The sequence below is a fragment of the Lucilia sericata genome, unplaced genomic scaffold, assembly GCF_015586225.1.
Source record: "Lucilia sericata isolate MDLA Ls3-8-SP2 unplaced genomic scaffold, ASM1558622v1 Contig000559F_arrow, whole genome shotgun sequence".
In the NCBI taxonomy this organism is placed as follows: Eukaryota; Metazoa; Arthropoda; class Insecta; order Diptera; family Calliphoridae; genus Lucilia; species Lucilia sericata.
In genome coordinates this window covers 91187-153951 of record NW_023994569.1, presented here as the reverse complement: position 1 = coordinate 153951, position 62765 = coordinate 91187, and the positions used below count along the sequence as shown (strand labels likewise).

Here is a 62765-nt window from a genome sequence, read left to right as displayed (position 1 = left end):
CAGAAATTTCGTCTAGCTGTGGACAGCAATATCATTTTTTTTATATGTGCTGCGTCAAATAGTGGCCCTAGGGATACGCAGCAGCCTAAGTCCCATAAGAAATACACGTGTTTGTGTGAGGTGCACAGCCAAATCTGCTTATTCACAGTAACTTGAAAGATGAGGTGACAGCGAATGACAATTTGTGAAAATGTTTCTATGTGGTTTCAATAAATGTCATATTTTTTTCATATGTGATTTGACATTCTAGATACACAAAGACATATGTATGCTATGTTCTGCTTAAAATTTCTCCTTGAGGGAATTAAACACTGCTATATGGTTTGTGTCTTCAATAAAAACTGTTGTCATCACCTTATTCATTAAAAATAATTATATTTGAAACACCATATGTATAATACTTAGTGGAGACAATCACTATTTTGATGTAATTCACAATGGCGTCATTAACAATAACTGTATGGTTTATAACTAGACTAAGAATATAAAAGAAATAATCAGAGATGGGTATTTTTTTATGCTATAAGTAAAATATTTTCTAGAAGTTTTATAGCATTTCAATACGGATGGTCCGATCGGTACTGGTCTCTTGCACTGTTGCCAATTTAGCTATTTTCTCGTCAAATCTAGCGATTTTTAATCCCATTTTGCGGGGAAATCTAGCGATTTTTCTTTAGATAATAATATCGCTTAAAAGTAGCTACGAATGACGATATTTGCATATATGTATGTATATAAAAATATGCATTCATTTTGAATGTTCTAAAGAACATATTTGTGCGTACAGGTAAAGTTATACGAAAAACTTTAAAAGGGGTATATTTTGTTGTACTCAATTAAAAAACGAATATTTAATTATTCTAGTCTTTTAGTAAATGAGTGATATGATAGTAAAATTTACCATAATTCTAAAAATTAGTGAACATTGGAAATAAGTGACGAAAGGGTCGATCCATAAAGTCCTAAAAATTTACCACATATCTAAGGCGTATAGGGCCGCATATCGATATTGCAGATAAACTTCCCACAAAAGGAGTGTATAATAATAATCTTGGGTGCCCCGGTAGGCTAGTTGGTAGTGTGCTAGCCTGTCAGTCTGGGGGTTGTGGGTTCGATTCCCAGCAGAGATCCTAGTCTGCTACACTACAACGGTCGTATGGTTATCGTCACCCTGCTCGGTAAATTAGGTTAGAATATAATTTGTAATTGAATTGTAATGGAAAAATAAATAATACTCTTATGCCGAAAATAAAGGATCGATCCATAATGGCCAGCATTTCGAAATTCAATTTATCTTTACAACATTTCTAAAGCAATCTGTATAGGGTCGCATATCGAAATTAACCTCAACTTGACATTTTTCCTAACCCAAAGTGAAAATATTTAACATAAAAAAAGATTCTCTTATGTGTTTGTTATAAGATGTGTTTGTATCACTATCCCATTCCTACGTATGTATATAGATTTTAGCGATAAATCGCTGACTTTTTAGAATAATATAAAAAATCTGAAAAATTTAGCTAGTTTTTTTAGCTATTTCTTTTCAGAATCATATAATAAATATTATTTTGACGATTTATCGCTAAATTTTTCAAAATGTCTTGAATTTAGCTATTTGCTAGCTATTTTTCAGTCGACTTTAGCGATATTTTTGGGAAAAAAGTTGGCAACAGTGGTCTCTTGTTTAATTTTAAGTTTCTTGGTTCAATATTATAAAAAAATCAAAAGGTCCCAGCAAAAAATCTGAAATTTTTGGTAATAGCCAGTAGTTATTTCATACATTACTTGGTAATGAGTGTTCATTATCATCCACATTATTTCATTTAGCTGAATAGCTTATTACTGGTAAAGAACAAAACAATTTGGATTTGTTATGGCTCAATTGTCTAGGTCGTTCATTTAACAAACAGGGGGTTCGCGGTTCGAGCCCTGCTGGATACTGTTTATTTTTTTCAAAATGACATTCATTTATATATTTTTGTAAAAAGCCGTTCTCAAAATTATAAAAAGCAACATGTTAATGGAGCATCGAGTAAGCGGCTGAAGTGAGAAACATAGAAAACAACAGAATGCCTGGGTTCAAATCCCGGCCGAGGAATTTTTTTTATTTTTTGTTTTCTACATACAAAGTCGGCCCAAAATAACTAGCTATCACATAACATATTTGTAGGTTTATTTGTAACTAGTTATTTCGCAAAGTTTTTGTAATCAAATTAGTAACCATTTATTAATTTGTTTAAGGTAGGTACATATTATTTGAACCTCGTCGAACAAAAATAATTAGTTATTCACCCCAAAAGTAATTAGTTTTCACGCGATTGCAATATTACTTTCTAGATTACTAGGTAATGAAAATTTTTGCTGGGGTACTCTTTGAAGAAGGAAAAATTACCAAAAGTCCCTTTTTATATGTTCTCACTTACTCCGGGTTCTGCATGCTTAATTTTATGTTTCTAGCGTTTATATTATAGAAAATTCAAAAAGTATCCATTGAAGAATGTAAATGTACCAAAAACTCCCCTTTTATAGGTTTTCGCTCTATCCGGACTCTACATACTTAATTTCATGTTTCCAGGCAATAACTTCACGCTGCGTCATTAGTAACATGTTGATCTTTCTTTGCTTTCTTTTTATAAAGAAGCAATTACAAGAACAAAATTTACCATATGATTATGTGTGTTGTTGTTGCTTGTTTATAATCTCTGTCTCAGCATGTACAATAGATCTCAATTTTTTATGAAATTTTTCAGAGGTTGTCTCGGATTTTTGCTCATGTCTCTGTTATTTATAGACCGATTTTGCTTATTTTAAATAGAAAACTTCTCGAAAGCATGTCTGATAGAATTGTTGAGGATTTGGGTCCCGAATATACCTCGGGTCTTCAGAAAATTGATTTCAACAAACATACAGACGAACGTAACTTCATCGACTCCTCTATCTAAAAGGACCCCTGAGGCATGTTTCCTTAATAAAGATCCAATCTTGGTGTATTGCAATACCGGGGTATAGAGGTGCTACTAGTTCCTCTAGTCTGCCGGGACTATAAACTGGTGATGATCAAATGTGGAATGATTTGACATGGAATCGAACATAATCTGATACTACGGCTGGCCAGTTGCACGCAGGACTTTGTCCTGGCTGGTCAGTTGTTTAAGGTTCCATCGGTGCTGTTGCCATATTCAACAGATATCCCACAGAGGAGTGTTTGTGGGACTAAGCGTTAGAAATGAGTTGGTGTTAAGTGTATATGATACAGGATGGATGTAAGGGTCTGCGGATCTTACCCGTCCGTATGCCTAGAGTGAGTGTGTCGGATAATGTTCTATATTGAGTGTCTCGGATGAATGAGAAGTGTGCTTTGTTGAATGGTATGTTCCAGGTATGTTCAGGGAAAACTCTGTTCATACCAGATTGACCGCAAAGTGTTCTCTGTGAGAAAGAGCAAAGTCCTCGGTTTATTTAATGGATTCGTGTTTCGGTCTATCGAATAACCTCTCTAGGTGCTGTTGTCGGCTCAATAGACGCCATCCTATCTTCGTGGTTGTAAACGGAAGTGATGTTTTTGCATCCCGGAAGTTAAGCAACGGTGCAGCAATGGTCAGAGATTGGATAGCTCAAGTATTTGAGCAAAGTGCTTGTACATGGACCGGCACAACCATGTACAAAAATTGCCACCCGCGTGTAATATACACAAAGGGGCGTTAGTGATGAAGATAATTCGATGAATTTTGCTACACGTTACTTTTTTCGCTCAAGGATTATGTTAAAAAAATTTTTTTCGGATCGGTCCATAATTGGTCATAGCTCTCATATAATGACCACTTCCGAAAACCACATAAACGGATATACATATTTCATTACGGAATGAAGGTATCGGTATAAAATTCAAAGTAAACGTGTTTAAAGTAGATATAAACCACTCTGAGAAATATTTTCCGGATCAGTCCACATTTGGTCATACATCCCATATAAGATCCACTTCTGAAAATCGCATATTTCATTGATAAATAAAGATATTGGACTAAAATTCCGCATAAATAAGTTTTTCATATACATATACAAATCACTTCCAATTTTTTCTGAATGGGCCCGTAATTAGTCCAGTCTCCGATATACGGTCCACTTTTGAAAATTACTTAAACGCACATATTTTATTGACAAAAAGAGATATCGCTAATATATATTTTTATATATTTAAATCATTCTGAAGAATGTTTAGATGAGTCCATAATTTGTCAAAACTCTACATATTAATATATGTACATATATGTAAGTATATATGGATAAAATCCAACATAGCATACTTTGTGTATCGATAAATCATTTCGCATTGGGCAATAATTTGTCATATCTTTCATAAAGGTTATAGACTTGATCAAAGTTACTTGCATAGATGTATAAAGCATGATTTCTAAATGATAACACGCTCATCACGGAATATTTAAAACTACCTAGATGGGTTTTCATAAAAAGTAGCTTACAGGTGGAGGGTAGTTAAGATTCGGCCAAGCCCTCTGACTAGTTTTTTAATATTTTTTTCCGAAATATTGAAGAAATAGTTACCTAAGCTATTTCGACAAATTTTTTCTTCTTTCCAAAAATGTCTAAATTTCGATCCACTGTAACTCAGAAAGTTATTGATACAAATACACAAATTTTATCGCAATCGGAAGATAACGGTCTTAAAATTGGCCTAGTTGTAATAAATGATTAACATGTGTGTTGAAATGGTATTCTGAGGAAATATAGAATCTTTTTAGAACTATCGGAAGAAAAAACACATTTGTTTTATACATCTTGTTTTTCCATATCTTTGCCAATATAAAATATCTTTAAAAAAAATAAAATACAAAATTTTTTACTATTCTTCTTTAAACTATTTTTTATTAGGTTTAAGCGAACATACAGCACAATGAACTTCTCTTATCAGTTTTAAGGAAATTATAAGTCAGAATTATAATGAATGGAACAATGTACTAGTAGTACTAGCAGCAACACCAACATATGATTTCGATTATATTCTTTATCAGACTTAAAATAAATGAATTCATAAGAATGTATATATGTATGTATATAATCTTAATGGAAATGTATTATTTATCCAAATTTTGGGAGACATTTTCTAATTACATGAGATTTTTAAAATGTTTTGAATTCTTCTACATATTAATTTAAAATGTCTTGATATTTATTTAAACATTTTAAAAATAAAATTAGAAAATAGTGTAGTCATTAAAGTATCATTTCTTTAGCAGATCTGCTAAATATATTTTTCAAATTTCGTCTGTACCCTGATAACCTTTTTCAACTTTCCAAAGAACAACTATAATACTAAACGCATTTTTTTCTTAAATTAGAACAGTGATTATCAAAAAAAAAAAAAAAAAAATTAAATCACTTTTATTTTCAATTTTATAAACTACAAATGTTAAGAATTTCAATTTATATAGTTTTGTGTAAAAAAAAAAATATTATTAATAATATTTATATGCAAAAATAAAGCTTAAAATCTGTTTTACAAAAACTTCAAAATAACAACAACAAAAGTTAATTAACTAAAATGTTTATCAACAAATATTTCTTTTATTATTTTCAATGTTTTTTTTTAATTGTTTATTTTGATCTTTAAGGCAAAAACAAAAATCAAAAACAACACAATAACAATTGTTATATTTGTTTATCTTAAGAGCATCTTTTAAAAACATGGCCCACCACTATAACCGATCTCAGTCTTAATCATGTATGTATGCGTAAACACTTATACTTACTTATACATATATAAGTAATTAATGATCTCAGTACTATTTTTTTACTGGTTATAAATCTAAAATTATGAATAAACAACAACAAAATACCAAGTAATGAACGAATATTTTAAATACTTTTTTTGTATTAATTTCATTCAGGCTTATCGCTTCAGTTCTAGCGTAAGTTCACATTAAAAAGAGAGTTATTGTTCTTTTCATATGTAATCGCACTCTTAATCGTTTGCTCGATTTTAGTCTCATTCTTCTACAAAGTAGTACATATCTACATAAGTGGTTGTGCATAAGTGAGATTTTTAATGTATTTATGTATGTTCATATATTTGATCATATAGTCTTCCCTGTAGAAAGAGGTAAATTGTATTACTCGTTCTATTTGTAACACTATCGTTTATTCTATTATCTAAATTTAAAACTTTTTAACAAATTTCATCTTTAAGGTGATTTAGATTATATGACGTTTTCATGAATTATGGACTGCATCCGAATACAGACATTTTTAACCAAACTTGACAGATGGTTGTACATAGCTAGATCGCCATGGATTTTTATAATAGTTTAAAGATCTTTAAAAACAACTAACAGATCAGTTTCATCTGGACCAGGCACTCGGTAAATGTATCAACTATATGCTTAAATGGTTAAGCTGCGAGGAAAAGGAAAATAGTTTTTTTATCTTCTTTACTCCTGGTTATCACGAATAACAGCCTCCTAAGAACCCTAACCGATAATGGAGTTAGATATGTCTGATATGCAAACGATGTCGTAATACTTCTAAAATGAAGTGATCTACTTGTGTAAAAGGTCTGAACACGTCCTTTAGCTAAGCTTAATCGGTAGGTCTAAATGTTAACCCAACAAGGACTGAAATCTGTGTTATCACAAGAAATCTCTAAGTAAATTGAACCCTGTTTCCTAGCCACGAAGATACCGGTGACGGACAGAGTTAAGTACTTAGGTGTAATCATTGATTGGAAATAGAAATGGAGACACCACATAGAGGATGGGATCAACAAGGCATATCGGTGCTGGGCACTATGTATGGCTTTTTAAAAGTGTAATTAGACCAATTCTAAGAAATCTGGACTTCCTTGGATAAAAAGTGTAATATCAGCGTACATGGTGATTGGGTATAAGTGGAGCCATGGGTACTAGGTCAACCAAGGCTCATGAATTCCACCAATTGAAACATATATAAGTTATTAGACGACACTTACAGCCGAATGGCTTATAACTTTAGGCGAACTGTAGAAATGCGATTATAGGAGACATCTTCAATGTATACTGGACACATTGGAAGACTTTAAACAATCATCGGACTTGCCCGATCGCATACCAGGCACAAAATATGTCGGAAACTCTGAAACACTGATCCCAGATAGAATGTCTTGGTCAAGCGCTAAATGGTGCTTGGGTATAAGTGGAGCCACGGCGGCACTTACAGCCGAACGGCTCATTACTTTAGGCGAACTGACGAAAGGCGATTATAGGACCCGTTTTCAATGTATACTGGACACATTGGAAGGCTATAAACAATCATCGGACGTGCCCGATTGCATACAAAATGTGTCGGAAACTTTGAAACACTGATCGCAAATAGAATGTCTTGGTCAAACGGAACATTAGAGCAAATACCTGTAGGAATCCGTTGTTATACCGATAGCTCTAAGTTGGGGGACACACTGGACCTGTAGTTCAACATTAAAAACACATAAACAGAAATATACCACCGATTACCTAATAACAACATTAGCTTCCAGGCAGAAGTCCGAGCAATAAGGGAATGCGTAAATTGGATTAGTCAGAAGCCAATTAGGGCGATATCAGATGAAAATGTTATATCTAATACCGTATTGGATTGTAAGAAAGTTCTAACTGAATACTCTTCCAGAAGTATGGTTTTCATTATATGGGTACCAGGCCAATTGGGAGTAGTCGGTAAGGAAAGTGCCGCTCGAGCTCGAGGTAGATAACCTGACGAACCTAATAACAACAGAAGGCCGAGCAATAACGGAATGTGTTAATTGGATTAGAATAAATATGGCGCCCACATGACTTAACATATTTACTGACAGCCAGGAGGGAATTAGAGCGATATCAGATGAAAGTGTTATATGTAATCCCGTATTGAATTGTAAAGAAGCACTTACCGAAACTCTCCCAGAGTTAAGATTTACATCATATGGATATCAGGCACTCCTGAGTTTTCGGCAACGAAATAGCGAATATAATAGTTTTAAAGGGAAGGACGCCCGAGGTAGTTAACCCGACGAACGCAAAACCATTTGACGCAACGAGGGCGAAATTAAAAATACCCATAAAGCCTCTTGGAATAATGAAACGGTGGGTGGAACCACAAAGATCCTCTGGGGTGATTTTAAAGAGAGCAGTACGAGAAACCTCCTCGAAATGAGCAAGTCTGAGATTATTTCTGACTGAACACACAGGATTTCGGACATAGCTATAGTTACCAGTTATAACAAATGTATTTGGTGCAAAAATCTGGGTGTAACATATTGAAAAGATTTATTCCAAGTCGTTGTAAGAATCTAATACGATCTAGCTATGTTCAAAAACGTGTATGTGTTTCGGACGATTGCAGTTAGCTGAAAGTTCTTCTATATATTTCATATTCTCACTTCCGATACATAACCAAGATCATGAAGATTTCCCCAGACTAGGAGATATACATACATAGGAAATGAGTAATAGTTTAATTATCTTCTTAAGTTTGGAAACTCCTGCCCCAATCGGTATAGGGATGCATACTGAATTACGCACCAAAACCAAAGTAAGACCACACGGTTTTGTTTAACATAGATACCTCCTTGACCAGTTTTTCGGCATTATTGCATTTCGAGAGAGTTATTGCTCCTAAGCCTTAAAATTGCGGCAATATGACTTCCTGCGAAGATTATAAGCGATAAATAAGTTTCGGTTTAAGCTCCCCCATATTTATATGTTCCTATGGTAACCTTAAAGCTACTGGGTCCCCAACGCATAATGAATGTGTGCCTTACAAGCATGAAACAAAAAAACAAAATAACAGCAAAAAATATATTGAACCAACTCACTACAGAAACAATATTTATCTACACACATGTTCGTTCCAAAGTGAGATCACAGGCCGGATGAAAAGAAAAAAAATATACCAACAGATACACACACACATGAAAACATTTAGTACATTAACTAAAAAGACTTTAAGAAACAGAAACATGATCACATACACAGTACTAGAGGCAGTACAATTGAACACTCCGACCGAGACTACAGTCCAAACAACTATATGAGGAGTAAGTACAAAAACTACAACAATAACAAAAAAAGAAATACTGAATGACTGAACTGAATTGAATTGACTGATACGCTAGATGTGAGTGAGTAGAAAAAAAGATCAGTTGAGTATTGGACGTCCTCGTTAGCGGTTGGTTAAAAGTGCAAGAAAACGGGTATTTTCAAAAAAAAAATATTTTAATTTTAACACGGATAGTAAAAAAAGAGAAATAGAATAAAATAAAGTAAAAATTAAATACAAAATTTTTATTATTTATTTGATAAAAAGTTTAAAGAACCTTTAAGTTGTTTGTTTTTTCAATATTTGGGGCATTTAATTACCAAATTAAAGTCATAAATAAAAGGAAGACCCAAATAACACAAAAGTGCAATATACTCAAAATACAAAAAAAAAGAAAAAATCAAAACTCAGCAAGTATCAAGCAAAAAATATACAAAAAAATTAACACATGTTTTCTGGGAAATAGAAAAAAAAGTGAAGTGCAGATATTTTAAACGGAAATAATAACTAAAAGATACCAAATTTTTTAAAAATATTAAAACAAGTGAAAATATTTGAAAAAGACGTGTGTGCTGCAGTCATTTTAACATAATGGCCCTCATTTAGTGCATAAAGAAAACCTACAACAACAACTAAAAATATTCAAGAAAATCTTTTTACAAAAAGAAAATAAAAAACCTGCATATGGAAAAAATGAAACCTACTAAATAATATAAAAATTACATATCTTAAAGATTATTGTGTATCTTGTAACTTGAAAATGCATTTACATTTACATACTTCACACCAATAACAACTACACTACAATATCAAAATACAACTTGGTGTTGGTCTGTTTTTTTATTGTTGTTATTCTTCTCTACTACTTCTTCTTGCGCTTACAGAGAGTGGGCCATTTAGATACAAATATTGAGTTTGAGTATCTTTGAAATTAAAAGAGTACTTTAAGTGTGCGATCAATGATTCTACCTGCTCATATTAGTTGAATTTTACCTACAAAAGAGCAACAAAAATCAGTTCTCAAATAATAATAGTTATGCACTCTGGGAGAACTGACAGACATTATGAAAATTATGTTATAAACAAAATAAATAAAAACAAAAAACTCGTAATATATATGGTTAAAAACGAAGAAGATAGAAAGAAAACAAATAACAAACAAAAACATTAAATAATTCAACAGTTATGCAAGCAAAATAGCAGTTAATTAAAAACAAATCGAATTAGAATTGTGTTTCTTCATTTCTGTTAGACCAGTTTACTTTTACTAACTTCTTATGTGGATTTTTTGATCAATCAAATTTTCGGAAGTCTTGGGTTATTTTTTGAACCGATTGTCAAAAGGAATTGCACATTTGTATATATTATTAGGAATACCTCTCAATCGAAGCGAATTAATGTTTTACGAAATTAATGGTCCTCAGTTCCCCCATTGAAAATTCTGAACTCAGATATAATTAGTGAAAAAAATATCTCTATTTTTTGTAAATAGCTCTCAAAATTTAACTTATTGAAACCCATTTCGAAAAAAATAATTTTCTAGCATCGTTTGAGAGGTATTAGTAGAAAAAAGTGGTCCACGGGACCCCTTACTATACATACATACATAATTGATCGATGTTTATGAGATATTTGAATATTAATTTGAACCCATGGACCCATTCATTATACCCTACACCATTATATAGTGTGGAGGGTATTATGGGTTTGTGCTAAATTTTGAAAAAAAAAATAACGGTCCTACACCATAAAGTATACCAATCGGCTCAAAATCACTTTCTGAGCTATGTCTGTCCGTCAGTCTGTGTATCCATGTACAGGTCGCTATTTTGAAGATTGCTTGAAGATACTTTTCTATTGGCCCAAGGACTAAGCCTATTGAAAATGCTTGAATTCGGCCCATTATTTCGCCTAGACCCCATACAAATGTACCCCCCGAATAGGGCTTTTGAGATTATAATTATGTTAAATGTTGTAGAATCTCTACAAAATGGGCAAATCTTAGTTTTATATAAGTCTAAATGATACTACATGCCAATTTTCGTAATGATCGGGCCTCATTTGACCCCAGTCCCCTCCGGAAAATGACTTAAAGGTGAAAATTCGCTTTTAAACAATAGTATCACCATGAAATTCTGCATAAATAATGTTCATGTCATATTAAATCGCTCTACCAAAATTTATATGGATAGGACCATATTTACCTTCGCCCCCCAAAAAGCCCCAATTTCAGAAGATCACTTTTTGGCAATAAATTGTTAATATATTTCGAAATAATGCTAAAATGTTTTATTATTCGAACAACAATGCACATTTTAAACATATTCGCTGGTGTAGGGTGTCATATGGTCGGCCATCCTCAACTATACATTCTAACTTGTTATATTAATGGATCGGTTCTTAATCGACCCTTTCATATTTTATAACAACACTTGTTTAATATAAGATTTATAACCCATCTATGGAACCTTGGACTAAATTCTATTAAACTCAATAGAAATGTTTTTTTAAAGTTGGTAGAAATGAAAAAGTTTTCTAGTTACAAGATTTTTGCATTATTTATATTAAACTAACTATACCTAGTGTTTCAGTCACGCCAATATATATTTATTTGTATTTGCTATATCAGAAAGTTCCATTTTATAATGTAGAATATGCTTGAATTCTACGTTCAGTATTGCCGAAAAGTTTCCTTTTATAGTTTTTCAATCAATCAAGTTGAGGCATGTTTAATGAAAGTACCACAAAAGGTATCAGAATGCCCCCCTAAAGGTTCACATGTCTATAGACTCCGAAACGGCTGGGCGGATTTCCCTGAAATTTTGTTGTGCGCTCCTTCTCATGAAAAGAATTCTTCACTGAGTATATTATTTTTCAATGTTCAGAAACTCAGTTTCCTGGACGTAATTCCTAAGAATTTTCCAATCAGTGTTAGTCAGGAATGTTATTTGCGGAATAACATCACTTCCAAGATACTTGGATCTAACTTTAACGAATGCTTGACAGTGGCAAAGAAAGTGCTCCAGAGTCTCAATGTCCTCTCCACATGCTCTAAATTCGTCTAAATCCGCACGACCAATTTTGTATAGATGTGCTCGTAATCCTGTGTGTCCACTCATAATACGTACCATCATACTAACTTCAGACTTGATCATTTTGAGGAGATTTCTATTATTATTACATTCGCTCTTTCGTTGCTGACTACTCCCTCTTATATAAATAAATACTAAGAGTCTTATATCTGGGAATATATAATAATTAGAAAAAATTTTATATGGGGATAGGTTTTTCAGTGTTGCGAAGCACACTGGGTAAGCTAGTATTATATATGTAAATCTTAAAAAGTTCTACACAGTTAAAGAACGAATAAATACCACCATGTTATCTTTTAGATATTTTCATTTACTTAGGTTGTTTAATGTTCAAAGTTCAATATCAAAAAGTAGCAATTGCAGAATGAAAAAGTACCCAAGTTCCCCTTTTAAGAATTATAATTTACTCATATCCTAAGGTGTTATATTATAATACACTCAAAAGGACGAAAAAAGTACCAAAAATAACTTCCAACAGATTTCTATTCACCTGAATATTTAATTTCTTAGTTTCTTGTTTCAATAATATAGAAAACTCAAAAGGTACGATTCGAAAAACGCAAAAAGAACCATAAAGTCCACTTTTTATAAATTCTTATTTACTCAAGACTCTGTGAGTTTAATTTTATAGCATCAGGTTCAATATTATAGAAAACTCAAAAAGAAATTCTTAAAAATACGAAAAAAAGTACCAAAAATTCTATAATACAAATCTAAGTACATGCAGTCAGGACGCGTTCTCATCAGGACGTCCGGATTTTATGTTGTTAGGTTCAATAAAGAAAACTAGTTGAAGAACGAAAAAGTTCCAAATGTCAGTTTTGAAAGTGACATTATGACACTTTTGGATGTGTAGTAACGCCCATTGGCATTACGACATTGGACTTTATAACATAACCCCCTGAGGTATATCTATCACCGGCTTCGCAAAGTTATGCTCATGGATCGGGAAAAACTTATGATCAAAAAATCTTACTTATAAAATTTAAACAAAAAGAAATCCCATATTCTTAAATAACTATGAACTTAAGTATTTCATTTAACAACACTACTACATGTGTTTTTAGACCTAAATTCTTATCACAAAAGGAACTTAAGTTTTTTTTAAAGAATTAAAATAAATGAAATATGAAATACAAAAAAAAAATGAATTCACAACGGATGTTGTGTGCTGGAAACATTATAGATTTAAAAAAATTAAAAAAAAACTGTAAATTATTTAATGAAACTACACAAACAACCAACCAGACATAAAAAGTATTTTGTATATAAACAAAACTAAGAAAATATTTTAATAATAAAATGGACCCAGTGACAATTATACTTTATTATTTTTAATTTTAAATTCTTATCAGTTTAAGAAAAAAAAAACCAAAAAAAATATAAATGAAATTGAAAACGGGTTTTAAGTAAACTCTTTCATTTCTATGGTATTTTTTGTTCTGTTTTTTTAAAAAAACATTTTATATCTTTAAAATTTATTTCTTTTTTTTAAATATTTTACTAATAGAAATGATAAAAGAAATTGTATTTCAAAAATTATCTCACTTAAGTTGACTTAATGATAATGAAATATGTATTTTCTTTTGGGGGGAGAGCATATATTTTTTTGGTTAGATTTTAAGGGTTTCAGATTTATGTATTTACTTATGACTTTGACAAGAATTTAGATAAGAAAGTGTTTTTCTAGAAGTGCAATGAAATATCAGTGCCAGCTAGGGGGTCATGCTATTTTTAGAAAATTTTAATTTCAATACAGTAGATATTGATTATAACGAAAATGTTTGAAAAGATCTTTAATATTACAGATCGTAAACGTTATCCTGAATTTTATCCGCCTTTTTAAGCGAATTGTAGACATTAAAATAGTTTTCATAAGGGGTCTTTTTATGGGGGCTATCAAGAGAGGTCCGATGTGCCTTTTTATCGAGATACGAGTACATTAAACATAATTATGAGCTCAAAACGATGGTTCAGTTGTATGGGGGTTACGACCGATCTTAACCATTTTCACTATGCTTGGGCCATGGGACAATAAAAGGTCCGATGCACCTTTTTATCGAGATACGAGTAACTTAAACATAATTATGAGCTCAAAACGATGGTTCAGTTGTATGGGGGTTACGACCGATCTTAACCATTTTCACTATGCTTGGGCCATGGGACAATAAAAGATCATTTTATTGCATTATCTTCAAAATTGCGACCTGTAGTTTGATTACAAGGTTTATAAGCCCCATTCGGAGGGTTCAGTTGTATGGAGGCTAGATGAAATAGTAATCCGATTTTAACCAATTTCAATTGGCTAGATCAATAAAATCAATAAATGATCATGTACCAAATTTCATTGCAATTTCATTGCGACCTGTAGTTCGATTACAAGATTTGCGTGGACGGACAAACAGACGAACCCAGCTAAATCAATTCAGATAGTGCTTTTAAGCCGAATGGTATACTTTAAGGTGGGTATATCACAGTTATTTTGAGCATCAGTACAAACCCAATATACCCTCCCCACTAAAGTGGTATAGATTATAAAAATTATGACATACAACGATACAACGCCTTTTATGAATTGTACAAATATGTTGTTAATGTTTAAATGCATGTAATTACAAAAAACAAATATAATTTTGATAATGATATCATTTTACACTGTACAACAAATTTTCAAAGTAATTTTAAACCACATGAATGAGAAGGAATCATATACATATTCGTACATATTTTAAATAACAAGACTAAAGATTAAATTAATTTAACCTTTTTTTTTGCGCTGAAATTTAAATCCAACATCATAAAAATTAAGATTAAAATTAATGTGTCTTTATTACAAGTGCATGTTTATTTATTTCGTTTTTTTGCTAAATATTTGTGCAACAATATGAAATCATCTAATTAAAAATTTGCAACAGACGAAATTTTATATGAAGAATTTCAATGTTCATGTATTCTCAGTATTTGAATGATATGTGACCCGTTATATTTGAAGATCAGTTGTATTTGAAGAAGATGCATTGCATCTGCTATGAGATACATCGATATGTGAGATATTCGTAATAGAAGAAATTCTAAGAAAGAATAATAGCAACAAAGTCGCTTACTTTGTGAAAAATGCGAAAATTATGTTTTACATTTACTAATAATGTCGATCATAGCCGACCATATGTTGCCCTACACCAGTTCTTTACAAAAAGCATCATTTCAATGAGAATTTGATTTTCTGAAAAAATATATAAGGGCTAGAGTTAAATGTTGTCCGATCCTCATATAAATCAAAAGAAAGATTTATGTTTGCATTAATGTTATTAATCGTGATACTAATTTTGATTTGTCCATTAAGGACGTTTAAGTAATTTTCTGAAAGTGATTTTGTACAAAGGCTAGAGCCGATTGGAAGTATGACAAATATTTCCTGGCGTTACAAAAATCAGCATAATCCCATAATACAATCTGTACTATAGTGATTTAAAACATATAAAGATTTTAGGAATGATTTAATTCGGACAAAATGATACAAATAGTTAAAATAATCAATTTTTCTCTAGATCAAAGTAAAGTATTTGTTCCAAAGTAAATATAGTTTAAAAGGATTGTGTATCCTGTGTATATATGTATGTCACCACTCAAAGACTCAAAGAAAAGAAGAAATAATGAAAAATAATCAGAAGTAAGAGAATTAGAATTGAGATTATGTCTGAAGAAAACAGAATATAATTAGGGAGGAAGTAGAGGAAGTGAACTCACCGCAGAAGTCATTTAAATACTCATTCCATTCTTCTGATGAAACCTAAAATATTGCTCAAATCACACCTAGCTTCATCCAAAAGTTTCTCATGGAATCTTCTCAGTAGACATCTTTCTCTTAGTGTTTGAACACAGTTGCATATAACATGCTCTACTGTTTCTAGCTCCTATACGTCCTCGCACAACCTACAGTAGTTCTGTATGCTATTATTCCATTTAAATACCTACAAAAGCTGTTATCCAACCCCATTACCAATTTGGTTTCTTTGGCACCCGTTTAGTCCACAAAGCCTTAATATTTTTCATATCATCGTACTATGCCATAATAAACCCATGGTAGTGACAAATAGGGGTTTCACTCGCTTTTACCTACTATTAAGAATCAGTTATGAATCTTACCAAGTCAATTCATATGCGATCTCATTATCCTTTAGTAACATCGCAATCTGTTTATGTAAGAGCTTTGTGATAGCAAGAGCTTTGTGATAGCTTGTTTCTACCCTAGAGTCTACTAATTGCCATTTTTAAGCCCTGAATGCTGCCTGACTGTTTATATTAACTGTAACTTCTGACCCCGCTACGATGCGCATTCTAATTGTCTAGATAGCTAAATATTTCTGAAAACCTAATCGAATTTAAGTCAGAAGTTAAAAAAAGCAGACCGTTGGTTCACCATAGTAAATTCTGTTCACGCATGAAGGTAACTAGTTTAGTTGATGAGAAATTGAAGATTTATTTTTTGGGTTAGTAAGGCAGCACCCTTACTAACCTCAATAATAGAAAATGTTTGTGAGGTTTCCTCTTGTAACAGAATCTGTATATATTCGTTATAGAGTTGTGAATTGGTGGTATCTAAGAAAACAATGCCATATCCTCGGGGTATAACTAAGAAGGGCTCAGAACCAATAAATTAGCGACGAGCGCCCCTTTCATTATCTGAGGATGGTATTAGTGGTATCTAATGAAAGGCTATGAGGTATATGTTGTGCTGTGTTTATCTAATTTATTAAGTGAAGTCAAGCAGTCCACCCCACTCGACCTAATTTCGTATGCCAATAAAGCCTTGAGTGATGCTTGGCTTTCCGATATTATAAATATTCTTAATCCTATGGTTCTTTTCCTTACACACTCCTTAGCACAAATAAAGATGGCCTATATTTCTGCTTGAAAGATTGTACACCATGTGGATGGCCATTTGGAAGTTGGGAGCACAAATGCTCGCTCCCGTTTCGCCATTTATTTGTTTGGACTCACCTGTGAAATAAGTTTGATAAACATTTTATTGATAAAAAGTTTGATCAGTCCATTCGTCCCTGTTCGATATAATAACCATTGTCAGCTTTCGTAGAAATAAAATCCAAATATCTCGAAAGTGATATTATTCCGGAAATAACATCTCTAACGAACGCTGACTGGAAAATTGGTCCTAAAACTACATTAAACTATACTGATCGTCTCAGAATCATGAAATTGGAGAATGCATAATGATAATGGTTGAAATCGGTCCATTATTTGACGTAGTTACCATTTCACCGATCCTCGGATAGGACTTTGAAGCTTATTATTTTAAAAATTTAAACCCTGATTTTTATGGTGAAACAAATTCTAAATCTAGTTCTGCTCAAATTAATAAACTGAATAGTTTTTTGTTCAAACTCCGTGTTTATCTTAATTATGTAGTTACCTTTAAGTATTTTTTTCTTTTTTGAGATCAAATTTTTTTTGCTCTCCAAAATAAACAAAATCCAAACAACAGCCACATATAAAAATGACTTCATAAATTCAACAAAAAAAAATTAAATTCAAATATGTGTGTCTCGAGAAGTTTTGTTGACTTTTCAATTATTTTATGATCGTTTTTGTTTATTCAAGTTTTTTCTTCAAATGTTTTTGCGGTTAATAAGAGAAAAATAGAATAAACAAAAAAAAAATCATACTAAATGAATGAATCAATTGTAGTTGGAACGATTTTGGTATAAACGCATTTCGCTCTTTTACTTGGATAATGTTCTAAGTAAAAATTCAAGAAAAATTAATTGGAAATTTATTAAAACATTGAATTAACTGCAGTATATGTACAGTAAAATGGTTAAATGATTTAACGAATGTTCAAAATAGATCAATTTTGAGTTAGAACACTATAGAAGTAAATTGGCCATATATATATGTACATATTTCCATATCTAACATATGGCAATGTCTACATATGAAAATATCTTAGAACAAACATCTATTGAATAAAACAAAAAAAAAAAAAAAACTGCAAAGATACTTTCTCAATGCCCGCATTTAACTGGAAAAATCCATTTAAAGAAAATAAGCCGTTAATCTGTCTACCATGTGTGTTTTTTTTTTGTGTAAATGAAAGATGGCAAGAAAATCCAACAATAAAAATAAACAATTGTTTAAAATTTTAAATAGACCATAGACACTAAATATTATTCATATTTTTCATACTTCTCTATATCTTTTAGTAAAACTTCTTTCTTTCAGTGAAAATGTGTTAAAGTTAGAAAAAAAAACAAGATATCCTTTTCTTTTTTTCTCTTTGAAAACAACGTTTTCTTGTACCGCAAAACTGTTAATTGCAGTAATTAAATACACACTCTCCCTTAAGAAACCCACAATTAACATTAAACTTAGATAAAAAAGAATATCAACTGAAAAGATACAAAAAAAACGAACCACAAACGACAAACAACAAAAACAATAATGAAACGCAGTAAGTGGAGCTTAAGCTCCACTCAACATTCTATACTCTCATGGTCTTTAATGACAATATTGCTGCTAAATAATGGACCACAATTGTCGTATGGTCATGGTCCCACCACATTTATGCCAGCCTTGGAATGTTACGATAAATATAATAAACCTCAGGTAAGTTAAACAATGTTTTATTTATTTAGTTTTATGAATTTTAATTTAAATATGTTTGTAAATATTAAACATCAAATACATATGTATGTATTTTCTTGATATATTTACTATTAAACTTATCAGGTTAGGTTTCAGGAGTCTAACACATATAATGGCAGTCCAAGTTTAAACAATTTTCTTCTATTTCTAAACGAGATAGATTTTTTATATTTGCTTAGTAAAGTATTTACCAATTTTGGTAATCAGTATTGTAGATAATGTAGTTATTTCATACATTACTTGGTAATGAGTTAGTTAGTGGTTCTAATCCTAGTCAATATTAGAAGCTTTTTGGAAGCTTTGGGAAGCATATTTGTAATTAGTTATGGGGGGTAATGATTACACAAAGTAATTCACTACATGGTCAATTACAATTACTTGTAATGTTTAATTAAGAAATAAACAATTACAATTATTTGTAATTGAAGTTTGCAATTGAAGTTTCCAATTAAAATTACTTGTAATTGTAATTTAGATATTACTAATTACAAAATTACATATAATTATAAGGAACAAAATTTGCAATTACAAGTAATTGTAACTGGAAATTCTTCAATTACAATTAAAAGAAATTGTAATTGGCAAAACTTCAATTACAAGTAATTGTAATTGGCGAAACTTCATTTACAATTACAAATAATTGTAATTGGATAAACTTCAATTACAAGTAATCTTCAATTACAATTACTTCAAATGTAAATGTAGTCATTACTCTCCATGCCTGTTTTTTGGTCATCGTCGAACAGATTTTACGGGACGGCTATAACAAAAGGGTGAATCCATATCAAAACGGACAGAAAACAGCAATTTTCGGATTTACCATCTCCGATTTTAATGAAATTTCCCACACATATTATGGTTTGAAAGTGTTCTTTAAATCAATGACTTTTTGATCGGAATCCTATTCCAGACCAAAAATATCGCGCTTTGAAAACTTAAAAATATGTTAAAATTGTCTAAAAGTATATATACATATAAAAGTATATACATATAATTGCCCATAACTTTGAAATTCCTTTAAGTACAGGATAATTTTTGATTTCGTTATAAAGCCAAAGATATTGTCTTTAAAATCGTGCAAATAAAATATTTTACTTCCAAAAGGTTAAGGGTCAATTTTTATAGTGTATTGTTCGATGCCAAATATATCAGACAGCCCCATATTAAAAATTATAATAGCACATGGTATGAGGATACCTATACTCTCTTCTATATTTTAGTGAAATTTTTTCGATGGAGACTCGTGTAGTTCAGGAGTTATTAACCAAAACGTAATTTAAAGCAAGTTTTTTTATACAAAATCGTATGAAAAATTAAACAAACAGAAAAAAATACAAAGTGGAATCAATTCAATTTATATGGAAAATGCTATGTATCTCTTAAACTGCAGGACCAATTTAAATAAAATGTACAAGAAAATTATTAAGAACGATTTAACCTTACTGAAAATTTACCTTGTTACCGCCCTGTTAAAATACAAGGTGAGGTATGTGGTGTTGAATGAGAGTACTTCGACTATAAAAAAATATTAAAGCTTCACAAATCTGCAAATAAGGACCGATTTGGCTGAAGTTGAATTTTTCTTATAGTAGACAATACGGGTATTATAAAACTTAATGGTAGTACTAAGTTATAAGTAAAATTGAAAAATTATTTTAGTTTAATTGTTTAACTTTTGTCCACTACTTTATTTAAATTATATCTCTTAAACCCTTAAATTTAATTAGTATTGCAATATGGATCTAGCTTTACTGTATTGTATAGATTACGAAAAGTTTATGATCAGTTAAATTTGATCTCATTTATAGATGATAGAAGCTTTAAAATAATTTTTGAAGTCGAAGAGTTAACTTCTTAAACGCTGTTTTCACCTTTTATTTTAATATTGTGATGACAAAGGATACCTCCAGTAAGGCCTGATCGTCCTTCATAATTTTCTTGCACATTTCATTTAAATCGGACCAGTGGTTTATGAGATACAATGTAATTTACCATATAAATTGAAATTGATTCTAATGTGTATTTTTTCTGTTTGTTTAATTTTTCATACAATTTTGTATAAAAAGCTGGTTTTAAATTACGTTTTGGTTAATAACTCCTGAACTACATGAGTCTCCATCGAAAAGTTTTCACTAGAATATAGAAGAGAGTTTAGGTATCCTCATACCATGTATTTTTATAATGTTTAACACGGGGCTGTCTGACCTATTTGACATTGAATTATACACTATGAAAATTGACCTTTAACCTTTTGGAAGTGAAATATTCTGTTTACACGATTTTAAAGACAATATCTTTGGCTTTAATATGAAATCAAAAATTATGTTGGACTGTAAGTAGTTTCAGAGTTATGGTCAATTATGTGTATGTACTTTTAGGAAATGTTAACATATTTTTCAATTTTCAAATCGCGATATTTTTACATTGGAATGAGATTCCATTCAAAAAGTCAATGATATGTGGAACATATTATATATTTTATATGTGTGGTAAGTTTAATTAAAATCGGAGATGGTAAATCCGACTGCTGTCCGCTTTCACATGGATTCTCCCAAAAGATTCATATATATGTATACATATTTTAGGGTAATCAATTATTCTGGTTTTAATCGATTCTAATATTATAGCGAAGTACTTACTATAGGGGTGAGAGGTTCAAAAATTTAATGGTTACAAATTGGCTTCGACTTTCCCGGACTTAAACCCTGCTTTACAGTTGTTTTTTACTCAATGCGTAACAAGTTATTATATAGTGCTATTTGGAATAGTTTTTATATAAAAGTATAAGTAAATGTTTGAAAAAATACTGATATCAACTATGATTCGAACTATTAATTTCCTGTTTGTTAGACAAACGCTCTACTCATTACCAGGTAATGCATTAAATAACTACCTTACCTAGATCATTCAAGAGTTCATTAGGAGTCGAAAATTGTTCTATGGAAAGGTCGTACAACCAGATCTTAAAAATTATTTTTTTAAAATTTGTCACCTAAAAACTAGATGTAGGGAAACCTTAGAGAATAGGATAATTATTTTTTTCAGAGATTTTTATTTGAAGTAAATGTTGGAGAAGTTCGATCAATTATATATGTATACAAATCCGTAAAATTTCGAATTAAGAGGATTTCAAAGAGGATAAGAATATTTTAACTATTACGCTTAAGAAACACAACAATATTATTCGGATTGTTGCTCAAGAACTTCAAGTGTTTCTGTTTACATCTGTTCTGGAAGTAGTTAAGTAGTAGTAACATTATTATAAAAATAAGTTTAATTATATTGTAATTATATTGTTCATTATTCAAAAATAGTCGATTAACCGATCGATGGTTAACCCTAATATCCAACTTCAAAGCAAGTGCCATAAATTTGAAGTGATTTTCGGAGTATGTTCATATATATGGTCTTTATGAGTGGATCCTTTCGTTATTTAATTAATCTATTATCGGATTTCGATAGTAGTAGACTTTCGGAGTGTTTAGGAATATTACATTTAATAGGGGTTTATATCATGGAACTGAGTAGAGTCCGATCTTTACAAAAAATTGCAACACTTCGTTGTCAACGTTGCGTAAAAAAAAATTATAAACTCTTTGTTGTCAATTTTATACCAGGCGGGTATATTTCCTTTTCCCTCTAATGTTGACTTTTGAAATATGGCCTTTAAAGGGGTTTTGGTCATGGACCGACCTCTACAGAACCTTTACAGTCATTAATATTTTGAAACTAATCATGTTTGATTTTTTAATTATTTATAGAATATAAAATGATAATCTGTAAGGGGGACTAGTGTCCGACCCTTATAAAATTTAGCTGAGAAATTTGAGCTCCTTCCTTGTTTATATCGAATTTCATTGCTATATCTGCACTTTTAAACCAATTATGAGCAGCGTTAAAATCGTTTTCTTAATATACCATATATGGGGAGCCGGCTGTTTTGCTTATGAACACAGATCATATAATTTATACAAAAGAAATATTAATTTGATGAATGATACATATCAATTACTTTAAATTAATTCCTTAAACGACAGACTCCACATATCATTTAGATATGTTAGAAATGTGTTTTGATGAAAAAGTGACATCAACAAATTATTAAATAAATTTAAAAACTGATTACACAATTTGTGCACAAGCTTTTATAGAATTTTTTAAAATACCAAATCCGTATAATACAGAGCTAACATTGAAAAATTTGTATGCACAGTGGGGCAGGCACGGACATTTTATTATAAAAATATATTTACGTTTAAGGGTTAATTTCAATTTTCTGCGACATCTTCATAAAAACTGGTCTTCATTATATAATTTTCCGAAGTTTCAATAAAATCAGTTGAAAACAAAATAATATTTCACTATGGTTTCAAGAAAATTTCCCAATATTACATAGCTTGAGTTTGACCCTCACAGTTTATGGGTTAATATCATTCGATTTTAATAAAACTTCAGATATACATACATATATTTCCTATTATCTTAAATTTTATATTTTGAAAAGGTTTTATATAAAATATATAAAAGTAAGGAATTAAGGCCATTGTTTTTTTTTGTCCGAAATCATCAAAGTTCAAATCGCAGGTACCCACTGATCTGTGGAAGATATCGACCTAAGATTCAGAATATTTAACATCAAACTTCTATATTCCTTTCTCTGGGAAGCTGAAAATATCAACTTAAAAAAAATACACAATGTTTTTAAGTCAACAAAAATTATTTATCCATTGCTCAAAATTAATCCATTAAGTACATTAACGTGTAAATAATTTGATTTTCAAAATCATTAAGAAATAACTAATTAATTTTGTATATAGAAATGATGACCTAATCATGTTAATGATTTTTATTTTGCACTTAAATAATTATAGAAATGTATGCCGGAATTCATAAATGCTGCTTACCAATTGCAAATCGAAGCAACAAATACATGCGGCGAGCAGGGTGAAAATCACTTTTGTGTACAAACAATGAACTCAAACTACAAGAACTGTGAATTTTGCAGGTAAATATATGAAATAATAGAAAACACAGAGATTGGAAAAATAAACAAAATTTGCAAATTCTCGCAAAAAAAAAAAACTTATTAACTTAAACTTATTAATGATAATTTTTTGTGTAATTTTGTTTATGCAAACAGATGGGAAGATCACAATCCATCGTATCTAACGGATTTGCATGATCCACAAAATCCTTCATGGTGGCAATCGGAGACCATGTATGAAGGCATACAACATCCCAATCATGTCAATTTAACATTGCATTTACGTAAGTTTGTTTAAAATAGTGAATAAAATTGTAATTAATTTAATTAAACATTGTCCAATTTCAGGCAAATCTTTTGATATTACCTATGTACGTCTATTGTTCCGTTCTCCACGACCGGAATCGTTTGCCATTTATAAACGTACTTGTGAGTCCTGTCCTTGGATACCTTACCAATATTATAGTGCCACTTGTAGAGACACTTATGCCTTACCCGACTCTCGAGCTATACGTAAGGGTGAGGGTGAAGCTCATGCTTTGTGTACCAGTGAATACAGTGATATATCACCTTTAAGAGATGGTGAAATTGCCTTCTCCACATTGGAAGGACGTCCCAGTGGCATTAATTTTGAACGCAGCACTGAATTGCAGGTATGTAAAGCGAGATAGAGAGAGTTATAAAAGAGTAAACTGATTTCTCTTAATATTCATTAAAACACTCTTTTCTTAAGGAATGGGTAACTGCCACTGATATACGTATTACTCTTGATCGTCTTAATACCTTTGGTGATGAACTCTTCGGTGATGCTCAAGTATTGAGATCATACTTTTATGCCATTTCTGATATAGCTGTTGGTGCACGTTGCAAGTGTAATGGTCACGCTAGTAAATGTGTGCCCAGTACAGGCATGAATGGTGAACGCAGACTGGTGTGCGAATGTCGTCACAACACCGATGGTCCAGATTGTGACAAATGTCTGCCATTGTACAATGACGTCAAATGGAAAAGGGCCACATCTACAGAAGTCAACGAATGTAAAGGTGAGTGTAGTGGTTGTAGCTGTAGCTCTGGTGATTGTTGTTTGTCTCGCTTGTAGTGTGTTGTGATCTAAAGAGGATTTCTTGTGTGTTTTGATGATGTTAAGCCTTAAATGGTTAGAACCAGAATTACATTTTCTTTAGTGTTTTCATTTTGGAAGTAGTATTAAAAGCCGTTAGTTAGTATTATTTCTTTAGAATCGTATGGTATGTGAATGTTGAGCTGTTTAAAAATAATTTAGTTTTGTAGAGATTTTCTTGGTGTTAAGAATGGAAGTGTTTTGTTTTTTAATACTATTGAGTGCTTGGGTGGTTTCCAGTCATTGGGAGTATTCTTTGGAAACAAATAAAATTAATCTTCAACCTGTTGTATGGTACTTGGTTAATAGTAAGTTGAAGTATATACAGGATCTATAGTTTCGACTATAGTTAGATCTATTGTCTCTACTATAGTTTCTACTAAACTCTGGTTATTACTAACGACTAAGGTTTAGTCCATAATCTCATCCACAGACGTCTATAATCAGTATAATAATCTACATATATTCTCTAAATTAATTTGGTCTATCGTCTCAACTTTAGTTTGGTCTACTTTCCAGTCTATAGTCTCGACAATAATCTGGTCTATAGTCTCGATTAAAGTTTGATCTGAAGTTTTGACTAGAGTCTATAATTATATAATCACGACTATAGTCTGTAGAAACGACTATAATTTCGTCTAATTTAGAATTCTATATTCTGATCTATATTCCCGACAATAGTCTGGTGTATTGTCCGGTTTATAGTACAAACTAAAGTCTGGTCCATAGTCTCGAAGTTTGGTCTACATTCCGGTCTATAATCTTGGTCATAATCAGGTCCATAGTATAGTCCAGTGTTTGGTCTAAAGTTTCGACTAGAGTCTGTTCTATATTCTCAGCCAGAATAGACTCTATATAATTCAGACAATAGTATGGTTTATTATATCGACAATCTGTAGACTTTACGGAACATTTTTCTGCCAATATTGTAAGATCTAACAACCGTGTCTACATAGCTTAACTCTCGACTATAGTCTTATCCACAGTCTGACTATCTGCGGACTCAACTAAAGTTTGATCTGTAACCTCATTTAGAGTTTGATCTGCTGTTTCGTCAAGAGTCTGGTATATATGTATTCTACTATTGTACAGTTTGTTCAGTAAACTCGATTAAAGTCTTGACTATATAAATATGAATATTTATGATAAACTGATCTATATTATCTCCATTGCCACGACTACAGTTTAATTCAAAATCTGTTCAATAGTCGATTATAATCTGATGAATATTCTTTATCCATCCAGTCTATAGTCTCGATTCAAATCTCATCCATAGTCTCGACTAGTCTATCCTTGACTAGAATTTGGTCTCGGCTATAATTTGGTCTATATTTTTCCTTTGTCTGTCTTATATTCTTAACTATATATTTAGAGAATATTAGTAAATATCTGCCTTAGGACATCTTCGAGAAGTTATTTTATTACACTATTAATCTATATGTGTTTTCATGCCTTTCTTCCCGCAGCCTGTAATTGTAACGGTTATGCTGATAAATGTTTCTTCGATGCTCATCTCTTCAACATGACCGGTCATGGTGGTCACTGTTTGGATTGTCGTGACAATCGTGATGGTCCCAATTGTGAACGTTGTAAGGAGAACTTCTATATGCGCGAAGATAGTTATTGTATTCATTGTGGTTGTGATCCTGTCGGTTCGCGTTCACTACAATGTAACAGCCAAGGCAAGTGTCAATGTAAACCTGGTGTTACCGGCGATAAATGTGATCGTTGTGAAGCAAATTACTATCAATTCGGTCCACATGGTTGCCAGCCTTGCGGTTGTGATCCTCGTGGTTCGTTTGGTAATATGCCTTCTTGTGATCCCGAGACGGGTATATGTCATTGTAAAGATAATGTGGAGGGAAAACGTTGTAACGAGTAAGTTGTTGTTGGAATATAAAGGAAATATTGCCAGTTCTTAATGAACAATTTTAATTACAGATGTAAACCCGGCTTCTTTAATTTGGACATGACTAATCGTTTTGGTTGCACACCCTGTTTCTGTTATGGTCACACTTCTGAGTGTCAAACGGCCCCTGGTTATTCCGTAGTTTCTACTACTTCCAATTTCAATAAACATAAAGAACGTTGGAGTGCTGTAGATTTGTATGCCCAAGATATCGACATTAAGTATAACCAATATAGTCACAGTATTGGTACTACCGCCCATGGCAATGATTATGTGTATTTCCAAGCCCCCGAACGTTTCTTGGGTGATCAAAGAGCTTCTTATAATCGTGATTTGAAATTCAAATTGCAATTGGTGGGTCAAATTGCTCCTAGCACTAGTGCCAGTGATATTATTTTGGAAGGTGCTGGCACTAAAATTTCATTACCCATTTTCGCCCAAGGCAATGGTATGCCCGATAATGATGTTAAGGAATATACTTTCCGTCTGCATGAACATCGTGACTATCAGTGGCAACCTAGTCAATCGGCCAGAGGTTTCCTGTCTATACTTTCCAATTTGACTGCCATTAAGATTCGTGGTACTTACTCGAAACAAGGAGAGGCCATTTTGGATGATGTTGAATTGCAAACAGCTCATAGAGGTGCTGCTGGTCATCCTGCTACCTGGATTGAACAATGTACTTGCCCCGAAGGTTATTTGGGTCAGTTCTGTGAATCTTGTGCTCCTGGTTATCGCCATAGTCCAGCCCGGGGTGGTCCATTTATGCCTTGTATTCCTTGTGATTGTAATGGTCATGCTGAAATTTGTGACTCTGAAACTGGTCGTTGTATCTGTCAACACAATACCACTGGTGATAACTGTGACCAGTGTGCCAAGGGTTATTATGGTAATGCTTTGGGTGGTACTCCTTACGACTGCAAACGTTGTCCTTGTCCCAATGATGGTGCCTGTATGCAAATCAATGGTGACACAGTCATCTGTACCGAGTGTCCTGTCGGTTACTTTGGAGCCCGTTGTGAACAATGTTCGGATGGTTTCTATGGTGATCCTACCGGTTTATATGGTGAAGTACAAACCTGTAAATCTTGTGACTGTAACGGCAATGTAGATCCTAATGCTGTGGGTAACTGCAACCGTACATCTGGCGAATGTTTGAAATGTATCCACAACACTGCTGGCAAATATTGTGATGAATGTTTACCTGGTCATTTCGGTGATCCTCTGGCCTTGCCACATGGTCAATGTGATCGTTGCAGTTGTTATCCTCCTGGTACAGAACAAAATAATGATGGTATTTCCCAGTGTGACCAAGTTACTGGCCAATGCCATTGTAAACCCAGTGTTATTGGACGCGATTGTGGTGAATGTCAGCCGGGTTATTTCAATATCATGTCTGGTAATGGTTGTGAGAACTGTATGTGCGATCCTATTGGTTCGTATAACTCCACTTGTGATCGTTCTTCGGGTCAATGTTTCTGCAAACCTGGAGTTGTGGGCTTGCACTGTGATCAATGCGATGTTTATCATTATGGCTTCTCCTCCGAAGGCTGCAAACCTTGTGAATGTGATGAAAGTGGTTCAAAGGGCTTCCAGTGCGATCAAAATGGTCAGTGTCCTTGTAATGACAATGTGGAAGGTAGACGTTGTGATCGTTGTAAGGAAAACAAATACGATCGTCATTTAGGCTGTATCGACTGTCCCGATTGTTACAATCTAGTGCAAGATGCCGCCAATGAACACAGAGCTAAATTGAAGAATTTAAGCTCCACTTTGGATGAAATTGCTCGTACGCCGGTCACCAATGATGGTGAATTTGAGGCCAAATTGAAGAGTGTTCAAGAGAAGGTAGATATTTTGTTAAATGATGCCAAATATGGAGCTGGTGATAGTGGCAAAACTTATGTTGAAGTTTTAAATGAATTGCACAAACGTTTGGAAAGCATTAACAGCCATTTGGATAGCGCTGATGCTCTACAGGACTCAGCCAATGAAGAGATTGAAAAAGCTAAACACAATCACACCATTGCCCAAGATATTATACAATCGGCCAAGACTGATCTGAAAAATGCTTTGGACTTGTTGCACGATGAAGGTGAACAGGCTTTGGCTAAAGCTCAAAACAAATCCGTTGAATTTGGCGTACAGTCCGATCAAATTTCCGATATTTCACGCGAAGCCAGAGCTTTGGCCGATCGTTTGGAATCGGAGGCTCAATTTGATTTGAAAAATGCCAAGGACGCCAATGATGCTGTGGAAAAGGCCTATGAATTGGCCAAAAGTGCCATTAATTTGCAACAGAAAGTAAGCGATGAATTAAGAACTGAAGTACGTTTGGAATTGGATACTGTTAAACAGGGTTTGGGTACCGCTACCCAAACTACCAAGGAAGCTTTACGCAAAGCCAATGAAGTTTATGATGCTGCCTTGAGTTTGTTGAATGATGTTTCTGGTTTAAGTGCACCTGAAATCGATATTAAGAAATTCAAGGAAGAAGCTTTAGAAGCCAACAAACAAGCCGATGAGCTTTTGCAACAGGTCAATGACATTTCTAATAGTAATGGTGATCTTTTCGAAAACTTTGAACAAGAAATAAGTTTGGCTGATGTTATGTTAGAAAGGTAAGTCGTTTGCCAAAGTTAAAGATCAAAAATTGCTAATGATTTTATATGATATTTTAGAGCCAATCAACAAAAATTGGATGATATTGATTTGTTAAAGAGAGCTCAAGATGCTTTTGATAAGGCTACCAAGGCCGTGGAACAAGGCGACAATACTTTGAAGGAGGCTAATAATACCTATCACACTTTGGCCGGTAAGTTTAAAGATTCTAAAGAAATTAGGAAGTGTTCCGTTATTTAATGTTTAATTTTTCAAAGGTTTTCAATCGGATGTACAAAAATCTTCCGAAAAGGCAGATTTAGCCTTACAAACTGTACCCAGCATTGAGCAGGAAATAGAAAAGGCTGAAAATCTAATTAGACAAGCCGAAGAAGCTTTGGATGGAGCCAATAAGAATGCCAACGAAGCCAAAATGAATGCCCAAGAGGCACAACAAAAATATGCCGAACAAGCTTCTAAGGTAAATGAGATTTAGGGGAAAGTAAATTAGGTTTTATTAATTATATATTTTTTATACAACAGGATGCTGAATTTATACGCAAACGCGCCAATGAAACTAAGGTCAGTGCCCGCAAATTGAGAGACGAAGCCGATCAATTAAATCATCGTGTTAAAGTAACCGAAATCGATATTGGTAAACTCGAAGAATCTTCTAGTAAAGATGATAATTTAGTAGATGATGCCAAACGCAAGGTTTGTAATTTTTTTTCTTTCTTGGGAAATTGAAATTGAATAACAACATTTAAATTTATATTGCAGGTGGGTCAAGCTAAGGCCGATACCGAAGAAGCTAAAAAACAAATCGACAAAGCTGTCAATGAACTGGATGATATTAAGGAAGAATTAATTAATCTTAAAGACATTAACACAGCTGATTTAGATAAACTAGGTGAGTTAGAAATATTTATATAAATTAAATTTCGTTATTTATTTTCTTTTTTTATTTATCAGAAAAACGTTTGGATGCCGTTGAATTGGATGTGAATCGTGCCAATTTAACTGGTCGCATTGAGAAATTCCGGGAAATGCGCAATATACAAAAGAAAACTGTAGAAAAATACGAAAAAGAACTAATGGAACTGCAACAAGAAGTTCTCAATGTTCGTTTAATATCCGAAGCTTTGCCTGCCAATTGTTTCTCCAGAAGTAGACTAGAACCTTAAAGTGTATAATGGCCATAGCACTAACCACACTAATACTACCAATTACCACCTATAAAATAAAACATCAGAACAATTTCAAATGCAATTTTGTTAAAAAGCCAGAACAAACATTTTATTTTTAGGTTAAACATAAACTAATAACAACAAATATAATCATAATAATTCTTATTTAGTTAAAATCATTATTAAGCTTTATTAAGAAATAGTAACTAGAGAGAAAAGAAAACAAACAAACAAACAACAACAAAGTGCCTTAAGATAAGGAATCTATGTAAATCCTTGCAACAAACAAACTTTAAACTAACTGCCCTTTTTTTATATAGAATTTTTTGCTTCTCATTTATAGTTTTCCTGTTATTAATGTAAACATTCATTGTATTAATGATATAAATCATATGAAACGATACTTTCTATTCGAATAATAATTAAATTTAATTTAAGTTTAATTTCAAGCATTTTCTACTTTATTATTTTCGTTAATTACACTACAATTCTAAAACTGCAACACAGTATTTCTTTTACGAAATACTTTTTTTTAGCATGAAACAATGTACATCTGTGTGTGTGTCATTTCGTTTTTTTTTTGTAATGTACGTTTATGTGCCAATATTTAAATTTAAATAATTCGTTAAATTTCTTGAAAATTTCAAAATGAAATTTTTAAAGAAATTTCTCGTTTAAGTATAAAAAAAGATTTTTTTTTTAAATAAATTTTTTTGATGTATTTTTGAAACTTTGTGTAAAATTTATTTCGAATTGTACTTGATCTGCTACCATATATTGCTTATTCACTGTTGAATTCACGCAGCAGCAGACAATAGGAAAAACTGGAACGCATAATCTAAAATAGTTATGGATATAACATTAGATGTTTGCTTAGTTTCGATTTCTACTAAACTTACTCCCAACAGTGTAACCAGAGACATTGTGGTGAAGCCCCCCACTTGTATTGCCAACGTGCGATTGGTTCTCATTAGCATCATGCGTATAATGAATTTGAATTCAGTATTTTCGTCATACCATTTACAGTTATAAAGAGCCACTGGCAGTCGTTCACTCTATAATAAGGAATAAAGACATTTAAAAGATAAAAATTTGATTCGAAGAGGGTTTGCAGAACAACAAAAAATGGAAAAAAATTATCGATCCAGAATTGTGTATTCTTCGTTAACTATGCCTAATATATTCTTTCGAGTGAGTGCCTTTAAAAGAATTTTGGCGGATCTCAGCATAAATAAGTCTCCTGGACCTGATGGCATACCGGTCATGAAGCAGTGCTCTTCGATGCTAGCTCGTCCATTAGCTAATCTTTTCAGCATCCTATATCATGCCGGAAAATTTCCTACATGCTGGAAGATTGCTAATGTCGCGCCAATTCTTAAAAAGGGAGAGGCTAATAACCCTGAAAATTATCGCTCAATTGCAATTTGTTCTGCACTTTCTAAAGTTATGGAAAGTATGTTTAATTTTCATCTTGTCAAATATCTAGAGACCAACAATTTACTTAATGGTGTCATTCCATTCACCATTTTGGTGAAAGTAAAGTGGTGGCTCTAGATATTTCCAAGGTGTTTGATAGAGTGTGGCGTGGTGCAATTATATCAAAACTTATTGCATTTGGTGTCGGTAATAACTTCAATCGATTTCTTTCGAGCTTTTTCAGAGATCGCATTATACGAGTTATTATAGATGGGATCTCGTCAAACGGGTTCAAGATTAATACAGGGGTACCGCAAGGCTCCGTTCTTTCTCCTAGCCTATTTTTTATTTTCATAAATGACCTTCTATGTCAAACTTCCAACTCTATATACTCATTTGCCGATGACAGCGATATCTGCTTATCTATCCTGCCTCCTACAACCTTTTTTACTAGTTCCACCACAATACACTACATAACTAAAATGTTTGATTTAGAATAGAATAAGCCCGATAGTCTTTGAATCCTATAAGGATTCCGAATGTATACAATTTTGTAGGTCTTCTTCCAATAAGTAGAAATGTATCTACGGAATGAAATAATCGTTATACGTTTTATATTTTTGTAATTTCTTACCTCCGATGTTAAACGTTGACCATTAAAGCAAAACATAGAAACCTCAAAACCAGCTGCAGAAAAATAAAGAACCATTTTTATGACAACATCAACATCGGATCCCTTGGATAAAAATAAATAAATTAGTTATAAAAGAAGTAGGAGTGCTATAGTAGGCTACATCGGATCTTATATACCCACCATCAAAAAATTAAGTGAAATTTGGAAACTAGGTCGTTATTAATCGATCCTTTTATATCTAATAACCATGAGTTAGTGATTTATTGGATTTATTATTTAGGTATAGTGCCTTTAATTGGGCCTTGGGTCTGAATTTGAAAGAGAGATTAATTTCTAAAACCTCTAGGTCCGGCTGATAGAAATTTTTATACTCTATCAACCTACCAGGTCTGTTATACGTGCTCTTTTACATGGAAAATATTTGAGGGAAATTCGTTATATAATGATAATAATGAAAAGTATTATCGTCCGATACTCAGAATAGTCCCTTCAATGGGGGCTTGGGACAAAGAGTGATTAATTTCTCAAATTAAGGGTCTCTTCCTCTAGAAATATGTATTTATGTATACTCTATCAACCTATTGGATCTGATATGAGCTTTTTTACATAAAAATATTGGTGGGAAAACCCTTACATAAGCTCAGATACTTAGTTTCCTGGACGTAATTCCTACGACTTTTCTAATCAGTGGTCGTGAACAATGTTATATTCGGAATAATTTCGTTCCCAAGATATTTGACAATACCTGGGAGGTCACTTATAGGTGACTAGGAGATATCATGAACATCATCCAGTGTGGGCCCTATCGTGTTTTTAGAGACAGACAGACATGAAATGCCAGGATCTGATAAGGACCCAGAATATATGTACTCCTGAATGACAAAAATCAATATCCCAATTGTTTTAATGATGGATATACAAACATTTTAAAGCGATATTGATACCAACCAGACCAACACTGCCCTGAAATATTAACAAACATATGACCAGCATACTACAAAGAAACAGGGGAGCACTCTGAATATAATACAAAGAATTAATCTCGTAAAAATATCTGTAAAGCAAAATAAGTTGATCAAAATATTCCTAATAAATATCCATTACACACTCATATATACGTTGATGCAACTTAGCCCAGGCCAATATATATTTAACACGTTCTTGCGGCAAAACATCCTCAGTTGTCGAATAGACAACAAGTCGGCGTAGAATTTTCAATAAAGCCAAAGTATGCAAAGAGGTGACAATATAAAGACCGGCAAAACTTACAGCAGCTGTGAAAAGGCGTACAAAAAACAATATTAAATATTGTTAATTGAGATATTATTATATACTCACACATTCCCGATATATGGGTCTCAGAGCCACTTATTATGTAGGTTATAAAATAGTAAGGAAATTGTATACCTTTATCACGCCACATGGGAAAAGCGCCTTGAAATGCTTTTATATAGAAAAAAATTGCTTTATATATCGTTAATTTATAATATATAATATTAAAAACTTACGATATAATAATTCAAATTCCGTGGGACTGTCATAGGTATACGTATTGTAGATATTGACAGCTAAACAACTAAAATAATACCAACCCACGATGCCAAATACACTGATAATATAAAAATTTAATTGACGTTTTATATCTAGCCACGAATCGTGAAGTATGCCTTGAATCTCTTCGGTTATATGCTTTTTGTTGAAGATATCTAGGGTAGCGAAATGGAAAATTATGAACATTGGATCGGATTCTTTAAATGATGTAAAAAATAATAGCATAAAACTATTGCGGACTCTAAAATAACTTTCTGATCACTATCTAGGAAATTAAAGTCCGGCGCAAATGATTTTCGGAAGAGTTTTACAAAAATTAATACTGTTGAGTGTTGGGGTCGTCTCCAGTCATTGGAGTATATAATAATATAAATCTGCCACCTATCTATCTATAGCCTGTTCTGTAACTATGATATCATATACATATAGTCTTAACTATAGTCTGGTTTACAATTGAGACTATAGTCTTCTGTATACTACTATAGTTTCATTTGGAGTCTGATCTTTATTCTTAATTATAGTTTGGCAAATAATTGGTATCTAGCCAATAGACTCGACCAATACTTAGTCTTGACTGTAGACAATCAGGTCATGACTGTAGTCAATCTGTTCTCTATTTCTGGTTGTAGTCCTGACTTGACTGGCTCCCAGACTTGTAAGTGTTTTACAACCATTAAACAGATTCGAAACAACCGTTTGCACTCTACTACAAAGTAAGTTGGACATCAGACGATATTTCATTTTAGACCCTATATACATAGATAGATCCAATATGTTTATGTCACCTTAGTCATGTAATCATGATTTCTTGGGAAAATTAATCTAATAAATATAAGTCGTACTTAGTTCAAATATTTCAAAGTTTTGTAAAATTTCCGTATTCTGAGCCATTTTTACCAATTTTTCAAATTTATGTTGGGTAAAAGCGAAATGAAACAATTTGCTGATCGAAATCCATGTTTGAAAAGAGGTACAGATGGCCTGTAATTAAAACTATATTAATATTGGTACAAAAATTAAATATATTTAAATTCAATAACTTACATCTGTATATGTCAGCAAAGATTTGGAACGATTCTCCCAAATGAAATAATATTGACCACCCAGGCCCAGTATAGATAATATGACCAGGGTCAAGCTTATTCTTTAAACAAAAGATAACAAGAAGTGTAACTTAAATTAAAAACTACTCCAGAATTGCAAAATTTTTATTTTTATATGAATTACCAGTTATATCAAAGATCTACATAAGGGTAAAAAGTAATAAATTTTCTATATCTAAGCAAATTTTTAAACTCATTCCTTTCGGCATTTAATGCAACGATCTATATAAGATTTCTGTATTATCTTATATTGATACAAACATCCGAACAATTTTCGGATGAGGGACATTTATTGAGATTTGAGTCAATTATGGATCGGACTTTACAGGATATGATCGATTGATTAATAAATCAATAACAAATTCGAAGAAATCATTTAGTTAATTTTATTATTATATTTATCATCCTTTTAAGACGATGTTTCACAATAAACTGATTTTGTGTAAGAGGATTTATATGGGGTCAATTATGGACAGATATTTTAAAGAGAAATTTTAGTTCTTAAAAACCTGTTTATGGCCCGATTTTCGTCACATTTACAGTGAAAATCTCCATATAGTCGTAGTTGGGCGGGGTAAATATATTTCCCAACTTGTTCTATAAATATATTTACATTATGTTTCCTTTATAAATCGTATGAGACACTTACAACTTTACTGGATCTTTAAATGATGTTGCGTATTTAATATTACAACCAATTGACATTGAAATCCATACCAAAGGTTTAATTATTTCCTTATTCTTCAAACTTTTTTTAAGCAAAATTTTATTTAGATCTTCTGACATTTTTGAAGAATTTTTGGACACTAACTGTTATCCTTTTGTTGCTATTATTAAGGTTTTATATTAAACAAATAGTATAATATTTTAGGCAAATAAAAAATAATTTATGGTTTTTATGTAAACGCCCCATAAATTTGTAAAATAATATCCCTATTTAATCGATTAAATGCATAATTGATCAAGTTTATAGCAGAAAACCAAAATAATAGTTAGTATTAGGGATGTTTTCAAAACATTATATCGTATAGAAAAATTGTTGGAATAAATTGTATCGCATCTGGACATGTGAGGTGTTTAAGTGTCCTTAGTCTGGAACCAACGAAGTTAGCATTCCATCCAGAAGCAATTGGCTGAGGGGTTTCATAGCAAACAAGTTTAACTCCAGATAAATCGAAAATGAAATGCGGTGTTGGGATAAGAATCGCTCATCGTCTGCCGAATGACTGTAGTGTTATTCATGCTGAGATATTTGCAATAATGACAACCTGCAAGATTCTATATGATCTCAACATTCATAGAAATATTGAAATTTCATTCGGTGTTTATATAATTAAATTCGGTGTTTATATAATTAAATTCCTATATTACCACATCCCATATAGTGTGAACCTCTTTCGATGAAAGTAACTTATAACCCGAAATAGGCAAAGATCCAGAGATTGTTTAGTTAGTTAGTTAGTTAGATAGTTAGTTAGTTAGTTAGTTAGTTAGTTAGTTTGTTAGTTAGTTAGTTAGTTAGTTAGTTAGTTAGTTAGTTAGTTAGTTAGTTAGTTAGTTAGTTAGTTAGTTAGTTAGTTAGTTAGTTAGTTAGTTAGTAGTTAGTTAGTTAGTTAGTTAGTTAGTTAGTTAGTTAGTTAGTTAGTTAGTTAGTTAGTTAGTTAGTTAGTTAGTTAGTTAGTTAGTTAGTTAGTTAGTTAGTTAGTTAGTTAGTTAGTTAGTTAGTTAGTTAGTTAGTTAGTTAGTTAGTTAGTTAGTTAGTTAGTTAGTTAGTTAGTTAGTAGTTAGTTAGTTAGTTAGTTAGTTAGTTAGTTAGTAGTTAGTTAGTTAGTTAGTTAGTTAGTTAGTTAGTTAGTTAGTTAGTTAGTTAGTTAGTTAGTTAGTTAGTTAGTTAGTTAGTTAGTTAGTTAGTTAGTTAGTTAGTTAGTTAGTTAGTTAGTTAGTTAGTTAGTTAGTTAGTTAGTTAGATTAGTTAGTTAGTTAGTTAGTTAGTTAGTTCGTTAGTTAGTGAGTTAGTTAGTTAGTTAGTTAGTTAGTTAGTTAGTTAGTTAGTTATTAGTTTAGTTAGTTAGTTAGTTAGTTAGTTGTTCGGTTAGTTAGTTAGTTAGTTAGTTAGTTAAGTTAGTTAGTTAGTTAGTTAGTTTCGTTAGTTAGTTAGTTAGTTAGTTAGTTAGTTTCGTTAGTTAGTTAGTAGAGTTAGTTAGTTAGTAGTTAGTTAGTTAGTTAGTTAGTTAGTTAGTTAGTTAGTTAGTTATTAGTTAGTTAGTTAGTTAGGTCGTTAGTTAGTTAGTTAGTTAGTTAGTTAGTTAGTTTCGTTAGTTAGTTAGTTAGTTAGTTAGTTAGTTAGTTAAGTTAGTTGTTAGTTAGTTAGTTAGTTAGTAGTTAGTTAGGTAGTAGTTAGATGTTCATATATACATCAGAAGAAATACACCTAGGCCTATCTGCAAGATATGTATCTACAAGTGTGCTCGATCTAACATGCGCCCATGCGGACCACCTGAGTTCCTATTTCTCTGTGGGTTATTCGTCTATCATATACGATACCGTGGCCTGAAGATCAATCTGTTAATTTCGTTATGGTTATCAAATTAATTTACCAAAAACTTAGTATCCAAAACTCTTATATGAATTAGATAATGTGTCGTCAGATTTGGGATAGGGAATCAATAGAGTTGAGAAGACATTTCAGACTGAAAAACAGTACATAAGGAAAACAATTAACATTAAAAAATATGATAAATTTTTTAAAGTAGAATTTTGTTTTTTAGTTACAACCCAGCAAAAAATAAAATTAAGATAAAAGAAAAATGTACAGGAAAGTTATGCATTCTTTTAGTAATGTATGTACATTCTTTTAGTAATAATTTCTAGTCACCCATTCCTTGCAAAGGTTTTGTTTATACACTTGAAGTGCCATTCCTTTCGAAATACTTGACAATGATTTCTTTATTAGGAAAGAAGAGCGTGAGAATCATCAGTATTTAATGACATTTAGCATTTTTTTAACATTTGTAGTCTTTAATTAAACAATTTTTGAATATGTTAAAATTGTCTATAAAAAGTTTAATATTTTTTTAAAACCGTTTAAAATAACACAAAATTTCAAGGAATATAGTACAACTTAAATTAAAGTTTACAGTTCAAAAGTTTTTACAAAATGTCTCAGATGCTAAAGGACATTTTAAAATCACAAGAAATTGTTAATGAACAAATATTAAGTACCTTTTATAAAATCTCATTTATGACTGGCGTGAATATTAAATACAAGACTGGCTTTAAAGATCCCATTAAATTGTAAGTCAAATTAAAGATAAATTTAGCAACTAGGTTATTTAAGTGGAAATAACTATTTTATAGTGTCAATGCTTTGCTGGTACTAATATCCTTGGTGGGTCTATGTGCCCAATACTGTTTGGTTTGGCATAATCGTAATGAACCATTTGTAGAATCAGCCGATGTGAGTGCTCCAGAAATCCTAAACAATGTAGTATATATAAAATTAATACAACATCGTTGCAGGCTATTTGTACAGCGAATCAAGCTTGGATTTCGATATTAAAATTAATTTATTTGGTATTTGTGCAGCATGAATTCTACGATCTATTGCATACTGCCACCGATGGTACTTTACTATATGAATTGGGTATTTTCGATTTGGGTAATTATTAATATATAATTTTCTAATAACCTTGAATCTTATAAACATATGTATGTATACCAATTAGCCATAAATTGCAAACAACAACTTCTGCAAGAAATTAAGGAGATTTTGACCGATTCTTGGGTGCACATTAAGCATCAATTGAATTTCTTTACATTTTCGTGCATGATGGCTTGCGGATTTTATATGTTCTCCTGTATATTTGCCAATTACTATTACACCCACATACAACCGCAAAATTTCACTCTACAATTACGTAAGTTTGTATGAAGACATTTAGCATTTTTTCTTATAATTGGGGTTACTTTTGTGAAATTTTTTGTCTTTACAGCAATGCCTGCATTATTTCCCATGTGGCATGACTATGGCATGACATTACCTTACTATCCCATACAATATATAATTGCTGGTATTGAGAATTATATATGTGGAATGTGTAAGTTGAGAAATTTTATGTGAACTTGTAAACCAATATTATCTTATTTTTGTAACATATTTAATTATATACCGATCCCACAATTGAATTCGTTAGAGAGATTTAGATTGTTATTATGAAGATTAAAGTGTTATTCTAAACATATAAGTATGGGTCCCTGGTCAAATATGGTCAAATTTCACCAAATTAAATTCCCAATCAAACACAAACAATTTCAGAATATTTTAATTTATGGATCCAAAAATAATTTGAAAATTAAATCCGAAAATTATTGATTACATAGGCCAACAAATTTGTCTAAAGGATTGAACTGCGCTAAATCTGAATTTTATCATTACATCTCTTATTTGAGATATCTTTATCTAAAACTGAAAAAATCGTTTTTTTAACATATGTATACGAGGCATTAAAAAACGCGAGGTTTGTTATGCCGTCTATATTGGTTTTAAAATAAACATTTAACCTTTGTTATATCCACCGTCAAAAAATATAGGATTATATTGATTTGGTCATTCCGTTTGTAACACATCTAAAAATTGGTCGTAGACCCACAAAAGTATAAAATTCTGGGTTCTGGTTAAATTCTAAAACCATATGTTGCAAAGTTTGTTTGCTATTGAAGCTGAGCAATATATTTGCACAAGAAGTTATTTTGAACCTATGAGGGACAGGTTGAGATAAGATCTCCTTCAAAAATTGACTTTAAAGCTTATAGGTTAGGAGGATGTTCATCAGAAACTCAGTTTCCTGAACGTATTTCATAAGAATTTTCCAATCAGTGTTCGTGATAGTTATTATATCCAGAATAATATCACTCCCTAGTTATTTAGATCTAATTTCGGCGAAAGCCTGACAATGGCAATGAAAATGATGCAGAGTTTCACTGTCCTCCCTACATGCTCTACAATCGTCTGAATCCGCACATCTAATGTAGTACAGCTGTGTGCGTAATCCTGTGTATCCACTCAAAATACGTATCATCATACTAACCTCAGACTTCCTTATTTTGAGAAGGCTTCTCGTCTTGCCCTCGTTAGGGTCACCTCATGCGGTCTTTATTCATTATTCATTCATTATTCCAAGAGGCCTTATTGCACCGAATGGTTTTGCGTTCATCAGGTTAACTATCTCGAGCTCCCTTCCCTTTAAAACTATTACATTCGCTCTTTCGTTGCCGACGACCCCCGAGTGGCCAGGTACTAGGGTGATCGATTATTCGACATTTTCCAAAAACCGGTTTTTTAATAGTTCGAATAGATGACATTTAAAAAAAAAACCGGTTGATATTTTTCAAATTCAGAAAAAACCGGTTAACCGGTTTTTCATTATAAATAAAAAAATATATTTTAATTTGAAAAACTTAATGTGATTAATGTGAAATGATTTTTAACAGTTTAAAAGATTATCCCCCTTATTCACAAACAAAATTTTTATTTTATAAACAGTTTAAAAATAAGATTTTATATGGAAATTTTGTTTTATAAACCTTTTATAAAATAAAAATGTTGTTTGTGAATAAGGGGTATATCTTTAGATCTAGTCGTCTGATTTACATTATTTCATTAATATAAAAAAATTAGGGAAAAAGTGGGACACTTCTGTTAAACATAAGGTACTATGTAATCCTAGCTTATTTTAAAAGCCCTGTTTAGGAAATTTGCATAGGCATTCCAACACTTCCATAAAATTTCAGCCGTAAATTAATTATTGTAATTGGAATATAATCTTAAGATTGATAAAATTTTATCAAACAGTTATCAATTTTACAAATATTTTTTTTTAATTAATTAGGAAAATCAAAAAAGTTTAACCAAAGGAGCTGTAGAAAAATATACGCTAGTTCCTCGACTCGAATATTTTTAAAATTTAGTCGGGCTGTATTATTATTTACTTAAAAATTATATTTAAATAATCTTTGAATACAAAGCAAATGAAAGTATTCGAAACCGGTTTTTAAAAAGTGAAAAAACCGGGTTATTCGATATTCGAAAAATCAACATTAAGAAAAAACCGACAAAAACCGGTTTTAAAACCGGTTGAAAAATCGAGTCGATCACCCTACCAGGTACCCATATGATCTGTGGAGAGAGTATTCGGTTAGAGCTTTTATACAATCCAATACGATCTCAGATTATCTTTATCATCTGATAACACCCTAAGTGTCTTCTGCCTGTCGGTAAATAAGGCCTGTGGGAGCCATATTTTTTCTAATCCCATTTACGCATTTTGTTTTGCCTGGAAGCTAGTGTTGTGATTAGATAAACGCTGGTATATTTCTATTTCCAGGGCTTCAGGCCCACTTTGTACGTCAATTTAGAGCCATCCGTGTAGCAACGGATTACTACGGGTAAACGTTTCTAGAGCGTAATACCCGTGTCTTTACTTATACCTTACTAGCATGCACGCTGAACTCCCTGTAGTCATTTAAAATTACACTTTTTTGTCCAAAGAAGGCCTCCAGATTATTGAAGCATAAGCTAAAATCGGTATAATTACACTTTTATAAAGCCAAAGTGTCATAGTGGGACTAAGACCCCATTTCATGCCTATGGTTCTTCTACATAGCGCCCAGCACCGATGTGTCATGTTGATCCTACCTTCTATGCATTATATCCATCTTAATTTCCGATCAACGATTACACCTAAATACTTAACTCTGTCTGTCACCGGTATCTTCTTGCTCAAGAAACATGGATCAGTATATTTAGAAATTTTCCGCCTTCGCCGGGTTAACATTGATCTTCAGCTCTTTTACACAAGTAATTTGTATCCCTTAGAAGTATTACGACATCGTTTGCATAGCAGACAGGTCTAAGTCCTTTTTCGGTTAGGGTTCTTAGGAGACTAACAAAGAGTAAAGGGGACAAAATGCCAACCTGTGATGTACCCCGAAATATTCCTTTCTTGATAGTTATATCGTACATCTCGCAGCTTATCCATGTAGTTGATCCAGTTACGGAGAACATGATCAACATAAAACTGGTCTAAGGATTGGATAAGAGTATCAGTGTGCACGTTATTGAAGGCGCCTTCGATGTCAATTTATGCCCCCAGTGTATCACCAATCGTCCCTTTACATAAGAATGCTGTTTATATTTGAGGTCTTTGTCTGTTTTTAAACATACTATCGACAATCCGTTCCAAGGTTTTAAGTAGGAAGGACGTAAGGTTTATCGGCCGATAGGACGTTACGTGGTAGTGATAAGGATTAATGTACATATGTATAAGTATGTACTACTCATTTATCTACATATTTTCCAGGTGCTGTATGTTTCGATGGGATTTTCATTATAATAGTGGTTCATTGTTCAGCATTATTTGAAGTCCTTCATAAACTCTTAGAACATGCCACCAATGAGGAAATACCACAAACCGAAAGAGTTAAATATTTACTCTGCTGTGTGCGTTTGCATGGACGAATTTACAGGTAGAATTTGAAATGATTTTTAACTTATTTCTATTCAAAATTTAACAAAACTCATGTTATATTTTCCGTTCAAAAGATATTATGAAAAAATCAACAGTATGTATCGCAATCCCAGTTTGGCTCAATGTCTCTTGAGTATGTTGGTTTTATGTGTAGTTATGTTTATGGCCAATGTTGGCCTGGAACAGGATATAACATTGTTCTTTAAAATGTTGTGTTTCTTGGGTGCTGCTGGTTTTCAAATTGTTATTTACTGTTATAATGGTCAGAAAATTATAACGGAGGTTTGTGACATTTACCTTTAGAAATTGCATTTAACAATTATTTTAATAATCTTTTAACAGAGTGAGAAAACTCCTTCACTTTGGTATATCAATTCCTGGTATAATGAATCTAAACAATTTCGTTATATAATAAATATGATGATTTTGAGAACTAATCGTACGTTATATTTACAAGTATCGGGTTTTACTACCATGTCTCATATGACTTTGCTATCGGTAATACTTTGTCGTAATAATTGGGTTTAAAAAAGAATTATTTACTTTAATTTATATTTATTACAGATTGTTCAGACAAGTGGTTCGTATTTTCTATTGTTGAGAAATCTTAGTGGCATGGACTAAAAAGAGAATTCAATATTATTTTAATTAAATTAATAGTATAATAGTATAACACAAATAATGATTATATTAATATTTATTGCAAGCACGGTTTAACCAGCACTGCTTTTATTGTTTTAATAGTAGAAAAATTAACACCTCTAATAAAAATTACATATTTTCCTTAATTACTTTTTTACATTTACAAACATTTGTTATTAATTGCATAGCTAAGGTAACGACAAACAACAACGACTCTCTGGGGCAGGACAAAAAGGAGGAAGTTGCAGATGTTCCAGAATTAATATTTAGTTAATCCCATGGAACTTCAGGGAACTGAATATTGAGAAAAAGTCAAGAAGATAATAATTTAATTTTGGAGTGTGTGTGTTAAAACTCGCCATAATTCTAATGCAGGTACCGGCGTAATTTACTGTGCGGTCCTCTGACTCCTCCACCTCTAGGTATATGAGTTTTGTTTAAGAAACAATCGGTTTCTTTAAAATAACAGATTAGTGCTTGATTTTAAAATTCTACTCAATATTGTATATGCTAAAACGGAAATAATGTCGATAATACAGTTTTGATAATACTGTTATCCGTAAGGTAATGTAGTTATTATTTATAGTTTTTCAACGCCGTTAAAAATTTTCCTACAACTACGATCTCTTCTTAACATCTGTTTTGTTTTGATAATTTTTTGCATACTTTTTACAAAACAAATAAATTAAAATAATATAAATTACAAAAATATAACTTTGTTAAGTTCTTTCTACCATAAATATATACATATAATCTTTATAAACATTAATATTCAACAATAAAAATGAACAAAGAATTGTTACAACCAGTAAATGCAACGAATCCTATAGTTTTTCTAGACATTAACATTGGCCAGGAATTTGGTAATTATTTTGATATGACCTAGAAATTTCTGTTTATTTACATAAAATTATTTGTAAACAATTTTAGCCGGCCGTATTATAATAGAATTACGCAAAGATGTAGTTCCTAAGACGGCTGAAAACTTTCGTGCTCTGTGTACCGGTGAAAAAGGTTTGGGCACTTTGGGAAAGCCATTGCATTATAAGGGAGTGCGCTTTCATAAAGTCACTCGGGTGTATGTGGCACAAAGTGGTGATGTGGTAAACAATGATGGCTCTTGTGGAGAAAGTATATATGGTCCAATATTTGAAGATGAAAATTTTGTATTAGAGGTAAGTTATTAATATTTGTAAACAAAGCAACCATTAAAATTATTAATACATTTTAGCATTCCGATGAGGGCTGTGTTAGTATGGCCAACTATGGTCAGCCCAATACAAATAACTCACAATTCATAATCTCTTCGGTGGCATGTGACAATCTAAATGGAACAAATGTGGTTGTGGGAAAAGTACTAAGAGGTTTGGGTATTATAGGTGATATGGAACAGAATACCAGCGATGATGGAATACCTAGTGAGGTAATGGTCTCTTCCTATAAACTCAATTTCCATGTATGTTTCCTAATTTTAAGTATGCATTAGGAAATTGTTATAGTTAATTGTGGTGAAATTGCACCAGGAGAAGATTGGGGTTATAATGATGCTGATGAAACCGAAGAGTGGCTGCCACCTTATCCTCAAGACTGGGAAGATAAAATGAAAGATTTTGCGGTAATATTCTCAAATTTAAAATATTTTTATTTATACTCATTACTTTATCTTTTAACAGATTGAAGAATTATTACAATTATTAACAAAAATACGTAATGCTGGCAATTATTACTTTACCCGGGAAAAATTCTATGAAGCAAGACGTAAATACCGCAAGGCTAATCGGTATTATAATCTTTTGCGTAAACGTTATGATTGGCAAGAACTAGCTCACATTGAGTGTTCCGATGATGATCTCAGAAAATTAGATCAATTCTCTGTGGTGAATAATGTCAATATGGCTGCAGTTGAATTGAAATTGAATAATTACGCCAATGCTAAATATTGTTGTACGGAAGCTTTACGTCTTGATAACAACTGCAGTAAGGCATACTTTAGACGCGGTCAAGCACAAATAGCCCTTAAGAACTATGAAGATGCCATCAGTGATTTGAAAAGGGCTCATGAATTTATACCCGATAATAAACACATTCTGAATGAACTTAATCGTGGCAAACAGTTGTTGGCGGAATACAATCGCCATCAAATGAAAAAATTAAAAACTCTTTTCAACTAAATTTTTTCCAGGATGCATCATGATTTTTTTCAAATGAAACTAAATCTCAGGGGTTTTTCATCCAAATACTGAAATGGTTAAAAAGCTTAAAGTTTTAAATGAAATGAATTTATATTTATCTTCACATGAAAAACAGTTATTTTCAAAAATTGCTAATAAGAAATATATCTATCTCTCTTTATTATTATGCTATTTCGTTGTAATTGTACTTGTTCATATTTTTAAGCATATTATACAGGCCAACAAATATTTAGCACAGAGGCCAAGGTATACTTTTCTAACATCAGGTTTTTCAAATATGGTTTGATGAAGTTTTAAAAAATCTCTATTTTTGGCCATATTTAAGACGATTTAACAATATTTGTTATGTCATCTGAAAGTCCAATTTTTTAAATAAAGGTTTAAGTTCTTTTTTCCTCGAGATAACTTATTTTAGAAAATTATATTTTGGTCTCTGGATTTTGCCGTTTCTCAAATCTTGTTGGCCTATGTTTTTTATTTGTTATGATAAAAAATAGATGTTGTTTATATCAGTTTAAATAATTATGTTTTATACGTGTATAAGATTATATTCTAATAAAAATGTTAATATATTTCTGAAATTTACTTAAAATAAATATGTATCTAAATAATATTTATTTTATTTAATGTTAAAAGTTTTAACTTAAAATAAACTCTGTGTGATTTGGTTCCAGGGCATTTATATACATAAATTAGAAATATCACAAACTTTTTAACAAATTTATCATATAAAGTGAATGGTCTAAAAAGTATATGCTGAGGCGATAACATGTGTTGATGAAATTACAGGTGTGTTTTCTATACACGAGCATATTAGGCTCATTAATTTATAGCGAATTATTTATTTGTTCTGCAATCAAGGTGTGATACATGCATTCTTATCACAAATATTCATAAATATGTTCATAGTTAAAACTTTAAATCATCAATCATTTAAATTTTTTTTCAAATTTTGTTTGTTAGCATATCAAGTTTTGCGCCAGCTAATGAACCAACCACAATAAACATTAGTAAGTACAATTTTCCATATGACATTAGGGAATTTTTACGCATTCCTGCTTTTACTAATATTTACACAAAATACCAGCAGCAAGTGGTATTGATTACAAATGTAAAGTGTATGTATGAATGTTACAATAGATATTTTTTTGAATTTAACTTTGGGCTTTAATGTGAGTTTATTAAGTACATATGTATACATATGGGCAATTTCGTGTCAAGTGACTCAACTTTTAAAATCGATGTCTTCCGATTTGGATGAAATTTGCACCAAGGTGAGTACTGAACTCCTTTGGACAGTTTTTGCTAGGACCAATAGGTGAAAAGTTACATTCATTTGAATAAAACCCTGTATGACCAAAATTTCCAACTTTGACCCTTGGGTCACTTGAAAAGGTAAACCACGACTGAAAAAATAAAACCCTTATTTTTGAAAATTTTGTATATGATCTTTTATAGCACCAAAAACGAAGACTGTTGAAAATTTTTGAAATCGGTCTATTTTTGCACCTCGCCGCCATGCAAACGGAACCGAAAATATCACTTTTTAGCTCATATTTCAGTTAACTATAATACCATCCCTTCAAAAATCGGCAGATCTAAAATGTTTATAATCCTAAACCTTTATGGCGAATTTCATAACGATTGGACCTCATTTGACCCTAGTTCCATTCAAAGTTTAATTTCAGAAAAACACTTAAACGTCCTTAACTCACCTCTAATCACTAGTATTATGATCAAATTTGGCACAAATAGTTTTATATGAATTAAAATCATACTCTAGAATTTTATGAGGATCGGTCCATATTTGACCCGAGTCGCCATATAACTCCAGTTTTTTATTTTAATCTATAAATTGCTTAAACATGTATATAGGTCGACCATGTCCGACTGCACTTTCCTACTCCTTTTGATTTGTTGAAGTGTGTGTATGCATATATTTCCAAAATATATATTTTATAACCTAAAAAAAAAATCAGGAGAAAAATCTGTCACATACGATGAGTCAAGTAAGATATTTAAAAATGTTCATTATAAAATTGTATTAATTTTTTTTTATTATTTAAAAATTATGGATTACTAATGAAAGATATGTCCAATAGTGAAAGAAATAAAAAGAAAAGATACACCTACAGAATTCGCAGATTTTCGTAAAAGATGGGGGGTATATTGATTTTGTCATTCCGTTTGTAACACATCGAAATATTGGTTATAGACCCACAAAAGTAAATAATCTGGGTTCTTATTAAATTCTAAGACGATCTAACCATGTCTGTCCGTCCGTCTGTCTGTCTGTTGAAAGCACGATAGAGTCCGAACGGAACGAGATAGAGTATTGAAATTTTCAAATCCTCTATTCTCTATAGATAAGGTTTGTTTTGTATTAAAAATTACTGGTTTAAAAATACGAGTATAGTGATGAAATTCTACACACATAAGTTTCAATGTAGCCAAAATCTCTCTATCAAACTTTATGTGGATCGGTCCATAATTGAGCCTACTCCCCATATAAGGTGTACTTCAAAAAATTACTTAAACGATCATTACTGGCTTAAAAATACCAGAAAAGCAATGAAATTCGACACACATATTTTTTATACGAGTTAAAACCTCTCTACCAAATGTATTGGGGATCGGTCCATAAGAAAATTACTTTAACGATCTTTGCTGACTTAAAAATACGTGAACAGTTACGAAATTTTATATGTATGTATAAGAAACATTTATAGGAACGTAAATCTCCTACCGAATTTCATGCGGAAAGTGTCGGAAGTGATATTCGATGTAAAGATGTTTTGTATGAACCAAAATTGGTCTAAAAATGTTTATGAAAAACGGTCAATTATTAACCCTATCTCTCATACAAGGTGCTCTTCAGTTAATTTGATGAGTAATATTACCCTGATGTTTATAGGGGAGCATTGCTTTTAAGGCATACGGTTTGATGGTGGGTATATGAGACTCGGCACAGCCGAATATAACATAACTTGTTAGTTTTGTATTTTAAATTTTGGTGGTATCTATTATAGGCCTGCACAAGACAACAATTTGTTAAAAAATGTCGTGTGCGCCATCATTACATAAGAGAGAATCAAATAAATCCAAGATTAAAACCCAGAAACTGAAATATAATGTTTACCTAATTACAAAACAGGTTTTCGAGCGGATTAAAAAAATAAGGCACCGACAGAGATTAACATAATGAGGGACTATATACAATAACCACTATTTCTCATTTTTCATGAAAATAAAACTTTAATGGCTAAATACTCATAAAAAAGTCCCTTTCAGGAATTGAATGTCAATAATTCACTTATAAACACTAGTATCACGATAAAATTCGACATAAATAACTTTAATGTGAACGTAAATCCATCTACCAACATTTATAAGGAAAGGTCCTTTGCCCCCGTATAGCACCTCTTTCAGAAAATCAATTTTTTGTCAACATATTGTTTAAATATTTCGAAATTAAGGCAAAAAACAACTGGCTTTATTATTAAAAATAATCTACTTTATTTACAAACTATTCACTAGTATGGGGTATGTAGTATGGGTCAGCCATGCCCGACTATACATTCTTACTTGTTTAATTTTATTGCCGTGTTTAACTATATAATATAGATTTTGGGCTAAAACAACTGCTTTTGGAACAATTTTCTTTTACTCAATTAAACAATGAAAATTTTAAATTCTAATTAAGATATTGTCCTCGAAAAATATTGTAGAAGCAATATATAAAAATCTCCATGATTAGCGAAATAAACAGTCTTTTGCTCTCCTGAAAACTTGTGTTATTTTAGATACATAGGGACTATTTAGTATAGTCCGTCGATATGTATTTATCCACTGTGAGAAAGCAAATAGGGCGACATCGGTTGATATGGTTAAATCTAAGATTGTGTTGGACTAAATATTCTTCTAAAAGTAAGCTTTGCATCATATGGGTACCAGGATACTCGGGAATAATGTGCAACGAAAGACCGAATATACTTTCAACAAGGGCTGAATTAAAAACATAGGGGAGATAATCCCATACTGCCACTTGGTATAATGAAAGGTATTAAAGAGAGCAGGGCGATTAGTATGACGGTACAGGATTACGGACATAACTATATAAAATTGGACGAGCGAATTCGGGCATGTGTGGAATAAGACAGTAAAACTCCATAACACATTCCTCGTCATTCCCAAGTACAAATTAAATTTCAAGAAAGCCATGAGGTACTTTTCAAAAGAATAATGAGTTAAAGAATATGCTCACCAGCCTTTCGGGAAAGATCTAATTCACTTGTTACTAAGGGCGGTGAATTTTTAGAAGTTAACCGGACAGAAGTTGTCATAAACAAAAGAATTCCAACTACATGGAATAATGATACAAAGGACCACGAAAGTCTTATGGTGTAACCCAAATAAAAGGAGAACAAAAAGTATCCTTAGTACGAGGAAATCGGAGGTTATGCAAAAATACGACAGTAATTCGCTAAATCTGATTTAGCGAATTGACGAATACAGAGCATGTTCTGAAAAAAGTGAAACAAACACTGCAATACTATATCTGACATTGCCAAGCCTTTAACGAAATAATATCCAAACTTTTAAAGCGATATTATACCGGATATAATAATACAAATTCAATGTAAAGGAGCGCGTTCGCTTCCTCCACTACAAGCTAACGTAGCCATATTAAAATGGAAACATAAAATGAATGGTCGGCTACGTCCATAATGTTTAACATGTTTTTCTTTGTTTGAAGTAGCAGGTTTTTACAAAAATTAATTATTTATTAAATCTTTTTTTGGAATCTTAATTTAAGTTACAATTTGTAACCAACATAGGTTGCTAAGCAGTAAGTTCTAGCACATTAAACTTAGTTATCTTGTAAAGTACAGAGATGATAAAAAAATTAAAGATTTAAAAAAGAAACTGAAACAATAAAAACATTTTACTAAAATACACACATCTTACTTATTTTCATTTCTTTAATGCCAAAATTCTCAGACATAATAAAATTAAGTAAGTAGTCTAAGAGGCTATAGTAAACTTGAACAAATCTTAGCAAAAAGATAAACAAAACAATTGTTTACGTAGCAAAAGTTTGTTATCACTTAAATCCTTTCAATGAATCTTTTTATTATACATAGAAATCTATTATATTAAATACCAAATATTGTACTTTGATCCAAATTTGCAAAAATTCAATATTTATTTGCTACAAAGTTTTTATATAACATGAACTTTAAATAATTCTCTAAATAGATACATATTTGTTGCATTGAAAAGTTAGCAATAAATTTATTTAAATCTATTATTTACTAAAGGAATTGAAAATAAATATTAACTCAATATTAAATCCAACAAACCACTTGTCATTAAAAAAAAAAATCAATATAAAGCACAATATTGCAAATAGTTTCAGGAAAAAGGAAAGAAAATAGAAAACAAGTTAGAGTGCTATATTCGGCTGTGCCGAATCTTAAATACCCTCCACCAGCAAGCTATTTTTAATTAAAACCCATTTAACTATCTAATTTTTAGATAACTTGGCAAAATTGTTGTTTCCGTATTGATATGCATATGTCAATCTAATTTTAATTACGTCCAGAAAAATGTATATTAATAGGCCAGTTCGAAAACATTTTATAATGATATATCTATACACAGAACATATTCTTGTCGAATGTTATCCGGATATAATCATTTAATAACGAATTATGTGGTATTAAGTGATTTTCAGAAGTAAACCTTGTATGGGAGCTAAGACAACTTATGGACCGATCCGGAAAAAAATCCGTAGAATGATTTGTATGCTCACAAAACATATTCAAGTCGTACTTTATTATTCAAAGAAAATATGCGATTTTCGTAAGTGGACCTTATATGGGAGCCTATCTGGAAAAAAATTCGTAGAGTGATTCATATAAAGACAAAACATATCTATGTCGAATTTTTTCATGATAACTTTATTTGACAATGAAATATGTGCATTTAAGTGATTTTCGGAAACGGGCCTTATATGGGATCTATGACCAATAATTTACCGATCCGGGAAAAAAGTGGTAGAATAATTTATATGTACACAAAACATATTCAAGTCGAATTTTATCCTTATAGCTTTAGAATTTTATGAAATATATGCGTTTAAGTGATTTACGGAAGTGGACCTTATATGGGAGCTATGACCAATTATGGCCCTATCCAGAAAAAATTTCGTAGAGTGATTCATATTTAGACAAAACATATTTGTGTCGAATTTTATCAAGATAGCTTTATTTGACAATGAAATATGTGCCTTTAAGTGATTTTTGGAAGTGGGCCTTATATGGGAGCTATAACCAATAATGGACCGATCCGTAAAAAATTTGTTACAATGATTTGTATGTAGACAAAACATATTTGTGTCGAATTTTATCCCTATAGCTTTTGAATTCAATGAAATATATGCGTTTAAGTATATTTTCGGAAGTGGACCTTATATGGGAGCTATGACCAATTATGGGCCTATCCGGAAAAAAAATTCTTAGAGTGATTCATATTTAGACTAAACATATTCGTGTCGAATTTTATCAAGATAGCTTTATTTGCCAATGAAATATGTGCTTTTAAGTAATTTTCGGAAGTGGGCCTTATATGGGAGCTATAACCAACAAAGGACCGATCCTCAAAAAATTTGGTAGGATGATTTGTATGTACACTTAACATATTTGTGTCGAATTTTATCCCTCTAGCTTTTGAATTCAATGAAATATATGCGTTTAAGTGATTTTCGGAAGTGGCCCTTATATGGGAGCTATGACCAATTATCGGCCTATCCGGAAAAACTTTTCGTAGAGTGATTAATATTTAGACAAAAATTATTTGTGCCGAATTTTATCAAGATAGCTTTATTTGACAATGAAATATGTGCTTTTAAGTGATTTTCGGAAGTGGGCCTTATATGGGAGCTACGACCGATAATGGTCCGATCCGTAAACAAATTAGTAGAATGATTTGTATGTACGCAAAACATATCTGTGTCAAATTTTGTCACAATAGATTTATTTATCAATGAAATATGTGCGTTTTGGTGATTTTCGGAAGTGGACCTTATATGGGAGCTATGACCAATTGTGGACCGACTGAGATCTACGTTGATATTATGATTTCTGTTTACATTATATTTGCAAGTACATAATTTTGTATTGATACCGATATATTTGAGGGAGTTATTAACGATAAACTAATTTCCGAGAATATATACCTTTGTATGGGACTATGAGAAATATTGGATCGATTGTAAAGATTTTGAACATAATGAATCACCGCCTTGAAAAAATAATGTGTGACAAAATTCATCGCATTATCTTTGGTAGTTTCTGAGAAAACTTCAAAAGAATTAGGAAAAAAAGTAATTTTTTTCGAATTAGTCTGAAATTTTTACTCATAAGTTATTACGTTGTGAACCGATTTTGCTGATTTTCAATACCAAACTGTTTAGGATAATAATAAATATTTTGGGTGAATTTGGTTGATTTCCTTTGCTTAGTTTTAACGTGAGCGTGTTTTAGGCAGACAGACAGACGGACATAGCTAAATCGACTCAGAATTTCACACACGGAACGACAAATTTATATATTCCCTCTATCACCACTGATGGTGGTGGAGGGTATCTATATAATTAATAGGCAAGACGATTTTTTGTGACCCCTTTTACTCTTACAGTATACATCTGATCTTGGCAAAAAATATATCATTTTAAAGGTATTTGTTCACAGATGTGCACAATATATATATTAATGAGATCGGTTTAGAATTTTAGGAGCTATAAACGTTTAAAGTAGTTACTAATACATAGAAACAATAGTCACACGTACGTATTCTTGAAATTAAAAACAAACAAACAAAGCAAGAAACAAAACAAAAAAGTAAACAACACAGATTTTTGAAAAAAGAGAGGAGAGTGCAGAAACGTTTAACTTCTCTGTTGCTGTTTTCTTTTTGTATTTTGCATGATATTTTGATTTTGTTGTTTTTAATAAGATTTTTGTAAACAAATAAGTATGTAAACAGGCTCAGGCAATGCGAAAATAGGATTTTATTGTTTTATATTTTTGTGTAAAGTGCTAAATTGTGAATGAGATAATGATCAATTTTGTTATAACATCGTTACGATTGTTACCAAATCGAATATTTTTATAAGAAGTAGGACTTCAGTTTTATATTCAGAGTTTTCGACTGAAGGTTTTTCGTTATTTAAACTTTTCAAAATAATTAAATTGAATTGCAAGTGCCCGTGCATTTAAAACTGAATACCCTATTCTGTTGTTTTTAAAAAAACAACAAAATAGAAGTTCTTTATTTTGTTTTTATTTTTTTTCCCTTACAACTGCATTTAGAGTTGGAAAACAACCAGCCAAGTGTAGAAAGGAATGTAAGAAAAAATAAAATCACTGTTATTGTTGGTGTTTTGTCAAAACTTTAATGTTTTGTGAAAGATGCGTTTTGAATTCTTATTGAGTTTAAAATAATTCTTTCATAAGACATTTCTAGTTTTCCTAAAATATTGGGAAAGGTTTCCTGATGAGCTGGCTTAAGCAACCGGCGAAATGCGCATAGGAACTAGCTTCCCCACCATCAATACATTACAGTGAATTTATTTAAAAATTGGGGTTGAAAGCACGATAAGAAACTCTTTAACTTATTTGAAAAAATAATAAAAATCCCGAAATCAATTTTTAAATTAAATTGAAGGACTTTCCTGAGGAAACAATGAACTGGGAATATAAAAACATGTGTAAATAATGCTTGGGGACACCTCAAGATATGCCAAAAAATGTACTGATATTGGTGTTTGACCTGGAAAAATATTGGTAGGACATCAGTACCGGAATTCAGTAATATCGTAAAGTAATGACAAATATCGGTTACATTAACGAATTTTCAATTCCCTAACTTTTTAACGACTGTAGAATATTTTAAAGACAAAGATCGGAAAACTATAAGAATGTCAAAAGTTATGTATTGAAATATTTTTAAATTATAAAATTATTAACGTGAACTTTTTATTGGTCGTTACACTGCCGATGCTTTTCGATTATGTTTAACGAAAAAAATCGGTGAAATAAAATACTGAATTGCGATACATAATTATTAGTTTTGATTGATTTGGAAGATTTAAATGATGGATTAACGAATTGATTCAGTGTCAGTAAGTAATAAAAAAAGCCTGTATAAAATATAAGTAAAGTTTAGTTCGTCATGTCGGTACATGATACACCGCAATAAATGGATAGGTATATCGCTTATATGCAGGTTTAGCACAGCGAGGATTTGATGATATTATTCTTTTTTGGGTTATTCTAACCAAAGTGAAAACTGTAAGTTGAATAGGTGATGGTTATATGCTATATAAAAAAAATGAAACTGCTAGATGAAACTGCTAAATATACATCATGTCTTTTGGGATAGAGAGTGTTTAACCGTACTTAGCAAATCGTTTATTTAATAAATGTAGGTCTGCTGAAGTCTTTGTCGAGTGTTATAAGGGAGAATTTATACAGCATATACTTGATGGAAGGACTACTAATGACATCCAAATAAAATTTATTTATAATTAGATAAGACATTATTTATTTTAAATATTTTTATTGTTTTGACAAATTATTTAGAACATTTCCACTCTGTATTTTGAACAGCTAACATATCTTTAATGGTGTGTACAGTAGAGTACTCCAGCATTGTGAACGTAGCGTAAATATGTAGGGGATAATAAGTCGATAGAAGAAATGTTCGTTATTTATTATTTTTAAAATAGTTGAAATACTTTTGTAAAACAAGTTTTATAACTAATTTTGACAATTGAGGTTTTAAACTTCTGATGGGACTTTTACTAAAAACCCATCACATTTTCTAAAAGAAAACATTAATAATAGCAAATTATAAAGTAAATTTTTTACCGCAGATTTGAACTATAAAAGAAGGGTTTTATTTTAGCATATTTATGCATTTTTTCCAGCATAAGTTCTGGTCGAATTTCGACCGCTGGGCGAACTCTAGTAATAAATATAATAAATAAATGAATAAATATGTATGTCATTTAAAGAGTAATATGTACTGATTGAATTTAATGTAATAAAAAAATTCGACGACCGACTTCATGATAATACAATGCTATGTTCTTATATTCTAAATTAAGTTCTATAACATCGAAATATTGGCCGTAGACCCGCAAAAGTACACATACTATATTCTGGATCCTTATTAAATTGTAATACGATCAAGCCATGTCCGTCCGCCTGTCTGTTGAAATCACCAGAGGTCTGAACAATTATTCTCTAATAATAAGGGTTGTGGTATTGAAAATGAGCAATATCGGTGCATGATTTTATCTAGCACCCATACACGTGGCGCCCCGGACTACATTTTAAACTGTCATAAATAACCTAATTAATCTTTTATTAGAATAGAATATTGCACATGTTTGTTTTATGTACTCAGAAATTTTATTGTAATGTATGGCGGATATAGAACCATAATTGATCCTACCCCCATATAAGGTACACTTTAGAAAATAGTTTACTGGCTTAATAATACCAGTATAGAACGGGAAATCGTTATAAACAAGTTTTAAGAAAACAAAAATGTCTTTACCCCTATAAGATCACCTTCAGAAAATGAGTTTTATAGGAAACAAAAATTTACTACCAAATTATATGAGGACTGGTCCATAATTGATCCCTACCTCCCATAAAAGATCTCCTTCAGAAAATAACTTTATCACTTATAATAATTTGTCATAAACATGTCTTATAGTTATCAAAATCTATATAAAACAAGTAAGAAAGTATAGTCGGGGCGTTATGAATATGAATATGGGTTAAATGTGATTTATTTTTCATAATAAAGCATTTATCTTCAATATTACCTTGTTCCGATACATTTAAGCAATTTATGAATGAAAAACTAATTTTCTGAAAGAGGCTGGGGGCAAATATGGACCAAGCGCGATAAAGTTTTGTGATTCTATTTATATTTATATAATATTTAATTGTGCTAAATTTCATAGCGATATTTGTGTTTATAAGTTAATTTTGGGCATTCAAGTAATTTTCTGAAGGGGACTTTGTATAGGAGCTAGGGTTAAATGAGGCAAGGTCATCAAGACTTGTATAAAACTTAGTTGTGTATATTTAACATAATTATGAGCTCAGAAGTCCTTTTCGGGGGGTTATGTTGTATGGGGGCTAGGTGAAATAATGGACCGATTTTAACCATTTTCAATAGGCTTCGTTCTTGGAAGCGTGTGTGCCAAATTTCATCCAATTATTTTGAAAGTTGCGACCTGTACCTTGTGCACAAGGTTTACATGGAGAGCCAGACGGACGGACAGAGCTTATTCGACTCAGAAAACGATTCTAAGCCGATTGGTATACTTTAAGGTAGGTATAGGACGAATATTTTTGTAAGTTACAAACGTCAGCACAAACCCAATATACACTCCCCACTAAAGTGGTGTAGGGTATAAAAATTATGATGATCGGTCCATAATTTACTCCACCCCTCATATAAGGCATCTTTAGAAAATTACTTTATTATTCATAAGTGACTTAAAAATACATGTTTATATATGAAATTTCTCAGAAATAAGTTTTATAGAAACTAAAATCTATCTAACAAATTTAATGAGGGTCATCAAATCGGAACTATCGGGCCAGTTGTGCGCTCCTTTTCATGAAATAAAATGTTCACTGAATGTATTATTTGTCAATGTTCGGAAACACAGTTTCCTGGGCGTAATTCCTAAGAATTTTCCAATCAGTGTTAGTCAGGAACGTTATTTCGATGAATACCTGATAGTGGCAAAAAAAGTGCTCCAGAGTTTCACTGTCCTCTCCACATGCTCTACATTCGTCTGAATCCGCACGTCCAATTTTGTTTAGTTGTGCTCGTAATCCTGTGTGTCCTCCAAAATACGTACCAATACACATTCCGTTATTGCTCGGACTTCTGCCTGGAAGCTTGTGTTATAATAAGGTAAACGGTGGTATATTTCTGTTTCTGGGTCTTCAATATAGAACCCCAGGCTCACTTTGTCCCCCAATTTAGAGCCATCCGTGTAGCAACGGATTCCTACTAGTATTTGCTCTAATGTTCCGCTTGACCAAGACATTCTATCTGGGATCAGCGTTTCAAAATTTCCGAGACATTCTGTGTCTGGTATGCGATCGGGCACGTCCGATGATTGCGTATAATCTTCCAATGTGACCAGTATACATTGATGACGTGTCCCATAACAGCTTTTGGCCAGTTTGCCTAAAGTAAAGAGCCGCTCGGCTGTAAGCGCCACCTCATATCACCGATGTGCATTGTGACAGATGTACGGAAACCAGTCGCGCCTCCATCTGCATAAGTGCCGGAAAATGCCATCCGGCCCTGCAGCCGTCAATTACAATTACATGTAATTGAAGTTTTGAAAATTCCAATTAATTGTAGTTGAGGTTTTGCCAATTGCAATTACTTGTAATTGTGATTTAGGTACATAATACTAATTCCAAATTACATGTAATTATAAGGGACAATATTAACAATTAAAAGTAATTGTAATTAGAAATTCTTCAATTACATTTCACGTAATTCTGATTGGCAAAACCTCAATTACAATTAAAAGTAAAAACTTCAATTACAATTAAAAGTAATTGTAATTGGTAAAGCATCAATTATAATTACATTTGAATTAATTGTAATTGAAAATGTAATCATTAGCTCTCATGCCTGAGTATAATGATGAATTTCAACACAAAATATTTAAAGAGAAGGAAAAAAAATCTATTAGAACCGAAATTTATTCTCAAAATTTCATGACGTTCTTGTACTATCCACTTAAAATTTTGACCTCATTGTAAGATTATAATAAAATTAAACACAAACTCTTATCAATTCTGTGGAGCTCGGTTCATAATTGAACCAAAACGAAATTAAAGATCCTATTGCGAAAATCCCAGCATTTAAGTCATTATTTTAACACGGTAATGTCATAGGAGGCAAGTACTTAGCACAAACGATTACAAGTACATAATTAAAAAAGTAATCATTGTAAATCGCATCCAATATAAGTAATCATTATCTTAACTGAACTTTTTTATGCCACATTGTAGGTATTTTTGTTAAAGAGTATGTAAATAATAAAATCTTAAATATTTAATACATTTAAATGTATTTTATTTAAATTCTGATTTTTCGCTAAATTGTTTTCAAAGTGTCTTAACAATAAATACTTTAAATTCATTTTAATCCTCGAAAATATTTCTAAAAGCAAATACAAATTTTATTTATTTATGTTTTTGTTCACGAAAATAAAAAATAAACCACTTAAAATGTACATATGCTGGTATACAAAGCGATTCAGATACTTTTGATCTGATGACAACAAGATTGTTTAAAAACAAATTTAACACAAACCAACAATATATGAGATATATAAAAGATCTTTTAAGCGGGAATTTTTATTTAAATAAATTTTTGGATGACAAAGCAACAAGGAATAAATATGTATGTGAATTAAAAAAAAAAGAAGAATAAATTTAAAATTTCCTAAATAAAGGCGTTTTGATGTAAAGCATGAAAATGGAAATTGCAACAAAAACATAAAATATCCAACCGTATATTTAAATATCCAACCATATGTCCTGGATACTACTTTTTTAAGCTTTTGCCAAATAATTGTTACAAAAATTATTATCTTTCAATACATACATATGTATACCCCTTATAGAAGACCTTGTAATGAAACGAAAATAATATACATATGTATATATGTAATTAATTTGTTCTTAAGTTGTTTGCTTTAAACTCAAGTCATTTTCGATTGAAATATTTATCGCAGACTTTCAACTGTATTCGGTTAGTTGTTTTAATTAAACAGAACAAGAGAATTGTAATAATGTAAATATACTCAATCAATCTTAATTATACAAGAATATACATTTACACAATTAAAATAATTTTCTAATAAAATGTATTAGTAATTTTAAATTACTAATTTAACAAAAATTAGGTAACTTTCATAGAAAATTTTAAATTATTAGACGATTTTGATTTTTGTGGATTTAGGTAAATTTTTTCCCAAAAAAATCTTAAAATAGTAAAATTCTACTTTTGTGAAAAGAACTATACATTTGTACAAAAAACGTTTTAAAACAAGTAAGAAATTATAGTCGGGCGAGGCCGACCATATGATACCCTACACCAATTGCGAATATTAAATGTGATTAATTTCAATAATGAAGCATTTCTGTTAATCTTATATAAGTTCCAAATAATGCCTGTTCATGTTCGGTTGTATGTTGACTAGGAGAAATAAAAGACCGATTTCAATCATTTTCAACAGCCATCGTCAGTGGATCCAGAGAATAGTATGTGAACCATTTTAACAAATTATATTCAAAATTGCGATCTGTTGCGTGCACATAAGGTTTACTCGGTCACAAAGACGGACATAGCTTAATAAGGACAAATATTTTTGAGTGTTACAAACATCATCACTTTGTGCCGACTTTTGGATAGATAGTAGTATATTAGACGTAGTTAAAAGATAAACGGCCGAAATCGGAAGGTCCGGATGTATGGAGGCTAAGGCAGAAATTCAGCCGATCCTTATAAAATGTATTATTGGGAATTATCTATATACATATATAAAAATGAATGTGTGTTTGTTTGTATGTTTATATGTTTGTGTGTTTATATGTTTGTATGTTTGAACGTTATAGACTACTAAACGGCTAAACCGATTTTCTTTAAATTTTCACAGCACATTCCTGTAAGTCTGGCAATAGGCTACTTTTTATTTCCGATCATGGCGAAAAATGACAGTGTTATTTATATTTATATCAAACTTAGTTGTGCCAATTTATGGGAAGATAGTAGTATGTATATCGCGTTATGAGCTAAAAGGCCCAAATCGGTTGTATGGGGGCTAGGGTAAAAATTGGTCCGATCCTTATAAAATTTAATGTCGACATTTATGTTTATTTAAAATCTATTTGTGGCAAATTTCATCGTAATATTAGTGTTTATAAGTGAATTGTGGACATTCAAGTCATTTTCTGAAGGGGATTTTGTATGGGGGATAGGGTCAAATAATGCCCGATCATTATAAAAATCGACAGTGTTATTTATAATTGTATCAAACTTAGTTGTGCCGATTTTTGGAGAGATAGTAGTATATTTGACAAAGTTATGAGCTAAAAGGCCCAAATCGGAAGGTCCGCTTATATGGGGGCTAGGGTAAAACTTGGTCCGATCCCTATAAAATTTATTGTTGGGAATTATGTTTATATAAAACTCATTTGTGCCAAATTTCATCCTGATACTAGTGTTTATAAGTGAATTGTGGACATTCAAGTCATTTTCTGAGGGGGACTTTGTATGGGGGCTAGGGTCAAATAATGCCCGATCTTTACGAAAATCACTAGCATTATTAAAATATATATAAAACTAAATTTTTCCAATTTTTGTAGAGATAGTAGATCATTTAACATAATTATGAGGTCAAAAGCCCTATTCGGGGGGTCCGGTTGTATGGGGGCTAGGAGAAATAATGGACCGATTTCAACCATTTTCAATAGCATTCGTCCTTGGACCAAGAGAAGTGTATGTTCCAAATTTCATCAAATTATGTCAAAAATTGCGACCTGTAGAGTGCGCACAAGGTTTACATGGACACACAGACAGACGGACGGACAGACGGACATAGCTTAATCGACTAAGGAAGCGATTCTGAGCCGATTGGTATACTTTAAGGTGTAGGTGTAGGACCAATATTTTTGGGTGTTACAAACATCAGCACAAACGCATAATACCCTCCCCACTATAGTGGTGTAGGGTATAAAAAGTTCCAAATTATTCACCTGCATTTGATCCTAAGTAGGGTAGGTTAGTGGTTAGCATTCTAGTCTGGTAGGCCGGAAGTAGTGGGTCCGATTCCCACATGTTGATGGAGCGCACAACAGTGCCGATAGATGACTAGGTGTATTTCTTTGGATGTGATGTACAACTAACTAACTAACTAACTAACTAACTAACTAACTAACTAACTAACTACTAACTAACTAACTAACTAACTAACTAACTAACTAACTAACTAACTAACTAACTAACTAACTAACTAACTAACTAACTAACTACTAACTACTAACTAACTAACTAACTAACTACTAACTAACTAACTACTAACTAACTAACTAACTAACTAACTACCTACTACTAACTAACTAACTAACTAACTAACTACTAACTAACTAACTAACTAACTAACTAACTAACTAACTAACTAACTAACTACTAACTACTAACTAACTAACTACTAACTAACTAACTAACTAACTAACTAACACTAACTACTAACTAACTAACTAACTAACTAACTAACTAACTACTAACTTAACTAACTAACTACTACTAACTAACTACTAACTAACTAACTACTAACTAACTAACTAACTACTAACTAACTAACTAACTAACTAACTAACTAACTAACTAACTACTAACTAACTAACTAACTAACTAACTAACTAACTAACTAACTAACTAACTAACTAACTAACTAACTAACTAACTAACTAACTAACTAACTACTAACTAACTAACTAACTACTAACTAACTAACTAACTAACTAAACTAACTAACTAACTAACTAACTAACTAACTACTAACTACTACTAACTAACTACCTAACTACTAACGAACTAACTAACTAACTAACTACTAACTAACTAACTAACTAACTAACTAACTAACTAACTAACTAACTAACTAACTAACTAACTAACTCACTAACTAACTAACTAACTAACTACTACTAACTAACTACTACACTACTAACTAACTAACTAACTAACTACTAACTACTAACTACTAACTAACTAACTAACTAACTAACTAACTAACTAACTAACTAACATAACTAACTAACTAACTAACTACTAACTAACTAACTAACTAACTACTAACTACTAATACTAAACTAACTAACTACTAACTAACTAACTAACTAACTAACTAACTAACTAACTAACTACTAACTTAACTAACTACTACTAACT

The 62765-nt window shown here is 31.6% G+C and overlaps 4 protein-coding genes across 6 annotated transcripts; 3 read left to right on the top strand and 1 right to left on the bottom strand.

Annotated features, from left to right (window-relative positions):
* The first annotated feature begins 9154 nt into the window (after positions 1-9154).
* On the top strand, positions 9155-31121 carry LOC119606203 (laminin subunit gamma-1). Of its 3 annotated transcripts, none has more exons than XM_037959623.1 (13): positions 9155-9217; positions 18520-18779; positions 23690-23823; positions 23959-24086; positions 24151-24455; positions 24536-24845; positions 26389-26800; positions 26864-29452; positions 29513-29646; positions 29711-29913; positions 29976-30146; positions 30213-30342; positions 30405-31121. In XM_037959623.1, exons 2-13 carry the CDS (start codon positions 18615-18617, stop codon positions 30614-30616), a joined length of 4893 nt encoding a protein of 1630 aa, XP_037815551.1. In that variant the 5' UTR covers positions 9155-9217; positions 18520-18614; the 3' UTR covers positions 30617-31121. The 3 variants fall into 3 exon arrangements, with proteins under 3 accessions (XP_037815551.1, XP_037815550.1, XP_037815552.1); XM_037959622.1 differs by having other exon boundaries at positions 9162-9217; positions 18494-18779; XM_037959624.1 differs by lacking the exon at positions 9155-9217 and adding an exon at positions 18396-18410.
* A 209-nt stretch (positions 31122-31330) lies between these two features.
* Positions 31331-36118, bottom strand: LOC119606205 (odorant receptor 63a-like). The gene is made up of 10 exons (XM_037959625.1): positions 35973-36118; positions 35265-35364; positions 35063-35201; positions 34178-34375; positions 34008-34112; positions 33778-33943; positions 33618-33723; positions 32670-32771; positions 31519-31674; positions 31331-31457 (listed from the first exon to the last, which is right to left on the bottom strand). The coding sequence occupies exons 1-10, from the start codon at positions 36107-36109 to the stop codon at positions 31401-31403; spliced, it is 1266 nt and encodes a 421-aa protein (XP_037815553.1). The 5' UTR covers positions 36110-36118; the 3' UTR covers positions 31331-31400.
* Positions 36119-38465: 2347 nt separating this feature from the next.
* On the top strand, positions 38466-43473 carry LOC119606202 (odorant receptor 63a-like). Its single transcript, XM_037959621.1, has 9 exons — positions 38466-38617; positions 38681-38780; positions 38843-38981; positions 39049-39240; positions 39316-39420; positions 42682-42847; positions 42924-43131; positions 43192-43347; positions 43414-43473. Exons 1-9 carry the CDS (start codon positions 38481-38483, stop codon positions 43471-43473), a joined length of 1263 nt encoding a protein of 420 aa, XP_037815549.1. The 5' UTR covers positions 38466-38480.
* Positions 43474-44107: 634 nt separating this feature from the next.
* On the top strand, positions 44108-46291 carry LOC119606199 (peptidyl-prolyl cis-trans isomerase D). Its single transcript, XM_037959618.1, has 5 exons — positions 44108-44354; positions 44422-44666; positions 44723-44914; positions 44978-45106; positions 45165-46291. Exons 1-5 carry the CDS (start codon positions 44276-44278, stop codon positions 45660-45662), a joined length of 1143 nt encoding a protein of 380 aa, XP_037815546.1. The 5' UTR covers positions 44108-44275; the 3' UTR covers positions 45663-46291.
* The last annotated feature ends 16474 nt before the right edge of the window (positions 46292-62765 follow it).

Excerpts from the sequence above, each read along its gene's own strand:
- LOC119606203 (XM_037959623.1), top strand. The coding sequence starts at position 18,615 with ATGAAACGCAGTAAGTGGAGCTTAAGCTCCACTCAACATTCTATACTC. Across the intron at positions 23,824-23,958 it reads AAGAACTGTGAATTTTGCAG|ATGGGAAGATCACAATCCAT; the intron begins GTAAATATATGA and ends TTATGCAAACAG. Across the intron at positions 24,456-24,535 it reads AACGCAGCACTGAATTGCAG|GAATGGGTAACTGCCACTGA; the intron begins GTATGTAAAGCG and ends TCTTTTCTTAAG.
- LOC119606205 (XM_037959625.1), bottom strand. The coding sequence starts at position 36,109 with ATGTCAGAAGATCTAAATAAAATTTTGCTTAAAAAAAGTTTGAAGAAT. Across the intron at positions 34,376-35,062 it reads CTTTGAAATATTTGAACTAA|ATATCTTCAACAAAAAGCAT; the intron begins GTACGACTTATA and ends TCGCTACCCTAG. Across the intron at positions 31,458-31,518 it reads CTCTGGTTACACTGTTGGGA|ATTATGCGTTCCAGTTTTTC; the intron begins GTAAGTTTAGTA and ends TAACTATTTTAG.
- LOC119606202 (XM_037959621.1), top strand. The coding sequence starts at position 38,481 with ATGTCTCAGATGCTAAAGGACATTTTAAAATCACAAGAAATTGTTAAT. Across the intron at positions 39,421-42,681 it reads GAATTATATATGTGGAATGT|GTGCTGTATGTTTCGATGGG; the intron begins GTAAGTTGAGAA and ends CATATTTTCCAG. Across the intron at positions 43,132-43,191 it reads GTCAGAAAATTATAACGGAG|AGTGAGAAAACTCCTTCACT; the intron begins GTTTGTGACATT and ends ATCTTTTAACAG.
- LOC119606199 (XM_037959618.1), top strand. The coding sequence starts at position 44,276 with ATGAACAAAGAATTGTTACAACCAGTAAATGCAACGAATCCTATAGTT. Across the intron at positions 44,355-44,421 it reads TAACATTGGCCAGGAATTTG|CCGGCCGTATTATAATAGAA; the intron begins GTAATTATTTTG and ends AAACAATTTTAG. Across the intron at positions 44,915-44,977 it reads ATGATGGAATACCTAGTGAG|GAAATTGTTATAGTTAATTG; the intron begins GTAATGGTCTCT and ends AGTATGCATTAG.